General features: G+C 36.8%; 2 protein-coding genes across 2 annotated transcripts; both read right to left on the bottom strand.

Annotated features, from left to right (window-relative positions):
• Positions 1-3895: 3895 nt before the first annotated feature.
• On the bottom strand, positions 3896-4213 carry LOC138907377 (uncharacterized). Its single transcript, XM_070197975.1, has one exon. The coding sequence runs from the start codon at positions 4211-4213 to the stop codon at positions 3896-3898; it is 318 nt and encodes a 105-aa protein (XP_070054076.1).
• Positions 4214-20431: 16218 nt separating this feature from the next.
• LOC104108757 (guanylate kinase 2-like) lies at positions 20432-25228 on the bottom strand. Its single transcript, XM_009617879.4, has 11 exons — positions 24926-25228; positions 24508-24530; positions 24290-24388; positions 24118-24194; positions 23891-24020; positions 23269-23631; positions 21550-21671; positions 21334-21469; positions 21128-21173; positions 20925-21030; positions 20432-20844 (listed from the first exon to the last, which is right to left on the bottom strand). Exons 2-11 carry the CDS (start codon positions 24508-24510, stop codon positions 20727-20729), a joined length of 1200 nt encoding a protein of 399 aa, XP_009616174.1. The 5' UTR covers positions 24511-24530; positions 24926-25228; the 3' UTR covers positions 20432-20726.
• Positions 25229-72089: the final 46861 nt, after the last annotated feature.

Below are 72089 nucleotides of genomic sequence, written 5' to 3'. Positions count from 1 at the left end.
GAGTCTTTTACTTCATGTTTCTCTCATGTCTATTATTTACTTATTTTCATTCCTTTCATACTCGGTACATTATTTGTACTGACATCCCTTTTGCCTGGGGAAGCTGCGTTTCATGCCCGTAGGTCTCGATAGACAGGTCGAGAGTCCTCCAAGTAGGCGATTAGCTCAGCGGAAGAGGTTGGTGCACTCCATTTGTTCCGGAGTTGCTTGTTTGGTTAGTATGATTTAAATGTGTATTGTTTGGTATGGCGGGGCTCTGTCCCGACCTTTATGACAATTATGTATTCTTAGATGCTTGTAGATAGATGTCATGTACGTAAAAGATTGTATGGCCTTGTCGGCCTATGTTCAGTGTACGAGTGGTTATTTTGGTCTTAGAGGCCCGTATGTCTTATGTATAAGTTGGTATTACATGTTGTATTCTACCTATCTCACGGCAGCCTCTCCGGCTTAGTTATCTATGATAGTATGATACGAAAAGATACGTTATGTTGGTACTCGGTTGAGTAAGGTATCGGGTGCCCTTCACGGCCCATCGGTTTGGGTCGTAACAGAGACGCCCTAAGAAACTCATCACATCTTTCTCGTTCTTCGGAGGTGGTAAGTCCTGGATAGCTTTGACCTTTGACGGGTCCAATTCAATCCCTCGTCGGCTGACGATGAATCCTAGCAATTTACCGGCGGGGACTCTGAAGGCACACTTTGCGGGATTCAATTTCAGATTGTATCTTTGAAGTCAATCGAAGAATTTCCTCAAGTATGCTATATGATTTGCGCCTTTTCTGGATTTGATGATGACGTCATTCACGTACACCTCTATTTCCTTGTGTATCATATCATTTAAAATAGTTGTCATAGCTCTCATGTAAGTGGCTCCAGCATTCTTCAGGCTAAACGGCATCATTTTATAGCAGTACATCCCCCATGGTGTGATAAAGGCTGTCTTTTCGGCATCCTATTCATCCATCCAGATCTGATGATACCCCGCAAAGCAATCCACAAAAGACTGGAGTTCATGCTTGGCATAGTTGTTGATCAGTATATGTATATTGGGCAGTGGGAAATCATCTTCGGGACTCGCTCTGTTTAAATTCCGATAATCGACACACACTCTGACCTTCCCGTCTTTCTTCGGGACTGGCATGATGTTGGCCAACCAATTCGGATACTCAACCACTCTGAGAACCTTGGCTTTGATTTGCTTAATGACTTCCTCTTTTATTTTCAAACTCGTATCTTGCTTAAATTTTCTGAGTTTCCGTTTTACAGGTGGACACATGGGATCGGTAGGTAGCTTGTAAGCTACTATGGATATGCTCAAACCAGGCATATCATCATAGGACCATGCAAAAATATCTTCATACCCTTTCAGGAATCAGATGTATTCTTCCTTCTCTCACAGTGATAGATGAATGCTTATACGTGTTTCCTTGACTGTTTCAGAGTCTCTAAGTTAACTGTCTTGGTCTCGTCTAAATTAGACTTAGGCTTGTTTCAAAGTTTTCCACTTCTCTGACAATTTCCTCAGCGATTATATCGTCTTCCAGATCCTCTGAATCATTATCCTTATGTCGCGTTGCCTCATTACATGTCACAGTCGTAGGTTCATTGGGATAGGTAATAATAGTGTTGTAAAGAGAAAAAATCTAAAGAATAACAATAAATACTAAAAATAGCAATGCATTAATAAAATTTGAAAAACGTCAACAAGTACGGCTCGATGACTCGAGCAATTATTTCAAAACAAAACACTGAAAATGTCTTAGATGCTTAAAAGATTGCCTTAAAATAATTGATGCAAATTGCCAGGCTACCCAGGAACTCGACGGGCCCGGGATGGTGCAGCAGTCCAATTCTTGATAGCAGCTCTTTTTTCAACGATCTGAATGGTAAGGTCTTCCTCCTCCTCCTCCTCAACTATCGCACTGCAATCCATGTTTCGTCATCCAGAAACAGCTTCCTTATGCCAGCTAAGGCTTCATCTTCCTCAGACTCCCATATCATGTCAGCTTGATGAAATGTCCGGTGCAAATATGGTACTGGTTGTTCCAGTGGATAATAAGGACCGTGCCATGGTGACGATCAATCCTGGCACTCTTGCCAAGTATATTCATACCCAAGTCCGAAAGTTGTACCATGATGCTTCGGATGTACCGATTTGGTGATCCCTTGGAGGTTCTTGCCGAGACCCTTGCCAAGTTCATACCCTGTCCATAGCAGTATGCTTTCTATCTTGTTGCTCCACCATTTATCCTTTTCAATTGCGTTGACGCGCTCAATGCGATGGTATGTTTATCCACCTAACTTCTTCCTATTCTCGATGATCGGAACAGTCTGATTGGTATAAATTGGATTACTTCCATCTCCGTGGATGATCACCTCCTGGTGGTTCCATTCAAACTTCACGGCCTGATGCAGAGTAGAGGCCACTGCCCCAGCGGCATGTATTCAGGGTCGTCCCAACAATAGATTGTAGGTAGCAGATATATCCAGCACTTGAAACTCAACATCAAACCAGGTTGGGCCTATCTGTAGGCTGAGATTGATTTCTCCGATTGTGGCTCTTTGAGATCTATCAAACGCCTTTACATTCATGTTTCCTGCTCGTATCTCGTGCATGCCTTTACCCAATCTCTTCAGAGTGGTCAGTGGACATATATTGAGACTCGAACCCCCATCTATCAGGACGCTGGCGATGAATTTATCTTCAAATAGCACTGTGATATGTAGTGCCCTGTTGTGACTTAGTCCTTCTGGTAGCAGCTCATCTTCATGAAAGGTGATTTTGGGGTTTTCGAGTACATGCCCGATCATGTTGTCCATTTACACACTAGTGACGTTGGTGGGTACATAAGCTTCACTCAGCACCTTCATCAGGGCATTCCTGTGTGTCTCAGAGTTTTATAGCAGTGACAAGATAGATATCTGAGCGGGAGTTTTGTTTAAATGGTCAACCACAGAGTATTCTCTTGCTTGCACTTTTCTCCAAAGGTCGTCAGGGCTAGTTTCAAGGACAGGCAGCTTAGATGCAACTTCCTTGTTTGTTCCTCCCAAGTGCTCAGGTGTATAAACCCTGCCAGTTTTGGTCATGCCTTGTGTTGTACCTGTTTCTTCCATTTTTGCTTTTTCCTTTCCTTCTCGCTTCCGCAACATAATCCCATGGTATAGCGTCAAACTTGTAAGATGGCATGGGTGCTACCATCACAGTGAAGGGTATGGTTACCTCAACTTCAAATGGTGCTTGGGTTTGTACCACAATGGGTGCGAGGGTGACTGGAGATGTTTTAGGATTATCCCCCTCCCGAATGAGTCCAATTGACCCTTCCGGATCCCATTCCTCATCGGTCTCTATCACATTCACTCCCTCACCTCTGTGATCCGGAAGAGGATTATTATGAACATTGGGTGTTGCTTCTGTATGACCTTGGTGTCGATCAATGTCTGAATCTTGTCCTTCAGAGTGCGACACTCATCAATGGTATGGCCCTCCATGCCTAAGTGATAGGCACACATCTTGTTTGGGTTAATCCACTGAGACAGGGTTTTCCATAAAAACGGCGGGAATGGGAGTGACATAACCAGCAACCTTCAGTCTCTCATATAGTTAGTCTATGGGTTCAGCGATTGGAGGGTATTGTCTGGGTAGTCTGCGGTCGAAGTTTGGTCTTAGTTTTTGGTAATTTTGGCGAGCGGGTGGTGGTGAGTGATAATATGCGGGTTGGGTGTTATAGGCGTGGTAGGTGGTGGCAAGTTGTTGGTATCTGGGGGTTGAGGGCCGGTATGTGGGTGGAGGTGTTTGGTATGTGAGAGGAGACTTAGGACCCTGGGCCACCATTACAGCACCCATTTCTTTCTTCTTAGAGACACCCCCTGACTGCAAAGCTTTATTTGTGGCCTATAGTGCTTCGAAATTTGTCACCATTCCACTCTTAATTCCTTCTTTTATTCTTTCTCCCATCTTGATGATGTCAGAGAATTTATGGTTTTCAATAATCATCAGCCTTTCATAGTACTGCGGGTCTTGAGCTCTGATGAAGAACTTATTCATTTGTTCTTCTTCAAGTGCTGGCCTTACCTTTGCAGCTTTAGATCTCCACCGAGTAGCATACTCGCGGAAAGTTTCTGTTGGTTTCTTCTTGAGATTTTTAATGTAGAAAACATCTAGTGCATTTTCTATGTTGAACCTGAATCTATCCATGAAATCTGACGCCATGCTCACCTAATTAACCCACTTTTTCGGATTTTAACTGATGTACCAAGACAAAGCATCTCCTGTGAGGCTTCTCATGAACAGCTTCAAACAGTTTCGTTCATCTTTGCCCACTCCTACAAGTTTGTCACATTATGTCCTTACTCCTACAAGTTTGTCACATTATGTACCTTCGGATCACCAGTTCCATCGAACATTTCGAACTTGGGAGGTTTGTAACCCTCCGGCAGTTCCATATCTGGTTGAACGCACAAGTCCTCATAATTCAAACCTTCAATGCCCTTACCTCCTTCGACGCTCTGAATTATGTCAGTGAGTTTCTTGAGTTCTTCCACCATGTTCTTGATGAGCAGGTTTCTCGGTTGATTCCGGTATATATAGGGTTTGTTGTGGGGTGTAGGGTAAAGTTTCCACATATATGGGATTTCTTTGGTGAAGTTCGGGACTCTGGGCATAAGGATGGTCATTGGTTGAGTTTTGGGGATCAAGAGTAGGTTGTGGCACATTCTGGGGAGTGTGATAAGTGGTGGTTTGCGGATATTAAGTCGAATGATGGTGTTGTTGTTGAGGAGTAGGTACTGGTGGAGGGTTGTGGTTCTGAGGAGCTGTGGTGTATTGATGTGGTGCGGGAGGATTCGGCGGTGGATTTTGGTTCTGTGTGTTTTGGGATGGTGCCGGGTTTTGAGCATTTGGATTTTGTTGGTTGATATTAGGGATGTTTAGGGTGAGGGAAAGATTTGCCAAGTTTCGGACCTGCTCAAGTTCTCCTTGTAGCTTCAGGATTTTCTGTTCCAGGCGTAAGACCAATTCGTTCTGTGCTGGAATAATTTGGCCATCTGAAGTTTCAACGTTTTCTGATATAGTAGCATTGTCTTTTCTGATACCGCTCAAATCATCCACTTTTCCTTTTCCTTTGCTTCTGCCTTTAAGATCACTTGGTGGAGGAGGAGGTGGAGGACCTCTGGATCTAGTGTGATATGCAGATGATGCCAGTATGCATGAACCGACCTTGGGGAATGGGAATAATCAAAAGAAAGAAAAACAAACAAAGGTAACCAACTCAGTAGGGATATTTGAAAGAATGCTTGCAGTATTTAAACATGTTCTGTAAAATCATGTAATAATTTGCGTCCTAATTGGGGACCTCATTGTGCCCGAGATAGGCCTAAGCGACACATAGACTCGGAGAAAATTGATGCCAATATTGCGTCATTTCATTAATGTGAAAACGAGCCAAAACTTTTACTAAATCAACAATAATAATGAAGCTACTAATGGCGTTTAGCCTTATTACAATCGAAATCTAATATAAGCTAGAAAATAGTAAAGAACATCATTTGCTAAATCTATTTGGTCCCTGAGGGACCTTCTCCATGCTTGGCTCTCTTGACTCTGTAAATCAGGTTCCCCAGGTCGCGCATATCCAACAATAGGTAAGCCTTTGCTAGATTCCCTCCTTCATTGCCATCCGTGTTCTGACAATCAGAAAGCCTCTTCCTCATCTTTCCCTCAAACTCCATCAACCCTTGCTCCAAATATTCCAATCTCTCGGTAGACATAGTGGCGATTTCCTTCCATTTATTAATTGCCTCCATGTCCACTTTATGTTATTCCAGATGTCTAGCTTCAGACTCAAAAACCCTTTTGCGAAGCCTTCTATACTTGACATGTGCCTCGTCAGCATCATCAATGATCCTATTTTCCAAATCGACCCCTGGCTTGACGTCTCCCGCTATATCATCTACCAACTATGATGGATAGAAATACACATGACCGGCATGGTATCTGTCTGGCTCGATAGTCTCACTTTCCACAATGACCTTCTGGTTCCACATATGTTACGCCTCAAACTTGAAAGGAATGATGTCCCTTTGGAAATCTGCCTTGTACTAGACCATGTTGGAAACCCGAGGTATGACATGTTTTCTTCCTGCTTGTCTCATTACCCTTATAGAAGCATAAGGATAAATGCCTCGGAACCCGATCAATACCAAATGAGTAGTATCCCTTGGCTTGATGATGAACTCGCTGCTGGGAAACCACTCAAACATCCAATGCACCTTCTCGTCTGTCAGATTGCTGAAGAAACGTACCCAATTTATAGCACCTCCGGGCTGTGCAAACCTATCTGGGATGAATTTCATTTTCTTTGGGTGATGGTAAGCTATGTAGTCATTCAACGGTTGTCACTGAAACTCTTGGCGGTATTCTCCCCTCTGAAAGTGTTCCAATAACCGAACTTGCAATAATAGATTACAACCTTCAAAATGTCTGAACCCCTGCTTGCACTGATCTAGAGCGCGGTACAATTCAGCTAGGATTATAGGGATGATGGTGTAGGTTTGCCCCTCGATGCCTTCCATTAAAGCTCTTGCAACTATAGCTAAACGAGTGCGAATCATTCCCCCTTTCATTGGAAATATCAACAAACCCAAGAAGCAAATGGTGAATACATAAACTCAGCGGTGCGTCCAACCTAAGGAGGTAATGGCAAGTTCCTCATAATGAATACGATATGACTTACTGTGCCCGTAACACTCATAAAGGAATTCAAATGGGATGTATGACTTCTTCAAACAAAGCAACTCGTCATTTTTCTTGAAACCTAGCATTTTTAGAAAATCGCGAGAGGTGCGATTCTCTGGCACTAATAACCCTGGACTATCCCATGGCAGCTTAGCGAAGCCTCCTATTTCTTCTAGGAGAGGAGTCATTTCTATGTCACCAAAGCGGAAGACAACCCTTTTCTCATCCCAGAACATGGTATCGGCCTCAATCAATGCCCTATTTGGCAGAATATCTAGCAACGACGACAAATTACCAAGGACCCTTCTCACATGATTCTTGTCGCAAGGCGCAAGATTTTTCCACCAATCAAGTAGCAGAGGTGGGATGTTTTGGACCATGCCAAACCTGGGGACTTCGTGCTTCATTTTCTACAAGCAAATAGAGTTAGCCCTCTCCCCCTCCAAATTCGACCATTTATACAATAATGATCAACATATTGGCACATTTTCTCCAAGTAATGCACATAACATGGTAGTGTCCATTGGGATTGTGGAAATCCCGTCGGACTTTGGACAAGGCTTATCTTAGCGGGCAATTACATTACAACGTCATAACCCGTACTAGGTTTAACATGATGCATGTACATTTGATGGTGGAGTAAGGTTTCTAGAATGGTCTAGATTGGTACACTCAAGTGGACAACTTGAGAGGGAAAGACACAGGACCGTCGACTGCACCGTTGATCGACTAGTCTACCACAAATAAGCCTTTCTGATTTAAAAGGGGTAATTCTGGAAGAGCACAGACACTTATCAAGTGTCGCTATGTTGATAATTGGCACGAGTGGAGTATGATGCGGAGCATGCTTTATGCAGAGATAATAACATGTTGCCAAGTATTTGCATGATAAATATGTAAAAGCAGCAAATACGGTAATAAGTTAAAACATGAAAAGCATAAGAAAGAAAGACAAAGGAAGAAGTTAGTTCGTGGAATATATGCGAGAATGTAATAAAGCAAGTAAGGGAGTAGGGATGGGAGAGGCGTGATATAGCAGTCAAATGAAGAGCTGACATAGCAAATAATGGGGAAGGGATGTGCATGTTAAAACAAATTTAAACAAATAAAGGTGGAAAAGGGAAAGGATGTGCATGTTATAACAAAGAAAATAATCCACATAAGCCAAGTTCATTATGGTAAGAGCCTAAGTATTTCCCCAGCAGAGTCGACATGCTGTCGTGCCCCGTTTTCTCGCGAAAGTGGGCTTTCGACGTTGTGACAACCTTTTTAAATGGAGGATAGGTATTAAAAGAGAAGAGTTGCCACCTAACGGTTTTTAAGGTGCGCTAGGGAACCTATTATACAAATGACCCTGTTTGACAAGTTAGCGTCACCAAAGATCAGGTAAGGGCTCAAATTACCTTAAAGAGAAGGTGTTGGGCACTCTTCGAGGTCCACAACTGTAGGTCCCGACCGAACTTAAGATTATGTGGATTACAATTAGGCTAAGTGATCAAATAAACAAAGTGAATATAAAGGTCAAAGAATTTCATTACAACATGATTAGTACAGATCTTAGTACGAATATAGGGATACAACTATTTGGATCTAATAACAACATATAAAAGAGGGGGATGAGGGGTCATAAGTTTTTTAGCCTAAAGGATCACCCCGTGAAACATAAATAATACTTCGCAACTCCCTTGAGATAGGGAGTTACTCATATTATTCAGCGGGCACAGACTATCATCTCCTGCTACCCGATTACTATGTTAAAGCTGTTTACCTGAAGTGCGCTAATTCAATTCTAAGTCTTGCTCTATGCGTGCACTACTCGTCCCATTCCTATGGTTCGGGAGGTATTGGACCTCTACTAGGGTGGTTCTAGACCTTACTTAGGTGGCTCAGAAATGTCAAAACTAGGCGACATACAAAACACATATTGGACTTCAAATATGGGCAGTTAAGGGCTCAAGTTAGCCTCCACACTTAAGCAACAAATGCACGCGAAACAAGTTTTCATGTTAGGTCGTTTCAGAATTAAGAACTTAAGCCCTATAGACATGATTTCTATGTGACTATGCATTAAAACATACAAGTAGTTTCAGAAGCTAGGCGTTGCTTATCTCCAAATAATTATATGATTGTTGCATGGTGATTTGAGATTGCATATTTCCAATTATTTAACTATAGATGTTGTGTCTAGGTGATTTACGCACTAAGTGACAATGAAATCTATTGGAGGAAAGCCCAGAACTATTCATGTTTTTCGAGCAGCAAACAGCGTTTAGAAAATTAACACTTTTTGGCGAGTAGTAATACCCTATAGGTAGGATCTCTAACAATTAGCGATTGGAACCAATTCTATTGTTATACTTTAACCTTATAGGCATGTTTTCTAGGTGAACAGTGCGATACAGTAGCGAATGAAATGATTAAAATCCTATAGGCGTGATTTCTAGTGGATATGCTGCAGCGATGCAAATTGAAGGAAAATTCAATGATATTTATTTCCTATGGGCAGGTTTTCTAATAACATATAGCAGCAGGGATAATTGAAGCATTTGAACTCATGCTTTTCTAGTAGACAAGTAGTGTGAGCGTGTGCTTCTCTTAATGCCATGATTTCTACAGTGCACATAGAGATTGAATGGCATATATAGCAGATGAATTATTGAATCCTATAGGCATGTTTTCTACCCTTGCATGCAAACATCAGAATTTACCTATCTCCCGTTTTTACTAACACCCCAACTGTTTATTACAAAGTTATTACAGGCCCAATAATGAATATGATTACAAATATTTATTTCCTATGGGCAGATTTTCTAATAACATGTAGCAGCAGGGATAATTGAAGCATTTGAACTCATGCTTTACTAGTAGACAAGTAGTGTGAGTGTGTGTTTCTCTTAATGCCATGGTTTCTAAAGTGCACATAGAGATTGGATGTCATATATAGCAGATGAATCATTGAATCCTATAGGCATATTTTCTACCCTTGCATGCAAACATCAGAATTTACCCATCCCCCGTTTCTACTAACATCCCAATTGTTTATTACAAAGTTATTACAGGCCCAATAATGAATATGATTACAAACATTATACAAATAATGATAGTAGGCCCACAGCATGCCCAAAAGAAATACTCAGCACTCCTTGGCCTTCAACAATTCTCCCGTGGTATACCCAGATTTTCAACAAGGAACCATATTCATCAGCACAACTCAGAATCCATAGAAGAGCTCAAAGCCAAATCACACAACCATAGATCAACCATATTACCCAGGCATTAAATCACTTAAACTAACCAGCTAACATGTTCATTAGATAATAGGAAGAAGGAATTGAGTGGGGTAGTTCCGGTCTCAGTAGTAGAGAAAGTGGCTAAAAGACCCCAAACCCTAGTGTATCAGAGTTCACAAGAGTCTCAAATGGACCCTGAGCAATGCTCACACTAGGGAGGTCAGTAGCAAGAGTCTTGGTGGCCTTGGCTTTCAGCCGGCCAAGAATGATAGGTTCAGAATAGCGTAGGTAACAAATGAGAGAGAATGGACAACGGTTAAGGGACAGAAGTTGAGGAAATACACTTATAGCTTAAAGTAGACATAGCAAAGTTGAGCATACAGCGCAGCTAATCAAGCAGGTCACAGGACTTAGAAACAGGTTCAGCAGGACTTCAGCACTTAGCAAAGTAGCACATAAGCAGCCACATATTGAAAGAGTTAGGGGAGAAACAAGTTTGCAGGATTGACAAAAGTTATCATACACAGGTGCATAATACAAAACAAGTTTAAGTAAGGTACTGACTTAGAGATTTGAAGCCTAAAGTTCCTAATTTTGCCAAACATGGTATGAAAACACAAACTAAGATGGCCATTCTAAAGGTTTCAAACAGTCATTAAGGATATAAGACTAAGCAAAACAGAAACATGCTGTGAGGGAGTAGATCATAGTTGATAGAAAGTAAACACATGTCAAATAGCAAATATAGGCATTCAGGTATTGACACGGTAGACTAATTAACTAGAGAAAGTCCAAGTTATGCTAGGAATTCATCCTAATATCATGAAACAAAATAGTTCAAACATGGTAGGGAAAACAAGTTGAGATAACTATTTTAAAACCTCAAGCAATCACTAAAAGAGTATAGGATCAAGTGAGCATGCTGAGTGACACAATAGCAGGGAAACAAGTCATAGTTAACAGTGAAGGTCTTAACATAGGTTATTAAAGATGTGAGGCATTCATTATAGAGATTCATGACAAAGCAGGTAAGCATATTCATGAACATTCAGGCCCCAATACACTAGCTAAATGAGCTTAGGAGGGTTCAGATTATCCAAGTTAGACATAGACAATCTCAGAACTAGCAGCATTAGGAGAAGTTAAATGCTAAAGAGATTTAAAACGAGTGTAAAACTAACAGAGTTGTGCACAAAGTAGCCCAGAAACACATTAAGCCATAGATTTCATAAACGAGAGCACATGCAAATCAGAGACACATAAAAAATAAAATTGCAAAAGGTAAAGAATAAAAATTCCACAAGAACCCAGAATCTCAATATGTCAAAGTTCCCAAGAGCTTCAAAGAACCCTGGACAATGCTCGCACCAAGAGAAAGTTCGAATAATAGAATCTCGGTGGCCTTGGCTTTCAGCCGGCCAAAAATAAAAGTACAGAATAAGAGAATGAGGGAATCACAGAACAAAGCAGGTAAGCATATTCATGAACATTCAGGCCCCAATACACTAGCTAAATGAGCTTAGGAGGGTTCAGATTATCCAAGTTAGACATAGACAATCTCAGAACTAGCAGCATTAGGAGAAGTTAAATGCTAAAGAGATTTAAAACGAGTGTAAAACTAATAGAGTTGTGCACAAAGTAGCCCAGAAACACATTAAGCCATAGATTTCATAAACGAGAGCACATGCAAATCAGAGACACATAAAAAATAAAATTGCAAAAGGTAAAAAATAAAAATTCCACAAGAACCCAGAATCTCAATATGTCAAAGTTCCCAAGAGCTTCAAAGAACCCTGGGCAATGCTCGCACCAAGAGAAAGTTCGAATAATAGAATCTTGGTAGCCTTGGCTTTCAGCCGGCCAAAAATAAAAGTACAGAATAAGAGAATGAGGGAATCACAGAACAAAGCTCTAATTTTTAGTGAAAGTATATCGATTCAGCTCTCTCTCAAAGGGGAATGGGGGGTTTATATAGTGACAGAAATCGAACAAGTAAACAAGAAAATACTGTAAAATCAAACATAAATAAGGAAGTAATAACATGCAGAATCAATAAAAATCAGATTAGGAAAAAAATAGGTAAACCCTAGTTGACAGAAATCGAAAATTGGCCGGAAATCATGGCTAATCGGACCCATATAGCTTGGTCATGATGTATATGGACTAAATACTATCCAGATTCAAGCGATTGAAGTTGAATGGTCAGATTCTGAGAGATAGTACTTGCCATGTTTAGGAAAGTATTAGGTGATACCATATTTTTGTAGAAAATAACGAGATAACACACAAAAGGTAAGGAAATCATGGAGAGAATCCATGGTTGAGACGGATTTGGAGAGATTTGAGAGGGCGGCTAGGGTTTCTGTGGAGAGGAGAAGAGAGAATTTTAGGGCGGATGGTTAAAGAGAATGAGAGGATTAGGGTTGGGGTGGGTAATTAAAATGAGGGGAATAAATGAGGGTCGTTGATCTTAAGATCAACGGCTGCGATTTAAAATGAACGGGGCAGGTTAATTAAAACGGGTATCGACCGGGTCTTGTAAAGGGGTCATTTGACTTTGGGCTGGGGTTACTAGGCTAAGGTGTTGGGCCATTTTTTTAGTCCGAAAATTGGTTTAAAAATTGGGTCAGCCTTTTAAACACACATAATTTATCAAAATAATTAGTAAATGAATAAAAATATTTTTATGTGCTTAAATGATTTAAAATAATGATTTAGCATTATAAAAATATAAAAATTCTATTTTGACGCCAATAATATAAATAAGGAGCATTTGTATATGAATATAGGCTATTATTACAAGATTATGCAAATAGCTTTAAAATGCTAAAGTAATTATATAAACAAATGAAGTAAAAATATTATGAGACATATATGAGGATTCAAAATAATAATTTTGGATGATTAAGTCATCAGAAATAATTCAAAGGGATAATTACTAAATATTTATGTAATTTAAATACAAAAAAATTAATTTTAAAGCTCTAAAAATTATGAAAAATTATAAAAAGTGCTTGTATAGATTTGTAAGCTAAATAATGATGCAAAAATAATATTTTAAAAGTATATATATTATTTAAAAAAATATGAGGGCAAAATTGGGTATCAACAGTGTGCATCGTTAATAGTGTTATCTGCCATTTTCTTTTTTGTGATTTTTTCTAAGACAAAATAATCAAAACATATTAGTAAAAAAGACAAGGATCAATTTAATTGCACGGCTGTCTAGGCCCCACGGTGGGCGCCAAATTATTTACCCGTAAAATAGTACAGTTGAATTTATATATGGTTTCTAGATAAGTGAACTAATTTGATCTTGAAATAATATAATAATCGAAGAAATACACAGTACTTAGCCTTGGAATGTAGATGAAATAGCAAAGATAGTGATTCCGTGAACGCGATTTCCGAACACAGCAATGATGAGATCAAAAAGCAAAAGAGTGAAATTGTATAAAGCTTTATATATAATATAGTATATGTTCTTGCGAGAAATTTTGTATCCTTTAGAATGGTAACTGAGCTCACTATTTATAGTTATGCCTAGGGAAAAAGGTCCTAAGATCATGTCCTCCTTTAATGCCAATTATGAGGGTCATTGATGAAGATGTAACGTTGAATGTAAATGTCAAATTCTTTGTAACGGACCGTCGCCCTTAATGTTGTAGAATATTTTTTAGTAAATACTACCGGGCGTAGAGCATTTAATATACTTTTATTAACGTTATCCTTTCCGGTGACAAGTGCAATGACTGTGTTCGGTTCTCAGCCATTCCATCTTGAATTTCATGTGTCCTCCTTTTAGTCAACCACGTGTCATATCATATTTTACCCTATACAACACTGACTCTAAATTCTAAATTCGTAAATTAAAAAGAAAGAGTTAGACATCCTTGTAGTTGTCCTTAACAAAGAACGAGCACACATGAAATCAGAGCATGAGTTATTGGTTCAGTCGAACCCAGTAACTTTTGTTCAAATTTTATATTTATTTTTAAAAAATTATTGAACATATATAAATTATTAATTTAAAATCCAATAACTTAAAAGGATAACAATCTCGAACCCATAACGTTCAAGCATGTGTTTGGTACGAAGAAAAATATTTTCCTAAAAAATATTTTTCTGGAAAATGAATAGTTTTATCACTTATTTTCTCTTGTTTGGTTGGTGAGTGAAAAAGAATTCCGAAAAATATTTTTTAGTATTTGGTTAGAGAGTAGAAAATATTTTTTTAGAAAAATGTTCATGAGAAAAATATTTTTAAAAATATTTAAACCAAGCACGAGAAAATTGAAAAATATTTTTGGACGTACCAAAGAGTAAATAGATATTCCACCACCTTCTCTTTTATTGCAAAATTTAGAAAAATATAATAAAAGTGCAAAATAAAATAAGGATTTGGCGAGTTCCTAGGTTTATCTTTTGACAAATGGGGACCTCTTGTCCGACTTAAGATAGGTTCTACGTTTACGCTTAATGGGTCCTACTCGGCTAATGATCACTTGGATTGTGGAACTTTTTCTCTTCCTCTCTTTTCTCCCATAAGACCATTTTCTTTGTTTTGGTCAAAAATTGCAGCAGTTGTTATTATCAGATTTATGTAAGTTGATCTTTAGCTGGCCTCCAAGGCTGCTGAAAGAATAAAAAAAAAATGAAAGGTGGTATTAAAAAGAACCCGTACCAAAATCAGAAATCTCGAATAATATTTTGATGAATTGACACATCGAATTTTTTTAAAATCAAATTACGCATCATTTATCTAAATAATTAAAATACATAATAGAACTATAATCTTATAAATCAAAACTAATATAACATAAGATGACGAAACAAATTTTACTAATAAATGTAAGCATAAAACCAAAAGAACGAGAGAGTCGAGAGAGTATGTAGTATGTAAAGACCTTTTGTCGAAGAAATTTTTATCACACACGATGGTCTCCATTTTATTTTGGCAAATAAAATGAGCAGATAAAAATATTTAGACATGGATTCAAAATTGTGAATAACACCTCACTTTTAATACCATGGACCGCTAGATTATCTCACTCAATTATATTAAAGATATTTAAAATATAATACATAGTCATATAAATTAATAGTTGATCTATAAATATATTATAATTATTTGACAAAAGTTATTCGCTTGACCATCCTTAGCATAGTATGACTACGCCACTGGACAAAACTGCTATCTATTAAGCTAGAAAAGGAAGAGAGAAAAAAGACAATAAACGCGTATCCGAGTAAAGTAGCTTACTTGAAAGATTTGTACACGATGATTAATCAATCTATGTCAAAAATTCCGACTTTCTTTTGCGGGGACGCTAATTATTTGAACAATTTGATAAGAAAAGAGAATTTCAATTCTAGGATATATATATATATATATATATATATATATATATATATATATATATATATCTTATATTACTGCTGGAGTAAGACTCATATAATCTATTCTTTAAAAATACTCATATATGTTGACCATTAGAACGACGAACATCACTAGCGTGTACCCTATCAATTACGTACACATATAATTCGGTTAAATTCTCTTAATTTAATGATTGTATGTCTCATATTAGACACAGTGTTTTAAAAGGCGTGGGCGTAAGGCAAGGTCTTAAATATGCCTCAGCCAGGCGTAAACCCCGAGGCATGGGGCGTAAGCTCCATAGGTATTTAATTTTTAATATTTTATAAAATAATATAATGACAGTAAATATTTATAAACATGTAAAATTTCATAAAAATTGAAGAAAACTATAAATATGTGATATATATGTGTGTGTGTGTGTGCGCGCGCGCGCGCGCGCGCGCCCCACAAAAAACTAGTCAAAACAATATATTATACGCTACTTACAAGCACAAGTAACTTGAGTCTAAAAGAATAAAATTTTCTACGTTGAGGAATAAAAAGGATGATTAACCTGCAATTTGAACTTTGAACTTGCTGCTATGAAGGATAATGAAGTTCTCTTTGTATTTGTAAAAAAAAAAATCGTTGCTTTTGGAAGATATTAGCAGACTAGCGGACAAGATAAAGAATTGGGAGAGACCATGAATTAGGGCTTCAATCAATAAAAAAAGGTCTTGACTTTTAAATTTAATACTTTTGAGTTCCTTTTTAAACCTTTTGAGTAATTACCAAAAAGACTTTTGAGAATTTGGGTATTATATGAAGAACTTATTCAACAAATTTTGTTTTAATTTGAAAAAGTCTCTAGCCTTATTCCTCACTAAAATAATGCGCCTCGAACGCTCGGGCGTATGCCCTTGAGACTTTCGCCCCACACTATCGCCCCGGGGCGTTTTTGGTACGGCTCGCCCCGAAAACGCCTTTTAAAACACTAATTAGATATAATTAGGTTAATTTTCATATTTTCACTTAAATCAACTCAATCAATTCGTTGAGTTCCATTGGATTTTTTCCTCGTCGTCTTATTTTTCAAAGGAACGAACTCTATGATTCATTTCTATTACTTTTTTTTTTTTTGTAGTATGCTTTGTTTCTCCTTTTCCAAATTAATATTTTCATCGAATCTTGGTGTCAACTCCACATTTCAAAGTTGTATATCCATATCTTAATTTTTCCCAAGTGTTAAGGTTAGGGGACAAAGAAAGAGTATTTAAAAGGCAAGTTGAGAGTGGTCATTGGGGTAAAGAGAGACAAGCGAGGGTAGAGTGGGGGTCGTTTGATAGGGTGTATGAGAATAGTAGTTAAAGGATGTATTAGTAACGTTGGAAATTAGTTATGCTATAATTATTTTTTTATCGAATGCTTGATTTGATGTATTAAAACCCGTTCTGTCTTTATATATGTTTATCAATGTATTAAAAACTATAGTATTGCTAATGTCATAGTTTACTATGTATAAGAATAGTACTGAATATGGTGTATAACTAATACATAGGTTGAAAAATATCAAGTACCAAATATGAAATTAATAATACCAAAACTAATACATATATTATTTTTCTTTATATATCATACCAAACGTCCCCTTAGATTTTCATTCTCGAACAGAACATATCTTACAATATTTATTTCCTGACAAAGTTAATAGGTATCATATACAAATTACTTTTGATTATTGAACTAGAACTCGTAATACTGATGTTTGCAACGAATTTTCGACACACGAAAAATAACTGCAATCACAAAAGAATAAAGTAATTTTATTAATTAATTGTGAGTACAATTCTGTTTCTCCCTTTATTCTTCTCTTCTGATTATCTCCGTGATTCGAGAGATGGAGCAGCGTGTTTCTCGAACGTAGGATGATGCGGATTTCCTTGGATGTTTCTGATATCCATGAAAGTATATCGTGGATCTTCTTAAAGTATTTGAATATCAAGATCCGGCCATATCGTGATCTCTTTGCAAGTATCCCGTGAATTTATGGGACATTCGAGATGATCTCCATTTTTGAGATCCCCTTTTAAAGGATTATGTAATCCTTTTTATACGGATGACCTAGAGTTAGAGTGGAGTAGCCTCCAAGTTAGGATTTTGGTAGAGCAGCATCCGAGCAACCCTGATAGACTCATATAATTTGAGTCGTCTTGTAGTATTTTGAATTTAGAATTTAGCTTGATCCATTAAAATTTCGATATTTTCAACTGCTATTAAAAATTGTCACAACTTTAAGTCGTGCCCACCGGATCTTTCACTTGGAACTAGAGAAAAAGTGAAGAATCTGAATTTTTTTTATTCGGTATTCGATATTCACTTTAGTATAATCAAATTCAGATTGGCGTCGCAAAATCCCGTTAAAAGGGCGAGGATAAAATGCTCCCTACTAAAGATGACTTTATTCCAACAGCTCAAACCCGAGATCTCTTAGTTTATAATGAAAGAGTACTTACCACAACGATAAAATAAATTTTTATGTACTACTCTGCATCCTAGAAAGGAAACCTTATAACAACGATAAAGTTATCTCTGTGTGACCTATAAATCACAAGTTGAAACTATGAAAACCGCCTTAATACTTGAATTATGCTAGGTTATTTACGTCACATCTTTTTTCGTACGGTTGAGTTACTATTTTTTTACTCTGCATCCTACCTGCAAAACTTAGTTGATTGCATGTGAGGGTAATAGGGAGAGGGGGCCATTTGTAACCGAAAAAAGGACACTGGCAGAAAACATCTCAATTGGCTTACAAGGACTCAAAAAAGAAAATAAGACCCCACCCAGGAATCCCGAAATGAAATTTCTAGGTGGAAAATACAGTAAATGTACAGTTCTCCTATTTAAGTTGAATCCTTCATTTCTCAATGGTTAGTGGAGCCATATTTTTGAGCAAAATATTTGTGGCTCTATGTTTTACATTAAATCAAATAATTTAATTATAGAAGTCATAAATTTAGAGCTAAAATACATATTACTCAATCATAATTAAGTGAAAAGGGGGCGGAGGGAGTGCATTATCTTCCGTTAATCCTAATGTTACATTTTGTCATATCAAATGCAAGTTTTTAGATTCCCTAAGTTGATCTTTTGGCAAAATAAAATGCAGCCAATTTGTCAACTTGACAAGTTTTTCCTGTTAATGTTCATGTTCAAGGGTCCTACTCCCCCCCCCCCCCCCCCAAAACCAAAATGCTTTATACACCCGTCGTGCAAAGTTGGTTTCTTTATTTCTTCCACTTGTGGGCTCACATACAGGCACGGGTTGTAATCAATTCAACAGAATCTTCGTCTATCTTCCCATTTATTCAGAAAATTTTCAACAGCAGTTACTGTCTCAACTATACAAGCAATTTTAATTTTACTTAAGAGAAGATATACTTGTTGTCCTTTACACTGTGGCCTGACACTCTTGTTGGGTATAGAGCCCCACTTCACGTATATTTTCTACTTTTGACCCGCCCCAACCACACCCTGAAAGAAGACCGGGCAAGTGCATAATCATTATAAGGAATTTTATTTAGAAATTAGTCGGTATTTATTTTGATCTGAAATTTTAAACTAAAAATCTTAACTTCAAAACACTTTTGTTCCGAAAAATTGAACTGAAAAAACTGAAATTTAGGATGCACTGATTAATTTCTAAATAACAGCCCTTTAAAGTGACTAACTAATGTCATTTCTATAAAAAAAAACTACTTTTGACCGATCAGGTGTTTACACTGAATCAATAGATACCAGACGTGTTTGAAAATAGAATACTTTTAGTTAACCATGACAATTAATATGCATTTTCACCTTATTAAATAACTTACCATGATATGCAGGTAAGTTTTTAACAACTCCCCTGCCCCACCCTGCTTATGCTTTTTAAGAGTCCAAAAAGGATTTGAAACTACAAATCAAGAAAGATGAGGGGGTTGGGTGATTTGAACCAATCACAATCACAGTTTTAATAGAGCCATAGGCTTTACTCTAAATCTAAGTGGACCATTATCATGTGGCCAATCATAGAGTTGTCAAATGGGCACAAATGTATGGTCAAACAAGTGGCATTAACCACTTCTACTTGTCAATTATTTATTTAGTGACATTTTCCCGCCACACCAACTTTCTTGACCATACCAACCAGATAATAGTCATTACAATTTTTAAAAGCTTAAAGAAGAGAAAAAGAATACACATCCCCTCCCAACAATACAATTAAGCTACAATATCAAATGTAATGATGATTATGCGTCTTAATGTCGGCGTAATATTATAAAGTCAAGACAGAGTCAAGATGACTAATTATGAAATAAGTTGAGGGAATTTGTCAAGCACTGTTTTCTTATGCAATAGCTACATAAGCAAAAGACACTATTATAGATAAAACAAATGTACCAACCAAGATTTCATAATGTATTACAAATTAGCACAACCTATCCTATTTAACCTATTATGTATCATGGTGTTGTCATAGACAATGGAAAGGGAGATTAGCTTCAATGAAATCTTTCACTTAGATAAAATCTAACAGCATGTCGAAATAAACAATTTAGAGCTAGTAAAAATCAGGGTGAAGTGCACCAATAGCCACTTTTAAGTATGTTATTTAAAATAGATCCACAATTTACAATGTATTTTAAAAATTAACCAATTCGTTTAAACTTCAGAACTAAGTATCCTAAATTTTCGTATCCTGAATTTGAGCTGTTAATTTGAAATTCATGACTTAATGTCCTAAATTCTTGAGCTGCTAATTTGAAATTAACGACTAAGTATCCTGAATTTCTGAACTACTAATTTAAAATTCAGTACCTAAGATTCGAATTTCTCGACACAATTTTCGAACTTTAGGAAACGATATTCTGAAATTTGAACCTCAGGACGTCGTGTCCTGAAGTTTGAGTGAATTAACTAATCTTTAAATACATTATAATATAAACAGTGAACAAGATGCTTAAAAGTGGCTATCTAGTGTCATTTCCACCAAAAATCTCTAATTCTATCCCTCGAGATTGGACGGAAAACAATGAAATAATAAACAAGAGAAGCAATGAGTTTAGAAGAAAATATGTGATAAACTAGAGAAAAATTTGAAGCATTCCGTTCAACATTACTAATTTTTACTCTAAATAATCCTTGCGTAGAACAGTTACATATCTTAGGCTCTCATTAGCTCAGGCTACTAACCTACAATTTCCGCATCAATTAGAAATCATTTCTCATTTTTCGTGTATTAGAAACTAAATAGTTCAAGCTATCCAAGAAAGTCAAATTGTGGTTCGTTTCAAGGACTCGACCCCTATAAGGTTGTAACAAGTGAAAACAAATGACTGAAACCAGAGGTGGTATGTTAGCTCAGCTGATTATCGCCATTTACACGATCAGTTGAAGGATTGACAACATAAAGGTTTAGTCCTCTTGTCCGACCTGGGGCCCCTCCTTTGAGCAAAGACAAGTCCAGTGCATACCTGCATCAAAGGCATCATATCAGATGCCAGAATTCCAATATTGACTGTGTACACAAAAAGGGATTAGACAAATCACATACATGTTATTTGATGCCTTATGATATTCTGCAGCACCACAGTTAATTAAAATCTTCTGATCAATCTTTGATACTGAATGTTCCATAGGCAAGTCGACTAATTCTGGATCTGCATTTAAGAAAAGTTCAAGAAATCATATTAGTGTTATAATTGCCTGATCGAATCAAGGTAAGAGCTGGGGCACAAGCTATCTCGTCTAGCTTACATGTTTTACGAGCAGTCTTCACACCTTCAGTAAGACCCAAGATTTTCTACATAAATAGAAAGGGACATCATGATGTGTCACTAAACGCCATTTATTCATCTCATTTAGTCTTTTACTTGACCATTGGACATATAGATAAACGAGAAATCTTATAACTAGAATCATTATAACTCTTAAGAAATATTACAATAAGGAGCAAGAATTACCTTAAGATTCTCATAACAACTTTCAAGGTCATCGTTTACCAAAATATGATCAAAAAGTCCTGCTGATTTTCCTTGTTCGAGTTCCGCCCTAGCATTTCGGAGACGCTTTTGGATTTGCTCTTCAGTCTCAGTTGCCCTGTTCAACAGATTGACAGAAATTATATAACCAAACGAACCATGCAATATGAGAATACTTTACATTCTCTATTAGCCTACCTTGCACGAAGGCGCTTCTCAAGCTCTTCAAATGATGGCGGAGAGATAAAAATGAAAATAGCATCAAGAGAGCTAGCCCTCACAGACCTTGCACCTTGAACATCAATGTCAAGGATGCATCTCTGCACAATCATACAAAAATAAAAGGCTTGAAAAATTTGCAAGAAGGATCTATCGATATGCCATTAACAATCAATGTGAGCCTCAGTAGACAGTTCAAACTTATTATTACATCCAGATCTTCAATTTTGAAGAGGTAGAAGACACACAAAGACAAACCAGCAACTATTTTCTTTATTGAATGTAGATTCTAAACAGTAATGAAACTCACTAGTGTTTCGAACCTTGTAGAAGATAGAATTGCCTGAGGAACTTAACTTGCCCTGAACATGTGATGGGGAATTTACAGTAAAGGTTCGAGTTTTTTGTTCAAGTTTCTTACTCAGTATATACTATGGAAGGCATGGACTAATGTGGTGTATGTAAAAAAGTATCACTCATCATACTTGTGGCTCTCTTTGGATTAGCGATCTTCCTTAAGTGTGACACATAGATTAGAGAAGGGGCTGTAATCTCCTTGCATGGTTTTGAACAATCTTCAGTCTCATGAGCAAACTTTTGGAGTTTAGTTAGACCCACAATACATTCTGTTAGCAAGGTATCAAAGTCCGATCCATCTATGTTGTGCTTCCCAACGTTGGATCCCCACGTTATAGTATCATGCACCAATGTTCAGTCCTGAACGTGTGGTACGATTTTACAGCAGTGTTCAACATTGGTTGAGAAAATGGGTTATAGTCTCCTTTTATGATCGCGTACTATTTTCACCTTATGAACTAGCTTTGGGGACTGGGTTAGGTGCAAAGTTCATTTTCTCAACAATGTCAGGACATTCCATCAGAATATACCAAAGAGATAGGGCATCGGACTCCCCAGAGAATGTACCAAAATTGAAACTGGCATATATTTTCGTAGGGCATGCACCAAAGAAACAGAAAAGCTCTTTCTTTTTCCTTTTTGATGATTAAATAATATTTTTAAATGTCACTACCTTTGATTCTAGAAGGGGAGCTTTGGAGTAACTGGTAAAGTTGTTGTCATGTCGGAGCAACTTAGCCAAACAGAAAAGCTCTTTCTTTTTCCTTTTTGATAATTAAATAATATTTTTAAATGTCACTACCTTTGATTCTAGAAGGGGAGATTTGGAGTAACTGGTAAAGTTGCTGCCATGTGACTAGGAGGTCACGGGTTCAAGCCGTAGAAACAGCGTCTTGCAGAAATGCAGGGTAAGGCTGCGTACTATAGACCCTTGTGGTCCGCCCCTTCCCTGGACCCCACGCATAGCGGGAGCTTAGTGCACCGGGCTGCTTTTTTTTCCCTTTGATTCTAAAGGATCGGATTCAGGTACGACAATTGAAGCTTCTAATTTTTGTTGTGAATTTCTTATGTTTTACATCAAAACGTATTTTAAATCATGTTTTTTATACTTCAAATAATTATGAAAAAGAAAATTGGAAAATTGGAGTCAAAGAAAATGTCAGAACGCTCGAAAAAATAGTGTCATTCTTTTTGGAACAGAAGGAGTATAAAACTTCGTAAAGATCACCAATTCTCGGGTGCGAATTAACAACGATTTCAGTTATGATCAATGGTCCAATATGCTTGAAAATAATTATACGAATATTTTTGAATTAAGAATTGCTAGCACAGAAGCAATACCTTGCCAGCATCAGCAACCACCTCTACTGCTTCGACACTAGTTCCATAAAGATTACCATGAACAGAAGCAAACTCCAGGAACTTCCCATCCTTAATGTCGCTCTCCATTACACTGCGGTCACTGAAATGGTAATGAATCCCATTCTGCTCTTTTTCTCTTGGTGCCCGGGTTGTGTGGCTCACAGAAAACCCAAACATAGATGGAAACTCAATCATTAGTTTAGATATCAAGGTACCCTTCCCCACTCCAGAAGGGCCACTAATGACAATAGGCTTCTCAACATTGCCTAAAACTCCTTTACTCCACGCAACCACTTCATTCCCATATGTCCTTTCCTGTTCTCCAATAAATGGGGTGCCCACCTACAAAAGTATGTAAGAGGTTTTAGCATACCATGAAAAAGTAAGAGGCTGCAATTCAAGTATACTGAATTTTAAATGTCTCAATCATTGCATTTCAACTTCTTTTAATAAGTACAAATGGGCAACTGCACTGGATCCCCAGACCACCAACTTTTCCAATTAAACATTTTGGAGGAATACAAATCTGAGTAATCAAACAGCAAGAGATCTTGACTTCCAAGTTTAACGGACGTAATAAAATAAGTCTAAGTTAACCAACCTCAAGAAACCAAAAGCAGTCATCAGAATTGGAATTGCCCTTAATGACCAATATACGATCACCATTTAAAAGCACAGCCGAGTGGCCGTTTGACAGCTTGGGTTTAGTACCCAGCACAATAGGGTTTATCCTGCAAATTAATTCAGATTTTGTTCATCTTGCCTAAAAGCTACGGAATAACTACAACGGTTCCAAACACACAGTCAGCTATACAAAAGAAAACTCACCATTCCCCACTAGATTTGTCGAAGATTCGAACCCCAACGAGCGATGTCGATTCAATATCAGCCCCACCAATCACATACTGATGAAAATAGGGAGGCAAAACACATGAATAAAGCCATTTGGTTTACATACATAAAATTGGAAATATCAAATCAGCAAGTTGAATCATCATACGATTTTAGAGCCGACACAAATAGCTGTTTCTTGTCCCTTTGATTTCAAATCAACCCCATTTAGAAAATCTCCCAGGAAACTATCAGCTGGAGCTTCTCCCTAAACACCACAAATAAAAGACAAGATCACAACAAAAGAAGCCAAAACTTTTACTTTATAACTGAACTGCATTGTACTAAAGCTTGAATTTTTCTACAGATCAAGACTTATATACTCACCATAGATGTATAAAAGATTCAACCTGACCAAGAAAAAATTACAAATCAGACTAAAAACCCAAAAAAAATCACATCAAATTATCTGACCTAATAAATAAGAACTAGATCATGTAGCAACCAATAGGCATAAAGCAGAAAACCTTATATTAATAAGATCCCAATGGATAACTAAGAAAAACAAAATAAAACTATAGAAAACAGAGCCCATGAAATATCATGAGCTATAAAAAATTAAAAATTACAAAAATAAAAGCCATTGAAAAGATTCCCAAATGAATGCAAACAGAAAGAGAGATATACACGTAAAGGTATAGGTGTCTCACTCTGCTTAGGCTATCAAGCTGTAAAGATTTAAAAAAACAAAACAAAAAGAAGGGACCAGAAAAATCAATATCAATTGGAAAACCCATAAAAATACCTGATAAATTCCGATTTATGTTGACAACAGAAGCAATTTTTTTGTTGCTCTTGTAATGTTTTTTCTTCTTTCGTTTTGGTGTTGTATGTACGTATTGAATGAGAAGGGTCAAGAAAGAGATCTCTTGTCAAAGAAAAAGAATAAAGTTTGAAAAGTCAGCAACTTTGAAGGAGGAGAAGAAAACGAAGACGAAGACGAAGAAGAAGAGGAAGCTGCAAGAAAGCTTAGGAAGGTTTCCCATATTTGTAGGGCGAAACAAGGAATGTGGAAGAGAGGGGGAGGGGACCTAAGAGGTGGTTTTTTGGTCGCATTCAGTTCACGAAACCCACAAGTCCTAAGCTCCAGCTCGCCTTCTCTTTTTTCTCAATTTTCTAGTTTTTTTTTTCCCTTTAAATTTTGGTCCATTTTGGTAGTAGAATTTATTGAAGGGTTTGAAATAAAAAGTAAAAATTGGAAAGCAGACCTTCCATATCTATTCATGAACTACTACTTTATAAAGTGCTCCTTGTCAAGAAGTTCATTGACAAACTACGGTCAACATTATTGGTAAACAACCTCGTATAAGGATTTCGGCAGGTTCGTATAATAATTTTGGACTTGCACGCGTATTTGATTGGGGTCCCGGGTGACCCGAGGCCGTTTTAGCTATGAGTGTTTACCGTACGGACTAGACCGGACTGGATATGGGAAAAAATAACCTGTCCGGTTAGTGGGGCGGGCTGGGATTCTGGGCTGGTAGTGGGCGGGAATATTACATATTTTGGTGGGCCTGTCCGAGTTCGGGCTTATCGGATCCGGACTGGGTCAGGTTAATTCTTTTTTATTTTTTTAGTGTATTATGTTTCCTTGTTCAATGTAATTGTTACTTAAGTGTTTGCAAACTTTTAAATAATAAAATATGTATTTTAAGGCATAAAATTAAACTTTTAAATTTTTAAGTTTAAAGTTTTAAATTTGAAATTTGAATTTTAAAATTGAAATTAAGTGGCTACAAAAAATTATTTAATAAGACCAATATGTAAGGATCAAACTTAAAAGGCTTTCATTTCATATTTTCATTGCATAATAATACTTCGAATTAACTTGTCTTATAAACTAATACATTAAACTTAAATAAGTCTAACAAATTCAAAATAAACTCAAATTGTCTCAAATCAACTTAAATATGAATTCCTGGAGGACGCACAAGATAACCCTTGATATGCCTCCTTAAACCAGCCGTGCCTTCCCACTTTCGATAAACATTAAAGACTCGACCACAGTTCTTGCATTCTACTTTGCGAACTTCTTCATTTTCTTCTACCACCTCAAAGTATTCCCAAATATATGAACGCACTCTAGAAGCACGGGGCATGATTTAACTTGAACCTAACAAAAATGGTAATCACACTTCACTTGATAATTATAATTTTGTAGTGGCTACCATAAATAATTGATAAAACTTGAAATATTAATTAATTGAGAATTTGAGAGCAATAAGCAATTCAATAATCAAAAGGGAATTGAGAGAGAATTAGAGTAGAAAAAGAGACCAAGTTGTGAAAAAAATGAAGAAGAAGGGGGCTATTTATAGTTATTAAAAGGATAAGAATGTAATTTATCAATTATTAGGGGGTGAAGGGGCTATTTTAGTAAGGGGATAGGCCAAAATGGCTAAAAGTGCAAAACATGGCCGTTGCCCAACAATTATTTTTTATTTTGACCGGTCAGAATTTGTAAAAAAAAATTACAACATAAATCGGGCTGGAAGGGTTAGCGGGCTATCCGGGTTCCGGTGTACCGGTAGCCAAAAAAGATCTGACCCCGTCCGGCACAACCCCTCTACCCTAGCCAACTCGTCCCACCCCTTACCGAACCTGGCTGAACCAGTCGAATCGGTTGTTAGTGGGCCGGCTCGGTCCGATTAACACCCTTAGTTTCAGCACTTCTTGTGGAAAGTTAAAAGAAAATTAGATTATGAACCTTGAAATCTTTGAGTTTTGATGATTGATTCTTTATGTTACTTTGATGTTTTGAGCTTATGAGCGAGTTCGTATGAGGTTTATATACTTGTGCGGATATTTGAAGTAGGGTTAGGGGTGCTCGGGTGAGTTTTGGGGTGGTTTCGTGCCATGTTTGCATAAGTTACAGCAGTTGATCAGCTTTTGGTGCATAGTGCATCGCGAATGCTGAGCTTGTTTCTCGTTCGTAAAGGGTTAATTAGGGTTGGGGTGGCTTTACTCTATGCGAACACGAAGAGAAGCTCGCGAACGTGATGGCTTGGGGAGATCTGGCCTTCGCGAACGTGTAGGCTTGGGCGCTTAGGGGCTGGCAGAACCTCTCTTCATCGCGAACGCGATCACAAGATCGTGAACGCGAAGGCTTGGGGTGGGATAATCTTCGCGAACATGTAACCTTCGCGAACATGAGAAGGCTTTCGTGAATGCGATGGTCAGTTGACCATAGACCTTCGCATAGAATACCTGACTCACATGTATATAAAGGGTTGAACATCGGGATTTAGCCATTTTTTATCATTTTTGAGACCTAGATCACGGATTGAGGAGATATTTGAGAGGATTTTTATCCCAACTTCTTAGGTTATTAATTTTTACTTAGTGTTGATTTATTCCAATGATTTTTTCATAGATTTCATCCTTAAATCTAGTGTTTTAAAATGTAGAAATTGGGGTTTTGGGGAAAAACTTATGATGGCTAATTTTAGGGATTTGGACCTTGATTTTGAGGTTCAATCTTGATACAAATCACATATTTGAATTGGGGGAAGAATGGGTAAATAAGAATTGGTTTTAATTTCGAATTTCGACCATGTGGGCATGAGGTTGACTTTTTTTTAACTTTTCAAAATGTGATAAAGATCGAACCTTTTTGATACTAAGATAGTTTCTAAAGCTTATTTTGACTTATTTGAGTATTAATTAACTTGATTCGAGTTGTTTAGAGGCTTGTGCTAAGAGGAAAGCGATTTTGGGGAGTTGCTTTATTTCGGAAAGAGGTAAGTATCTTGGTTAACTTTAATTTAAAGGAATTAGGTATGTTTGGGTCTATTTGCTATGTGCTATGTGAGTTGGGGACGACGTATATGCATAGTGACGAGTGTATATGAGTTTATCATGGGTTGAACATGTGGATAGAATTAGTCTTATTCATGTCTTATTTGCTACAAGTACTAGCTTTCCTATGTTTTGAAATGTTTGTTGAATTTCTTGTTACTTTTATCCATGTAGTAACTATATTTAGGGTTTATTGAGTTATTTGGCATTTAGCTTGTTAAGGTGTTAGTTTATTTATTGTTGCAAGGTTATGATTATCTCTTATATGGTGTATGATGTTTAATCTCTCTCCTCGATATTATTTATACTCTTCACGTTGTTTGGTGCTGATTTATACATGCTTGATGAGGATGAATAATTATGCACGATGGGTGCTTCCGTGTTGTGAGGTTGAGTGATTACACACGAAGGGCGTTTTCGTGTCGTGATGATGAGTGATTATGCACATCAGGTGCTTTCGTACTGTGAGGTTGAGAGATATTGCACGATGAGTGTTTTCGTGCAGTAAAATTGAGTGATATATGCATGACGGGTGCTTCTGTGCTATTGATATGGTATCTTTTACTCTCTCATTATTTACACAGGTTTTTGGACCCGGCTATGTGGTTTCACGGTTGTTATCTTGTCCTTTTGGATTTGAGTTGTGGAGATATGATTGGTTGAGACATTTGAGGACCGTGTTGATTATTTCCTTTAGTTTATTATTTTGCTACTATCTCGCAAATCAATTTTTATCACTTTTAAAAAATATTATTTTGTCCATTATCTTCTTGTTTTCTACCCTGCTTATTTACTGCACAAATTTTTAAGTGGGTGTTTTGTCTTAGCTTCATCACAACTTTATCGAGGTTAGGCTCGATACTTACTGAGTATATTGGGTCGGTTGTACTCATATTACAGGATCGGACTTGTGTTTCGAATATTGATGGTTTGAGAGAGTTGATTCTTGAGGAGGCGCATAGCTCACGGTATTCCATTCATCTAGGTGTCATGAAGATGTATCGTGATTTGAAGTAGCATGAATGGTGGCAGAAGATGAAAAAGGACATTGTTAGGCATGTTTCGCGGTGTTTGAATTGTTAGCAGGTGAATCATGAATATCAGAAATCAGATGGTTTGACTCAGAGGTTGGTGATACCTAAGTAAAAGTGGGGGTGCATTACTATAGACTTTATGGTAGGCTTACCACTGAGTTTGAGGAAGTTTGATGTTTTTGGGTCATTATGGATGGATTGACCAGATATGTGCATTTCATTTCGGTGATGACTTCTTAAACTTTAGAGAGGTTCGCTCAAATCTACATCAGAGAGATTATTCGTTGTCATTTCAGATTATGGCATATAGTTCACTTTGCACTTTAAAGGGCTGTTCAGCGAGAATTGGGCAAGTAGGTGGACCTCAGCACTACATTTCATCCGCAGATGGATGACCTATCTGAGCGGACTATCCAAGTCCTTGAGGATATTTTGATGGCATATGTTATTGATTTTGGAGGCTGTCAGGATCAGCTTCTACTATTTGGCAGAGTTTGCCTATAATAATAGCCACTAGTCTAGCATTTAGATGGCACCGTATGAGGCTTTATACGGTAGTAGTGTCATTTCCCTATTGGTTGGTTTTAACCTAGTGAGTCTAGGATGTTGGGTTCAGATTTATTTCATGATGCTTTAGAAAAGGTGAAGTTGATTCAGGATCACCTTCAGACAACGTAGAGTAGGCAGAAGAGTTATGCAGACAAGAAGGTCCGTGATGTGGATTTTATGGAGGGCGAGAAGGTGCTTTTGAAAGCTTCGCCAATGAAGCGCGTGATGAGATTTGGGAAGAAGGATAAATTAAGGCCGAGGTTTATTGCCTATTTGAGGTGTTAGAAAAAATTAGGGAGGTTGCTTACATGCTTGCTTTGCCTCCAGTCTTTCGGGAGTTCATTCAGTATTTCATGTTTCGATGCTTCGATAATGTCATGAAGATAAGTCACATATTTTAGACTTTAGTACGGTGCAGCTTGATGAGGATTTGACTTATAAGGAAGAACCAATAGTTATTTTAGATCGACGGGTTCGAAAGTTGAGGTCTAAATTTTTTTTTTGTGAAAGTGTTTTGGAAAGGAACAACTAACTGAAAAGACTACTTAAAAGTCTGAGTTTGATATGAGGAGTAGTTATCCACACCTCTTTGTCAGTTCAGGTATGTTTCTATATTCGTTCGAGGACGAATATATTTTTTAAAGGTGGAGAATATAATGACCTAATAGGTCGTGTTTAGTTATAACTTCTCATTTTGTGATTTGAGGCCTTATATAGCTTTATTTAATGATTTATAACTTATGCGCGTGGTTCGTTTTGTTATCCGGGAACTAGATATGTTTTTACAAAAAAAAAATTGATTTTAAACTTTAAAGTTGTCGGAATTGACCACGGTCAACATTGTAGGCAAACAAGCTCGGATAAGTATTTTGACAATTTCGGTAGGTTTGTATAATGATTATGGACTTTTACACATATTTAGTTGGGGTTCTGAGTGATCTGAGGCAGTTTCAGCGCTTATTGTAGAAAGTTAAAAAAATGAGTTTATAAACCTTGAAATCTTTGAGTTTTGATGGTTGATTCCTGATTCTTGATGTTTTTGAGCTTAAGAGCAAGTTCATATGAGGTTTATATACTTATGTGGATGTTTGGAGTGGGGATGGGGAGCCTGGGTAAGTTTTGGGGTGGTTTCTGACTATTCTTGCAGAAGTTGCAGTAGTTGATATGTTGCTGGTATGTAGTGCATCGCGAACGCGGACCTTGTCTCGTGTTCACGATGAGTTAATTGGGACTGGGGTGGTTTTACTTAACGTGAATACGAAAGGATGTTTGCGAACGCGATGGCCTGGAGGGATTTGGCCTCCACGAATGTGGTTGTCCAAATGTGAATGCGTAGGCTTGAGCGCTAGCAAGGCCTCTCTTCATTTGCGAAAGCGAACACAGGATTGTGAACGCGGAGGCTTGGGGGTCGATAGCCTTCGCGAACACAATGATCAGTTGACCATAGACCTTGGTGAACACGACAGGTGCTTCGCGAACGCGAAGAACACCTGACGCCCAGGTATATAAAGGGTTGAAAATTGGGATTTAGCCATTTTTTTAAATCATTTTTAGACTTAGATAATGGATTGAGGAGATTTTTAAGAGGACTTTCATCCCAACTTCTAAGGTTAATAACTTTTACTTAGTTTTGATTTTTTTCCCATGATTTTTTCATAGATTTCATCCCTAAATCTAGTGTTTTAAAATGTAAAAATTAGAATTTTGGGAAAAAATTTATGAGGGCTAATGTTGGAAATTTGGACATCTATTTGAGGTCCAATCTTGATACAAATCATAATTCGGACTGGGGGAAAATGGGTAAATAGAAATTGGTCTTAATTTCGAATTTCATATGGGTCCGAGTTGACTTTTTGTTGACTTTTCCAAATGTGATAAAGATCGAACCTTTTTTATACTAGAATAGATTTTAAAGTTTATTTTGACTTATTTAAGTATTAATTGACTAGATTCGAGTTGTTTGGAGGCTTGTGCTTAGAATTGATTTGTTCCAAAAAAAGATAAGTGTATTAGTTAACTTTAATTTAAAAAATTAGGTTCGTTGGGTCTATTTGCTACCTGATATGTGTGATGGGGATGGTGTATATACATTTTGATAAGTGTATATACGTTTGTCATGGGTTGAGCATATAGGTAGAATTGAGCTTATTCATGTCTTATTTACTTCAAGTGCTATATTTCTTATGCTTTGAAATGTCCCACTACTAAAAATCTGGCAAATACTGTCCAACAAAACCAACAAAAGTTGGCCGGTAATGGCCAATAACCGTCCAAAACGCGACCATTTTTGTGTGGACAGTATTTTGAAGGTCGGAATGGTATACCGACCAAAGTTGGTCTGAAATTACCGACCAACGTTGGTCGGTATGCTCTACACGATCATTTGACAATGTATTTGGCTTACTGACCAAAACTGATCGGAATATTATTTTATTAATTTAATTTTATCGACCAAACTTGGTTGGTGTATTAAGTTTATTAATTTTTCCTACCGACCAACTTTGGTCGGTATTTGAAAATATATTTTTTGTATAAATTATTAAAATTTAAACAAACTGACCAACTTTGGTCGGTATTGTAAAACTTATTTTATTTTAAATAATTAAAATGTAACAATACCGACCAAAATTGATCGGTAAACTGGACTGGGCAGGCAGAAAATCGACCAAAGATGGTCGGTAATGTTAAATTCTGGGAATTCATTGCACATTAATCGACCAACATTGGTTGGTAATGTGCAATTTAATTTTTTTTTATTAGTAACCGACCAAGGTTGGTCAGTTTTCTGGTTTTAATTTTGGCAGAATATGCCTATTTTGGTAGCTACACCACCTGCCAAATAGAAATAACATACCAATATCCCCAATTCAAATGTAATAACCACCAATTCACCACAAATCCAACCAAAAACCCAACAATAACAACTAAACATCCAATTAATACTTTAAAACTAACAAATTAAAGTTCAATTGAACATTACAATCCAAAACCAAGCAAATACTAATTACAACAAGTTCAAAATTGTTCAATCTAATCCAAAACTGATTTTACTAGTCTAGTTCAAAGTATATCAAAGTAATTGTCAAGGGGTGTTTTCTACAACATCATCATCACCGTCTGATGAACTTTCATCTATAAGACGGTATAGAGAACGGTCTTGTGGAGGACGGGAAGAACGATCACGGGGAGGACGGGAGGAACGATCACGAGTAGGACGGGAGGAACGATCACGTGGAGGTCGAGCCTCTGGCGATGACTCACGAGACCGGGGCAACGGAAAAGCTCTAGTAGATAGGAGAGTTCTGATCTGATCTTGCATGCCAAGGAATTGAGCATCTCTAAGCCTTTCTCTTTCCTTGGCCGCTTCTAGCTCGGATGTGAGCTTTGTCACTATCTCCCGCATAGCCGAGAGGCTCTCCCTATTAAGTTCCTCTCCTTGCGAGGAAGTCCCTATTCATTGCATTTCACACCTATAGCGATGGAATTTTTTAGCAGGAAGCACGTATACCTTCCCCCATTTTGGACCGCCAACAGCCTCCAACCACATTCTTTCAGCATCCTCGTCCATAGGTTGGGTTTGCTTGCCCGATTCACCAGCTGACTGACTACTAATGAAGGCCTCCACATTACTTTGGTATCGATCCTACATTATTTTAAATTAAATTAGTCTTTACAAATTCTTATAAAAGTAAATTATAATACTTAAAGAAAATTAAAAACATACATATGCAGTCGAAGCTCGGTCCTCGACCCACCTATCTCTATCTCCCTCTTTCTTCTTCTTTACATTATGCGTCTCCTTGAATAGCTCATCATGGCTCATTGGTCACCCATACTTCTTTTTCTGAAAATAAATTAATTTAGATAATAAATAGAATTGATATACTTAGAAAAGTAAAATAATTTAATTAAGCAATTACCAATCTTCTTTTTATTGTCCCCAGGCTAATAGCACCCCCAGTGTGTAAGGAGCCTCCCTTCTCGGATGAGCGAGCTTTTTTTCCTTTTTCGCTCCTCTCTAAGAAATCTGCGGTAAGCCATTGCCTTGACAAATCATTCCATAAATGCTCAAGTAACCAACCAGGCCTCTTGTTCTTCTTTCTAGCATCCGGAAAATGATCTGCTAATCTCTTGCGAGCTTTATGACGAAAATTTGCAGCCACTTCAGCACTATAGCGATCTTCCCATACACACTTGATCTGCATTTCAAAAGTTAAATATTAGATAGAAACATCATAAATATAAATTATTAAACTGCTTAAAAGAATATTTATACCTTAAACTGATTGAAAATTTGCTCCTTCAACGAGAATGAAAAATCAGTAAAAGTCGCATAAGGGCCATCATAAAGCTTTTTGATAGCATTGGTGATTATCTTTGTAGTCTGCTTACCCGGCCTGAACCTGCAATTTAAAAATAAAAACACATGAATATATTAGTAAAAATATTACAAAACAATAGACGCAAAAATAACAAATAACTCTTACCCGTCACACTCAGGGACTATGATGATCTTGCCATAGCGATCATAATGCACTACCTCTGGATCATCATCCTCAGCATGTGTATCAGAGGCATGTGTAGACGGTGTAGGGAGATCAGAGCTATTGTCTCGCAGGCGAAGGCCTGAAATAGATGGAGTCGATGATGAAGATGGTTGCGATCCCTATGACTGCGACATAGCTGGATGCGACCCATGTGGCTGTGATACTGATGGTTGTGACCCGAGTGGCTGTGACATGGATGGATGCGATCCATGTGGCTATGATATGTAGGGATGCGATCCACGTGGATGTGATGCAGATGGCTGCGATCTACGTGGATGTGATGCAGATAGCTGCGATCCATGTGGATGTGATGCAGATGACTACGATCCACGTGGCTGTGAGACAGCTGGACTGTATGTCGGACGTATAGTCCTATGGCCCTGTGATGGAAGACCTGGTGTCTGGATGAAGGTGTAGGCTTCGTGATGTTGTGGAAACTAAGTATAGTCATGTGGTGGAGGATAAGACATAGGCATCTCTGAAAAGGGTGGAAAAGAGGGAGTATTATTATCTACCCTCCTTTTCCCCTTCCTAGCCTTTTCTCGACCCCGAGTACTATTAGGGTCATTGTTACCTTGACCCTTGCCTGCCATCTGCATAATATAATATATATTTAGATTTAAACTTACAAGAAACTAGTTATAAAATGAGAGTGCTTTAAAAAACCAACTTTTTAATCCTCGTCGACGTATTGTTCCTCGTCCGAAAATTTCTTGTCCTCACTTGTTTGAATTTCATCAGTTGATTCTTCGTCCTCATTTTCTATAATTGTTACTTCATTTATATCAACTTCTTCCAATATGCGTTCAGGATGTTCCAAATCATTTTCTATATGATCGTCCACTATTTGGTGAAAACTTGAGATATCGTTTTGATATGCAACATCCAACACATTCTCGACTTCCACCCTACTTACATGCTTAGTTTTTATAACAACCCATTAATCGGACTTATTTCGCCGCAATGGATAAGGAGCATAATACACTTAACGTTATGTGCAATAATGAAAGGATCATAGCGATCATACTCCCTCGTATGATTAACCTCAATTATGTTGTATTGGTAGTGTACTCTTGTACCTCTTGTTGGATTTGGGTCAAACCACTTGCATCTAAAGAGTATCAATTACCTTTATATTCTAGTTGTAATATTTCTTTGACCACACCATAATAATCTACATCTCCAACTTGGTTGCCATCACCACCTTGAACCCACACCCCACTGTTGTTGCTATTTTTATTTTTAGAGTAATCCTCTGTATGAAACTTATAACCATTCACTACGTACTTAGACATTGTTGTGACCTGAACCCTAGGCCCCCAAGATATATCATTCAAAAAATGATTTACACCATTATTTGGATTATTTACCTACATAGTGTTAAAAAAATTCATAAGTTAGCATATATATATATATATATATATATATATATATATATATATATATATATATATATATATATAGCGGAAACGTAAGAAGAACATTATCAAGATAAACTTACAAACTGTTTGAACCACGTATCAAATCTCGTATATACAACATCATGTCCAAATTGACCCACGAAGTGATTGTGACACATCAAATATTTTTAGTAGTTGCATCAATATGTAATTACATTTTGATAACTAATAAATCAAAACTTACTTGAGAAATGGTACAACTTCGGGACAATTTAGCAACACATGAGTTGTAGCTGACTTGTATTCCATATCACTCAAACTTCTCTTTCTAACATCCTTAGAACATCGACCTGGTTGATTGAATATGGACATTGGTGGATATAATGGATCATTCACACATTCGACAGTGTGCCTATTAGGCATATTCCTAGAACATGGCACGTTACTCTCAAAATAATAAAAACAAAAATGTGCAGTTTCCTTTGCAAGATAGGCTTCACATATAAATCCTTCAATCCTATTCCTCTGCTTAACAAATTGTTTGCATTTGCCAATTGTCCTATATAATGTCATGTTAGCCAAGAACATTCAAATAAAATAGAATATTACATCAAACTTATAATATTACCTCTCAAAGGGATTCATCCATCTGCATTGAACATGCCCTCCAAGTCGTGCCTCGTGTACAAGGTAGATTGGAAGGTGTTCCATCACATCAAAGAAACCACATGGAAATATTTTTTCCATCTTAGTAGAAGTTACACAAATGTTCTGATCCATCCAAAGTAGGTTTTCTTCCCTTAATATGGTAGAACACAAGTCTTTGAAAACCAAACTAATCTCTGTGATGGGTTTCCAAATTCTTTCAGGCAAACCACAAAATGCAATAGGCTCTAAGGTCTCCATGAAAACATGACCGTTATGACTTTTCAAATGGATCAACTTCCCTACCTCTATATCTACTTTTTTTCCTAGATTCGACGTATAACCCTCAGGTATCTTCAATTTCGTAATCCAATCACAAATTTATCGCCTTTCCTCCAAAGTGAATGTGTAACTTGCTTTGGGCTTGAACACCTTACTATTGTTTGATGTCTGCAAGTATAATTCAGGTCACCTACAATATTCTTGTAAGTCCATTCTAGCCTTCGGGTTATCTTTTGTCTTACCTTTAAAATCCATCACTGTGTTAAACAAATTGTCAAAATAATTCTTCTTAATATGCATGACATCAAGGTTGTTTCGGAGGAGATTATCCTTCCAATAAGGAAACTCCCAAAATATACTCTGTTTCGTCCAATTATGAGTAACACCATATCCGGGGAATCTATAAGGTGGAGCCTTAGTAACTTTACTGAAGTTCTGGTCCCTCTCCCAAATTTCCTCACTTGAAAGTATCGGAGGTGGAGAATCATATTCCACTTTATTCTTTTTAAATGCATTTTTCATCCTTCTAAACTCATGATCATCAGGCAAGAGTTGACAGTGACAATCAAACCATGATTGCTTTCGTCCATGTTTCAAAGTGAACGCTTTACCATTTTCCATGCAGTAAGGACAAGCTAGCTTCCCAGCAGTCATTCACCCAGACAACATTCCATACGCAGGAAAATTGTTAATAGTCCATATTAAATTAGCACGCAAATTGAAATTCTGCTTTGTTGATATGTCATATGTTTCAACACCATCATACCACAACTGTTTTAGCTCATCAATCAAAGGTTGCAAATATACATTAATCAAACTTTTCGGATTAAGTGGACCGGGGATAATACAATTTAAAAATATATATGGACTAGTCATACACAACTCAGGTGGTAGATTGTGTAAGAAAGACAGGCCAGCATGAATATGGTGTCGCAGATATAGAAAAAGGCGTGAACCATCCGCACACAAAACACCGAATGTTCCTTGGTTCACTAGCAAAATCTGGATATGTCCTATCAAAGTGCTTCCAAGCTTCTCCATCTGAAAGATGACACATAACACCAGGTGGTCTTCTATTTTCAAAGTGCCTTCTCATATGAAGAGCAGAACTCATCGACGCATATAACCTCTTTAACCTAGGTATAAGAGGTAAATAATGCATCGTCTTAGAAACATGCAACCATCTTCACAACAATCAATTCTCATTGATGAAAGTCCTAACTTAGAAACCAATCTCTTTGCCTTATAGAAATCACTAGGTAAGTTAATATTTGGGTCAACTTGTTCACTCATAAGGTCAATGAAAGAGTCCATGGCTGCTTGAGAAATATTCCAATCAGATTTGTTCAACATTTTCATTGGGCTCACCCCCGAAGTGCATCCCAAAAGCATCTGCAACCATATCCTGAATTCTAGAATCATGATTTGTATTCTCCACTGACCTACTACTTTCACCAACAACCATGTTATGAAATATTCCACGGTTACCATCGATCTCTTTATGATTAGTCCACCCAAAGTAATTCTCTATAAACCCCTTCCTATAAAGATGAAGCTTAACTTCCTCCGATTTTTTAAACTTCACACAATCACACGTGACACAAGGGCACCTAATTACTCCTTCAATTTGGTATGGTGAAAATGACATTGTATGTCTAATAAAGTCATCAACCCCTTATACAAAATCCTCCCGCAATCCTCGCCGATTAGGATAATTCCTATTGTACATCCAAGTACGATGTTCCATCTATACAAATAAAACAAGAAAAAATTAATTTATTCTATAATTATAAATTAATTAAATCTTTTGTAGTTAATTAAGATAATTAATTTTTCCTAATTACACCAAAATTAAATTATAGTAAATATAATTAATTATAAACTATAAGTTCAATTCATATCCTAAGAGTTTAAACATAAACTAAAAGTTCAATTTATATCCTAAAAGTTCAATTCATATCCAAAAAGTTCAATTTATATCCTAAAAGTTCAATTCATATCCAAAAAGTTCAATTCACAAGAACAAATCCTAAAAACTAAATTCAATTCATATCCTAAGAGTTTAAACATAAAATAAAAGTTCAATTTATATCCTAAAAGTTCAATTCATATCCTAAAAGTTCAACCCATACCCTAAAAGTTCGATTCACAAGAACAAATCCAAAAAATTAAATTCAATTCTAAGTTAATAATTCAATTCTAACTAAACTATTCAAAACAATACAAACTTAAACATTCAATTTACATCATATGTAATCAATTCAATTAAAACAAGACCTAAACCCTAGATTTCAATAAAATGCAAAGTTAAACAATCAATTGAAACACTAATTAACTAATTCATAACTAATTAACAAAACATTAAATTTATACACAAAAGAAATAAGTTGTAATTCAAACCTAGAGTTTTTAGGAGGTGGAGAAGGAGGGCGGCAGCTGGGCAGTGGCTAGCAGCGACAACGGCGATGACGGGGGAGTGGCGACGCGGGGTGGGGAATGGGTTTTGTGTGAGGGAAATAGAGAAGGATAGGGGAATGTATTGAGTGAGGAGTATGAAAATTTGGAGAAGAGAGGTAAGAGAAATGAGGGGGAATCCCGTATTTCAGATCTAATATTAGAATTACCGACCAAAGTTGGTCGGTAGTTTTGGTTGGTACAATAAGTGTTGACTGTTTGACTATTAACCGACCAACTTTGGTCGGTTATTTTTTTTTTAAAAATTAAATTGTTTTTGTCACGACCCGAAATTTTCTACCGACGGGACCGCGATGGCGCCTAACATTTCACTTGCTAGGCAAGCCAACATTAGAAAATTGTTAAACCAATTCCTTATTTTTATTCAGTAAATAACAATAATTAACTAAGATGAAATATAAGAGGTGCGGAATTTTATAAAACTGTATTAATTACTATCACCCGGATCTGGAGTCATAATTCACGAGCATTCTAGAATTTACTACAAGTAATAGTCTGAAAGAAATATAACTGTCTGAATGAAAGAAAACAACAGTGACATAAAAAGTAGACGGGGGCTTCAAGGTCTGTGAACGCCGACAAATCTACCTTGAGTCTCCGGACAGCGGACCAATAGCAAAATCTGGATCAACCTGAGCCGGTATCAAAGTCTGCACAGAAAGTGCAGAGTACAGCATCAGTACAACCGACCCCATATACTGGTAAGTGTCAAGCCTAACCTCGGCGAAGTAGTGACGAGGCTAGGACAAGACACTCACATATAACCTGAACAGTATAATCATGCTAGTGAAAACAACAGTAAATAAAGAAATAACACAGAAATAATGGGAAGGGAACATACAATGGGGGGATACAACATAAAGAGTGAGAATAATAAAAAGACGGAATTAAACCAAAAAATCCTTAAATGAATTTAGCAATTAAAACAACAAGAAAAACTGCACGGCATCACCCTTCGTACTTTTACTCTCAACCTCACCAAATAAAGAAATAGAACGGCACGGCATCACCCTTCGTGCATTTACTCCCAACCTTACCAAATAAATAAATAGAACGGCACGGCATCACCCTTCATGCATTAAACCTCTCATAATATACACGGCATCACCCTTCGTGCTTTACACTCTTCCTCACAATTTAAATAATGCATGCACGGCATCACCCTTCGTGTTTTACACTCCTTCTTACCAATCATAGAATTAATAACAACGGATAGATAAGAGTATCACAAAGAAACCAGTGTTGTACTCATAATCAATAGCACAATGTAATCTCAATCTTGAATCAATATTCGAAAGTTACCAAATATTAGTGAAACCAGATGTGAGTCACCCAACATTTCAAATAACACGCTAAGCATGGATAGTAGAATTTAAGGCTACAAATAGACAAGAATAGAATTTCACTCGCATGCTATGACTCGACAACGACACATAGATGCTCGTCACCTTACCTATACATCGTATATAACAACCAAACACATAGAAAATGAACACATAATACCTATTCCCCTAAGCCAAAGTTAGACACGATACTTACCTTGCTCCGAAGACCACTTAATTCTCAATCACAGCTTTTTTTTTGGAATTCACTTCCAAACCACTCGTATCTATTCAAAAATGACTCAATAACATCAAATATTGCTAAAGGAATCAATTATATTTCATAAATTATATTTTCCAAATTTTCCTTCAAAAGGTTGAAAAATTCGACCTCGGGCCCGCTTGGTCAAAACTCGAGGTTCTGACCAAAATTCTTTTACCCATTCACCCCTAAACCCGAATATGTAATTAGTTTTGGAATCCGACCTCAAATTGAGGTCTAAATCCTCAAATTTTGAAATTCCTAAGTTCTACCCAAAAATTCTAATTTCACCATAAAAACTCTAGATTCTAGGTTGAAATCTTGTTATAAGATGTAAAAAATTAAAAGAAAAGAGTTAGGAATCACTTACCTATGATTTGGGGAAGATTTGGTCTTTGGAAAAAATCGCCTCTTAAGGTTTAGGATTTTTAAAATATGAAGAATGAATGAAAAATCCCGTCTATGTCCCTTTTACTCAGCTGCAGGTGTCGCAATTGCGACCTGAGCTTCGTAAATGCGAAGGAACAATCGCAATTGCGATGCCCTTCACAATCCCGCTGCCTTCACAAATGCGAGGAAAGTGTCGCATTTGCGACCACTGAACCTCGCAAATGCGAGTAAATGTTCGCATTTGTGAACCTGCCCTTCCCAGACTCCCATCGCAATTGCGTAGAAAATCTCGTAATTGCGAGAATATGCTAGTCCAGGCCTTCTTCGCAATTGCAATAGATACCTCGCAATTGCCAGGCCTGCTTATTTCGCATTTGTGAAGCCTGATCTCGCAATTGCGAGATCAGAGGCCTGCAACATGTTCAGTTATACCAGCAAAATTTTCTAAATTCAAAACATCCCGTGGCCTATCCGAAACTCACCCGAGCCCTCGGGGCTCCAAACCGAACATGTTCACAAGTCTAAAAACATCATATGGACTTATTCGCGCGATCAAATCACCAAAATAACACCTAAAACTACGAATTTAGCACCAAATCAAATGAAATTCTCAAGAACACTTAAAATTCATATCTTCTCAATTGGACGTCCGAATCACGTCAAATCAACTCCGTTTCTCACCAAATTTCACAGACAAGTCTTAAATATCATAATGAACCTGTACCGGGCTCCGGAACCAGAATACGGACCCGGCACTAACAATGTCAAACATCAATCAATCCTTAAAAATAATTAATTTTTTAGACTTTTAGTTTTCATCAAAAATTCACAACTCAAGTTAGAGACATCCGAATTCAATTCCGGGCATACGCCAAGGTCCCATAATTCTATACGGACATACCGAAATCGTCAAAGCACGGATCCGGGCCCGTTTACCAAAAATATTGACCGAAGTTAACAAAAATTAACTTTTAAGGCAAAAATTCTTATTTTTATTAGTTATCAACATGAAAGCTTTCCGCAAACCTGCCCGGACTGTGCACGTAAATCGAGGAGGGTAAAAATGAGATTTTTAAGGTTTAAGAGCGCAAATTCGAGTTCTAAAACATAAGATGACCTTTTGGGTCATCACAGTTTTTTTTATAGTTTCCAGGAAATAAAATATACCGATCAAAGTTGGTCGATAAATGCTTCCCCTACAATAACCGACCAACTTTGGTCGGTAATCTTAAATATAAATTCTTTTAATTTGATAAAATATTTTAAATAATAATATAATTATTAAAATTTAAAAAATTGGGTCCATGTTGTAGTTTCCGTCCGTGTTGGACGGTTTTTTGGTCGCTTTTTTTGACCGACCAACATTGTTTTTTTGTGTTTTTATTTCTTAAAATATTATAAACTATACAAAAATTATTATAAACTTTAAGCATTTATTTTATTTAACTATTCTATTATTATAAATAATTATAAACTATAAGCATAATCTTTATAAATAATTATATTAACTAATTACTTTTAATAAATTATAATAGCATCTATCTAAGTAAATTTTCTAAGTTATAATTAAGTATATGAGTAATTTCACACACACAAACACACACACACACACAAACACATACACACACACACACACTATATTGTAATTGATGATCAATCACATACATTACTATGTACGAAAAATTTATCAATTGATAAACCAATATTATTCTATTTTAAATATGTTTAGTCATTAATTTGACCTATTAACTCGTTTACTTAATGCTAATAACTTCTTTCGTTTCTTTAATTTGTAATCCATATATATATATACATGTATATATATATATATATATATAGATACACATGTCAAAGATGTTTAGTATTAATTCTTCTATATTTCATTAATTCATAACTAATAATGCATGACATAGATTAATCGAAATAGGTCGAGACGTTTTATTTTTAATATTCATCGATATAGGTGAAAATGTTTTATTTTTAATATTCATCGATGCATCTAAGTAAGTTATAAGTCGATGAATCAATTTACAAATAGATATATTTGATGATGATCAATTATATATACTAATTAGATTATTGCTTCTTCACAAGTCTATCCCCAAAAGAACCCGTGTGGTCCTAGCGCTTCGTGTTCTTATATATATATATATATATATATATATATATATATATATATATATATATATATATATATATATATACACACACACACACACACACACACACACTTCGTTGTACTACTTTAACTATATATATAGCATGTTATAGTATATGTTAGTGTATTTAATATTTGTATTATAAAATAAAGTGTTAACGGATTACATTTATATTATTTAGATAGTAAATATTAATGTGATTAAAATAAAAATTTGACCATGTTTGACCAACTAACTCGTTTACTTAATGCTAATAACTTCTTTCGTTTCTTTAATTTGTGATCTATATATATATACATGTCAAAGATATTTAGTATTAGTTCTTCTATTTTTCATTCATTCATCACTAATAATGCATGACATAGATTAATCGATATAGGTCGAGATGTTTTGTTTTTAATATTAATCGATATAGGTGGAATTATTTTGTTTTTATGTCATGACCCAAAATCTCACATGTCGTGATGGCGCCTATCTCAATACTAGGCAAGCCAAAAATCTCAATAATCCACCATATCTTTTAAATTTGAAAATAAATAATTAAATTCAGCGGAAGAAATCTCACAATTTCAAATATAATACTCCCAAAATCCAGTGTCACTGAGTACATGAGCATCTAAATGAATACAAAGTCTGACTGATAAACATCACTGTCTGAAGTATAGAACAGTACAATAACTAAACAGGAAGGGAATCAAGTCTACGATCGTCAAGCAGCTACCTTGATACTCTCCAACAGAAATAACTCTGAATTATAGCAGTCGTCGTCTCCGGGAGCACCTGAATCTGCACACGAGGTGCAGAGTGTAGTATGAGTACAACTAACTCAATAAGTAATAAGACTAACCTCTGGGCTGAAAGAAATTATGAGCTCCGCAGGTACAGTCCAGTAAAAATAATAGTACAAAAATGTAGGCATGCTTTCAAGTTCAACAGTTAGACTCAATACAAGTGAAATAGATCAATAGTGCATGATATGAGGCATATGACATCTCAGTAGAAAGACCTCATATAAATACTGGTTACAAATTATCCGGTCACTCGGTACCGTTTATGGCCAATCCAGCCCAGGGGTGTTCCAATCCGTATATAAATACACATCGACTGACAGTCAGTCACTCAGTATCGTATAAGGCCAATCCAGCCCTGAGATAATTTATCCCTATATATAAATGATACTGACAAGATCTATGTCCAGATAACTCATTACAATACAAATAAGTAAGGCAAGTCCATGCCTTGGGAAAATTCATCCCAAATATATATATATATAAGTAGTAAGTAAGGCAAGTCCATGCCCTGGGAAGTCCATCCCGAATATCGTTGATCATCTACGCTCACTGGGGGTGTGTACAGACTCCGGAGGGGCTCCTTCAACCCAAGCATAATACAAAGCTAATATGGCCTACTGTAGGCGGGCAGTCCCGATCCGTATAATAACAAAGCCTATAAGGCCTGCTGTAGGCGGGCACCCCCTATCCATAAAATAGTAAAGCCAATAAGGCCCCGATCCAGAACAATAATAATGTATAAAGCCATTCTGCTGTCACGACCCAAACTAACCCCTGTCATGATGACGCCTATTGTGGAACTAGGCAAGCCGACTCATTTCCAAAACAAACCGATATTTTCATTTTCAAAGATAATTTCAATGCTATTTAACATAAAACCTTCGTAAAGAAGTTCCAATCAAAATAAAAGTGCGGAAGGAAAAGCCCGGTATCGGGGTGTCACTAGTCATGAGCATCTACTACAATCTGTCTAACAATATCAAGGCTAACTCAGCCTGGAAAATAGCTAAATACAACTAGAGAAAGATAAGAGGGAGAAGAGCAGGGGCTGCGATCGCCAAACAGCTACCTTGCTATCTCCAAGAAAATCTGCAACCAGAACAATCAATAACCGTTACTGTGTCCAGCTATACTTGGATCTGCACACAAAGTGCAGGGAGTAATATGAGTACGTCAACTCAGTAAGTAACAACAATAAATAAAGACTGAGCAGTAGTGACGAGCAATAAAGCATACAACATTCATATCAGGAAAACTCAGTAAAATACCACATGCTTTTAAAATCAGGATTTGAATCAAAATATCTCGTTTAAATCCAGTTCCTGTAAAAATCATTTAAAGATATTTTTCAACAGTTTTCAAACAAAGGAAAAATGAAAAGGTGAGCAAAAATGGTGAAATCATAAACAGCCCCTCGGGCAAACATCACTCATAAACAGCCCCTCGGGCAAACCTCACAGTCACTCGTGCCACTCGAGCATGCCTCACAATTACTCTTTCCACTCGGGCATACCTCACAATCACTCTTGCCACTCGGGCATACCCCACAATCACTCATGCCTCCCATTCACTCAGCACTCGACACTCGGCACTAGCACTTAGTAGGTACCTGCACTCACTAGGGGTGTGTACAGACTCCGGAGGGGCTCCTTCAGCCCAAGTGCTATAATCTGCACGGACAACTCACGTACTGCACGGACAACTCACGTGCTATAATAACAAAGTATGATGTAGGCGGGCAGCCCCGATCCACACTCATCCGCACAATCAGTCCCTCGGCCTCAATCAGTCATAAAACTCTTAAGCCCCTCGGGCATTTCAATAAAACAGGGCATTCAACCCAAAATATTTATATGCATCAAAATCGAGTCAAAAGACTGAGTTATGTGGTAAACAAGTATAAACATGACTGAGTATAGATTTTTCAATCGAAAATAATGAGAGGATAGTAAGAAAAAAAGCCCTTAAGGGTCCAAACAGCACTGACGCCAGGCCCAAACATGGCATTCAGCCCAATTTATAGAAACTCTTTCTAAAACATATAAGTATCATATAGTTTCAACAAAATATGCAACTTTACAGTTGCTACGGGGTGCGCCAAGTCACAAGTCCCCAACGGTGCACGCCCACACGTCCGTCACCTAGCATGTGCGTCACCTCAAAATAGTAGAATGATACGAAATCCGGGGTTTCATACCCTCAGGACTAGATTTACAATCGTTACTTATCTCGAACCGGTCAAATCTCAACCCCGCAATGCTCTTGCCTCTGGACTCGGCCTCCAAATGCTCCGAATTTATTCACAATCAGTACAATACCATCAATACGCGCTAATGGAATGAATTCCACAAGAAAATCTACAAAATTAGACCAAAACCCGGCCCCCGGCCCACGTCTCGAAATCTGACAAACTTTACACTAGAAAGTTCATTCACTCACGAGCCTAACCATACCAAATTCATCAAAATCCGACATTGTTTGGTCCTTCAAATCCTTAAATTACTCTCCAAAAATTCCAAGCCCTAACCCCTCATTTTCACTAATTACAATGATTAAACAACGAAAAATCACCATATATACAAGTATTAGGGCTCAAGTAACTTACCTCAATGAAACCCCCTTGCAATATGTACCCTCTGCCCAGGCTTCTCGCACCTGCGGCCATTTACTCGCACCTGCGGTCCAAGGAGCCACACCTGCGCAACTCACTTATCCGCACAGTCTCCGCATCTGCGGCAAACTTGTCGCACTTGTGCTTGCGCACCTGCGCATGGCGCGCCGCATCTGCGAAGCCTGTCCAGCATTCCCCTTTCCGCCTCTGCGCCCCAGGTTTCGCACCTGCGGGCTCGCAGATGCGACCTCCAACTCGCACCTGCGCATCCTGCCTAGCCTAGCATTGCCCGTACCTGTGAACTCCCCACGCACACCAGCGGCCTTGCACCTGCGACTCTTTCTTCCCCAGGTGCGAAAATAGCAGTAGCAGCAGCTCCAACTGTATTTTTCCAACTTCGACAAATCCGTTAACCACTCGGAATCACCCCGAGGCCCTTGGAACCTCAACCAAAAATACCAACAAGTCATATATCAACATACCAACTTAGTCGAACCTTCGAATCACTCAAAACAACATCAAATCATCAAATTACCCTCGGATTCAAGCCTAAGAACTTTTAAATTTCTAAATTCGGCAACCGATGCCGAAACTAACGAAACCACGTCCGAATGACCTCAAATTTTTCATACACATCACAAATGACACTACGAACCTACTCCAATTTCCGGAATTCCATTCCGACCCCGATATCAAAATTTTCACTGCCGACCGAAATCGCCAAATTTCCAATTTCGCCAATTCAAGCCTAATTCTACCACAGACCTCCAAATCATATTCCGGACGTACTCCTAAGTCCAAAATCACCTAACGGGGCTAACGGAACCATCAGAATTCAAATTCGAGATCGTTTACACATAGGTCAATATCCGGCTGACCTTTCTAACTTAAGTTTTACTTAAGAGACTAAGTGTCTCAATTCACTCAGAAACCACTCCGGTCCCGAACCAACTAATCCGATAAAATATAATATAGCTAAATAACACAAAAAAAAGTAGAAATGGGGACAACGGGGCGCTATAACTCTCGAAACGACCGGCCGTGTCGTTACATCTGGCCTGTTGCAGGCGGGCAGCCCCAATCCATTTAATAATAACATATATAAAGCCAAATGGCCTGCTGCGTTACGCAGCTCAATCCCATAAATATCCTCATAATGGACAATTATTACTGAGTATGAAATGTATATTTTTGGACGTTAGTTCAACAGCATCACGACCCCATGGGTCATAAAATATCGGCACATAGCCTAAACATGATCTTTATTACTAGCCTCAGCTTAATTCCTCTAACACGTGCCGCATGTTCAGATAATAACATGATTCTTTAATTTTACTACTTCACAGAATTTATTCAAGATACACTTTCTGTGGTGCACGTCTACATGTTCATCACATATCGTGTGTGTCACCTCCAAACAATTTATATCATACCAAATTCGGGGATTCATACCCTCAGAACCAAGTTTAGAAGTGTTACTTACCTCAAACTATGTAATTCTTTACTCCGCTATACTGTTGCCTCGTGAATTGGCCTCCAAACGCCTCGAATCTATCCACAATTAATCGATTCAGTCAATAAAAGTTATTGGAATTAATTCCAAAAAATCCGAAATTTAGCTCAATAATTGCTCGTGGAGCCCATGTCTCGGAACCCGACAAATATTACAAAATCTAGAAGCCCATTCAACCACGAGTCTAACCATATAAATTTTACCAAATTCCGACATCAACTCGACCCTCAAATCTTCAATTAAAGTCACTGAAGATTTTTACCATTTTCAACCCAATCTTTACCCATTTGAACTCAACACTCTTTCTATAAACCTTATTGATACATATAAATAATACTCTTACACCCATGAATTATATTCTTAATCACCCATCATTACCCAAACACGAAATTGAAGATTATGGGTTAGAACCTTACCTCTTTGATGAAGAACTTGAGGGATTTCTTGTTGGATTTCAAGGCTTGGATAAGAATTTGATGAACAAAATACTTTATCTACTTCCTCTCTCTAGAACACTCTCACTTCTCTCTAAAATCATCAGATAATTGCCCCAAAATATGCCCCAAAACCTATTTATCAAAATGGGGTCGGGTTATAAAAATAGAAAAATTACCCCTCCGAAAATAGGTATGCGGTCGCACAATGGACTGCACAATAGGTATGCGGGTCGCACAATGGACCGCAAAATCACTACCGAAAATTGGGCTATGCTGGGCATATTGGCGACCATTTTGCGGTCGCACAATGTGTCATTATGCGATCGCATAATGATTCTGTGGTCGCACATCTGACCGCAAAATCGTATTTTTCCAGCCTTTAGTAATTTGGTCATAACTTCTTGTAAGAATGTCCAAATGACGAACGGTTTGAAGCGTTAGAAACTAGACTCAAAGAGATTTCATTTGATAGGTAATACACTATATATAACTTCGTATCATGAGAGTTATGATTATTTGAAATTAGGTCTTGTGCAAACTCACTTGAAACTTTAGTCTTATGAAATTTCCAACTTCTACATTCGATGCCGAAACCTACCGAATCAAGTCCGATTGACCTCAAATTTTGCACACAAGTCATAAATGACATAATGAAGCTATTCCAATTTTCAGAATCGGATTTCGACCTCGATATCAAAAGGTTAACCCTCCGGTCAAACTTTCTAAAAATTTAACTTTCGGCATTTCAAGCCTAATTCCACTACGGACGTCTAAAAATAATTTTTCGGATACGCTCCTGAGTCCAAAATTATCATACGGAGCTATTGGAATCATCAGAATTAAATTCCGAGGTCGTTTACACATAAGTCAATATCCAGTCAACTATTTCAATTTAAGCTTCCAATATGAAATTTATTCTTCCAAGCTAACTCCGAAATACCTTAAAACCAAAATCGACAATTCACACAAGTCATAATACCTCGTAAGAAGTTATTCAAGACTTCAAATAGTTAAAAGGAGCGTAAATGCTCAAAATGACCGGTCGGGTCGTTACATTTTAATATTCATCGATATATTTAAGTAAGTTATAAGTCGATGAATCAATTTACAAATAGATATATTTGATGATGATCAATTATATATACTAATTAGATTATTTCTTCTTCACAAGTCTATCCCCAAAAGAACCTGACCCTGTGATCCTAGTGCTTCGTGTTCTTATATATATATATATGGCTATACCTATATATATATATACACACACACACTTCGTTGTACTACTTTAACTATATATAGCTTGTTATAGTATATGTTAGTGTATTCATTAAAGCGTTAACAGATTACATATATATTATTTAGATAGTAAATATTAAAGTGATTCAAAAGTTTGACCATGTTTGACCTAATAACCGACCAACTTTGGTCGGTTATTTTTCAGAAAATAAAATATACCGACCAAAGTTGGTCGGTAAATGCTTCCCCTGCAATAACCGACCAACTTTGGTCGATAATCTTAAATATAAATTCTTTTAATTTTATAAAATATTTTAAATAATAATATAATTATTAAAAAAATTGGGTCCACATTACCGACTAAAGTTGGCCGGTAATCAAAAAGTTGCTTTGACTAAGCAAGTCTGACTATTTCGGTCAACTTTTTGACCATTATACCGACCAACTTTGGTCGGTATTTAATTTTAAAAAAATATAAAATATTTTTTTTGTAGTTTCCGTCCGTGTTGGATGGTTTTTGGTCGTCTTTTTTTTACTGACCAACGTTGGTCGGTATGGCTTGGTCGGTCTTTCCCTGATTCCTAGTAGTGAATTCGTTAAATTTCTTGTTACTCTTATCCATGTTACTAACTACATTTAGGTTTTATTGAGTTATTTGGACATTTAGGTTTTTGAGGTGTTGGTTTATTTGTTGTTGCAAGGTTGTGATTATCTCTTATGTAGTGTATCATGCTTAATCCCTCTCCTCGATATTATTTATACTTTTTATCTTGTTTGGTACTGATTTATATATGCTTGGTGAGGATGAGTGATTATGTATGACGGGTGCTTTTGTGCTGTGAGGATGAGTGATTATGCACGACGGATTCTTCCTTGTTGTGAGGTTGAGAGATATTGCATGACGGGTATTTTCGTGCGGCAAGGTTGAGTGATATATGCACGACAGATAGCTTCCCTGCTATTGGTATAATATCTTTTACTCTTTCATTATTTACGCTGGTTTGTGGACTCAGCTATATGGTTTCACGGTTGTTACCTTGTCCTTTTGGATTTGAGTTGTGGGATCAGATTGGTTGTGACGTTTGAGGACCATGTTGATTATTTTCTTTAGATGATTATTTTACTGTTTTATCGCAATTTCTATTATTATCTCTCTTAAAAAAATTTATTTTATTCATTAACTTCTTGTTTGCTCTCGTGCTTATTTACTGCACATGTATTTAAGTGGGTATCTTGTCTTAGTCTCGCCACTATTTTATCGAGGTTATACTCGACACTTACTAAGTACATTAGGTCGGTCGTACTCATACTACATTTTTATATTTCTTGTGCAGATTTTTATACCGGTCCTAGCGGAGTCCGAAGGAGTGGCTAGCTTGCACGTTCAGGGAGACTCGAGGTAGTGCTGCACCTCTGCTCGCAAACTCTGGAGTCTCCTTCTTCCTTTTTATTGCTGTTTATTATATCAGACAATAGTGTATTTCTATTTCAAACCTTATATTTAGTGCTTCTTAGGAGCTCATGTACTCTATGACACCAAATCTTGGGGAGTTGTTTAGGCAGTATTTGGTTTAGAGTTGCTATATATTTCCAAGCTTCTTCTCTTTATCTCGTTTTTATGTTGTTATCTCTTAGTTCTACTTTATTTATTGTCGTTAAGTGTTGGTCTGCCTAACAAGTAGTGTTAGACGTCATCACCACCCTTTAGTTGGGATATTTGGATCGTGACAATAGTTGAAAGTTGTAGCCAATTTAAATTACATTTAATCTTTGCGTATTTTGTCATAATTATTCCAATTTAAATCAAGCTTCTTTACAACAAAGCTTTGTATAATTTTTATCTTCAATTCTTTTAGTATCTTTGTATAATTTTAAGCTAATTAGATTCATTGTCTTAATCTTGAACTTTTTTTGAAACATAATAATCAGCATAATGATATTATTGGTTTCTAACTTATTTTTAGAATTAATAGTACTAAAAGAAATGTAGAGTAGAAATGCTCTTATTGGCGTACTCAACCAAGTAAGAAGTGTTTTAAATAATTAAATTGCTTATAAAATAATTTTTGTATTAATTGCCTTAGTTGTAAAATATTTTTCAAAACTTATAGTCAATAAAATCTTATTAATATCAATAATGTCTCCAAAGATTAAATGAATTGGTTCTATATTTTCAATTAAAAAGGAAATTTTAAAAAACTAATTAACTACCTCACATTTTAAGAAGTTGTACGAGTAAACATCAAATAGAATATATTTAAATTTAATTAAAAAAAATTAAAGTCTCTTTTTAAATTTTGACTTTAGGTTTGTTATATATTGTCACGATCCAAAATCCCACTCCTAAGACTAGGTAAGCCGATTTCAATTATATTTTTGAAGCCATTTAAAAATAATAGCGGAACAATTAAAAATATACAACCTCCTAAGATCGGTAGTACTGAGTCATGAACTCTAACTTAATACATGGGATGATCACGAGGACCGAATATACAATACTGTTTGATTAAAAATTAACAGTACAATGAAATGAAAAGACTCCAAGGGATTGCGACGACCAAGCAGCTCTACCTTGAATCCTTACGGTCCCGCTTTAACTCTGCTCAAGTCCGATATCTTCAATACCTGGCTCTGGACAAAAATGTACAGAAGTGTAGTATGAGTACACCACGGTCGGTACCCAGTAAGTATCAAGACTAACTTCAATGGAATAGAGACGAGGTACAGTCAAGACACTCACTAGTCTAATAGCCTGTGCAATATAATATACAAAATAATAGGAAACAAACAACAATAAGGGATCCATAAAACAACTAGTGATATGCACAGCAAGACAACAAGAACACCATTAATAAATACAATTACACCCAATTAAATCAAGTTCTTCAAATAAATATCTTTCACATATACTTCTTTCAAATAACTCTCTTTCAATTATAATTTTCTCAAATAATTATCTATCAAATATAATTCTTTCATATAATACTTTCTAAATAAGAATCCTTCCAAATAAATATTTTAAATATAATTCTTTCAATTAAAAAGTCACCATGTGATACCTCATTGCATAATCATAAAAATACGGGTCTCAACCAATTTTCATATTTTTCGTAAACACGGGTCTCAGCCCATTTTCATATTTTCACGGCACCTCGTGCCCATAATTAAATCATCATATTTTCTCGGTACTTCGTGCCCTCATTTTATATCATAACTGCATGGACACTTCACGTGCCAAATATCATTATCAATGCATATAAGATCCACACGATCAATTTATTTTCGATAAAGTAAGTTTAAATTTTTTTAAATCAAGTAAGAAAATCAACAAAGAAATGAATTTATTTTAGAAATTATTTGGGTGAAGAAAATAACATTTCAATTAAAATGAAGCACCTGATAGTTGCTGATTTGGATGTAAAACTTATAAGAACTAAAGCACATAACAATTTCTTTTATTCAAAACAACTTAACCTTGAAAACTAATAAAGACTAGAACCACAAATCCTCAGAGTCTCGTACACGAGTCAAAGCCAACACATTACAAGGGATACAAACACATAATAAAATCAAATATTACATCACAGAAGAACACAACAATTTACCTATCACAGAAATACAAAAATAACCGAAGACAAGTGCAATCACAGAGAATGTCAACAAAGGCACTCCCGAGATACCGTCTCGTAGTCCCAAAAGTAAATATGCAACAACAACAATGCCCCTAGGCCATCACAATTCAATCCCCGACATAGCCCATCTTGTCTCGCTACCTGTGCAATAGTAAAGTGAATGCCCGCCTTGTCTCGCCACACGCACACAATAATATTCCCACTTTGTCTCGCCACATGCGCATATATATATATATATATATATATATATATATATATATATATATATATATATATATATATATATATATATATATATAGCCCGCCTTGTCACACCGCATGTGCATAAATCAATAGTAATAACAGCACGGCAGAAACCTCGTACAAACACCCGAACAAAACTTCCCAACAAAATAACGTGCCAATATCACATCTCATAAACTGCACCTCAAGTACTCAAATATTACAACATATCACTGATTAGCACATCAAGTGCTCAATTATTACAATTTATCATAAATTATACATCAAGTCCTCAATATTATAATTTATTACAGATTGCACATCAAGTGCTCAAATATTATAATTTTTCACAAAATTCAATAATACATAAATTTCCATAATAAGGAGCCAATGGCTCGACCATAGTGTGTACAAAATTTTAACAATTATATCCGGGAGTGAACAACTCAACAAATAATATTTTACATAATAATCAAAGTGGCAATTCCACCAAATCATCATATAGAAACAAAACCAACAAAACAAGAATTTAGGCAAGACAATTTAAGGATTTAATAAGTACCAATAATTTTTTATTTAATACATAAGGCATCTAAGGATTTTAACCAATATAATTTGCACATATAACCCAAGTACGTACTCGTCACCTCGCGTACTTGGTTTTCAATTACACAAATTGCACATACGACTCAATGCCTACGGGGTAATTCTCCCACTCGAGGTTAAGCAAGACACTTACCTTTTTGAAGTTAGGTCGATATTCCAAAATAGCATTCTTGCTTGAATTGACCTCCGGATAGCTCAAACCTATCCAAATTAATTGCATAACTTCATTAAAATTCATCGAAAATAATTCCGGATAATAATACGTCGACTTAAAATTTTATTCCAAAAAGTCAACAAAAGTCCTCTTGGAACCCGACATAATTTTTATAAAATCCAAATATCCATTCCGATATGAGTTCAACTATACCAATTTTATCGAATTCTCATAACAACTCAACCTCCAAATCTTAAATTTTCGTTTTTGGAAGATTTTACAAAATTCTTGATTTCTTCCATTAAAATTCGAATTAAATGATGAATATAATCATAGATTCATGAAATATAAACACTTTAGGACATAGAACACTTAACCAAATCAAAGTCGTGAAAAACTCCTCCAAAATCGCCCAAAAACCGAGCTCCAAAATCCCAATCGAAAATGGCAAAATGACCATTTTTGGTCCTTAACATTCTGCCCAGTTTCGCACCTGCGGACCATTTTATCGTACCTGCGAGCTCGCTTTTGCGAGCGAAGACTCGCTTCTGTGAAGACCATTGCCAACAAAAGCATCGCACCTGCGGACTCCTTTCCGCTTCTGCGCATTCGCAAGTGCGATGCAACATGCGCATCTGCGCAAATAGCCACTTCTGCGCCTTCCTTTCCCGCTTCTGCGGTTCCGTAGTTGCGGGAATTTCTTCGCACTTGCGACCACTGCCATGCCCTTTCATCTTCGCTTCTGCGATGGATCCCTCACTTCTGCGTAGTCGCACCAGCGCCCAAAATTCCGCAGGTGCGATGCCAACAACTTCTGCCCAGAACAGCAGAAAATTCCAGCATTTTCAACAAGTCCAAATTCGATCCGAACCTCGCCCGAGACCCCCGCGACCTCAACCAACTATACCAACATGTCCCAAAATACAATACGAACTTAGTCGAGACTTCAAACCACGTCACACAATGCCGAAATTACGAATCGCGCATCGAATCGAATTATAAGTTTTTCAAATCTTCCAACTTTTATATTTTGCGCCGAGACGTATCAAATCAATCCAGAATGATTTCAAATTTTGCACACAAGTCATAATTGACGTAATGGAGCTATTCCTATTTCTGGAATCGAAATTCGACCTCGTTATCAAAAATTCATCCTTCAGTTGGATTTTCCAAAATCTTCTATTTTTCAACTTTCGCTAAAATGCGTCGAATTATCCTACGGACTTTCAAATCCGAATCCGGACATACGTCGAAATCCGAAATAACCATACGAAATTATTGACATCATCAAAATTCTATTCCGAGGTCGTTTGCTCAAAAGTCAACTCTCCGGTCAACTCTTTATATTTTAAGCTTCGAAATAAGAATTGTTCTTTTAATTAAATTCTGAATCTTCCGAAAATCAAACTCGACCACACCCGCGGGTCATAATACATATTGCGAAACTGTTCGAGACCTTAAGTCACTGAACGGGGCGTTAATTCTTAAAACGACAAGTCGGGTCGTTACATTCTCCACCTCTTAAACAAACGTTCGTCCTCGAACGTGCTAAGAATTATTCTAAGGTTACCAAATTGATGATTTTTACTTTTATACATATACTTACGGTTGATCCCACGTTACCATATTTGAGATAAGCCCGACAACACCATCTCATTTGAGATTATTTCTTTTATCCATAATTATAAACTTTAAGACCAATTTCTTACATTTCAATATTTTCAAAAGGCCTGATTTTGTTTTTTGCAACAACGTACGGTATTAGTCTCAACTGGCTATAGCAACTCGTGCTTACACACACATCAACTTTCTTGATAGTGTTGAAGTATTTCAAAATTTTTCTGGGGTATTACATTCTTTCCCGCTTAGGATCATTCGTCCTTAAACACATAACATAATTTATCTCTTCTTTCGCACATATCAATCTCCCAAATTTTTCTAACTCCCAAATTTTTCAGAAATTTTGGCAGAGTCTTCCCTATAATTGGGCCTATTCACATGCCAGAGTAATACCAAAATAACTCCTAACAACACATCCACAGCCTAACAAAATATCACAAGGTATATATCAATAATACCAATCTCAGCATTACAAGCACTGCATTATCATAATGATATAATGATATCATGACATGAAGCACATCATCATATGTATGCTCATCACCACATCTCTGGTCTTAAAAGCTGTTCATAATTAATTCCAGCATCATCAATTAATTTCATATTAACCACCACCTCATTTTGAATTTTCACAATACAACAGAATGTGAGGCATGAAGATCTCATGATCAAAATTTCTGATCAATTGTCATAATTGGGCACAAATTCTTACCATCGTTTATAACTGATTTGCTAAAATTCAAGTAATCGTCATAGTTAGCTATAAATTCTAGCCATAGTCATAACTAATTGCAAAAATCCTGGCAAGTCGTTATAATTGGCCAAAAATTCTAAACATCGCCATAATTACTGTGTAAAAAATTTACCATCAAATTTTTCTTCAAAATCGATCCAAATCAACGTCAAATGACTCCAAATTTTATATACAAACTTATGATACCAATCTCAATAATTTTCATTAGTTAGATTTAACTTGAATCTTCAAAAAATAAGGTCTTTTTCAACAAACTTTTTCATAGCTCAAACAATAACCAATAGTGATATTTTTGATTTTTTCCAACCAAATTAATCCAAATTAAAAATAAACAATATTAGCTCAATGGATTATTACCCACTCAATTCTAACCATAAATAAGTAATGAATCTTTAATTTTCTATACCATATGTTCTATTATTTTTTAATTTTACTTAAGTGCTCATAATTTATTAAAAGAAAAAAAAGAGAGAAAAGAGAAAAAAAAGATGCAGAAGGAGGAGAAGAAGAAGATGCAGAAGAAAGAGGAAGAAGAATAGTCTGTTTGGCCAAGCTTTTTCAACCCTAGAAGCACTTTTGTTTTTAAAGTATTTTTTTCCGAAGTTGAAGTGTTTGGCCAAGCTTTTGAAAGAAAGAAAAAAGTGTTTTGAGGAGAAACAGAAGCAGTTTTGGATAAACATAAAAAAGTAACTTTTCTCCAAAAGTACTTTTTTGAAAAATACACTTAGATGCAATTTTTATAAGTTTGGTCAAATACTAATTGCTGCTCAGAAGTGCTTTTTAATTTAATTAGTCAAACACAAACCATTTCTCACCAAAAGTATTTTTAAGAAAAATATTTTATGAAAAAATACTTTTCAAAATAAATTAATTTTTACAGCTTAACCAAACAAGCTAGAAGAAAGAGAAGAAGAAGATGATGATAATGATGATGTGACCGAAGGCTAAGAAAGTTGAATTGGTCTTAAGGATATTCACCGACCTTAATTTGTTGTTCCATTAACGGCTTGCTATTTAACTTGATCGTAATATCATGCATTCCATGATCGATAAATAATTTACTAATTGAAAATATAAAAAATTATGGAATTATAAATAGTATAAGGAGAAGTACAATAGTGAATGTAGTGTTAATGTTGTGGGTTCACTCGAAATTAATATATATAATTTTTGCTTAGATCATATACATGTGCTGTAAATTATATTAAATTAATACAAGTAATAGATTTCAGATCGAGTAAATTAATTAGGTTGTGATAGAATTGTGCACTCGAACGTATAAAGTTTAAAAATCGAATTTAACTCTAACGGATACTAGAAGTCATGGTACTAGACGGAGAATAGAATGGAAAATAAAAACAAAAAGGTGAAAAAGCAAAGGCTTAATGGCTAAGTTTTTTTTTTCCTTACAAAGAAAAATAAAGCAACAAAAACTAGCTACAAATCAAGTGAGGAAATACTAAAAGGTACATGTGCATGCGATTCAAAATGTTAAGAAATACTAAAAAGACACAAATGCATGATATTTATGTGTGAATAAAATGCTAAAAGGCATAAGTTTGTGCCATTCAAAATGACTTTTGACTAAAGGCCAAATTGGCTAAACTATGAATTAGTCCCCTTTTATATATGATGAATAAAAATCACTCATGGTTGGATCTAATATTTGGTTAGGAAAAGTTCTGATGTAATTTTATGGAACTCATGGTTTGAGAAAAAATAGCCTCCCAATCTGTGAAGGTCCATTTTTGTTTACTCGCTATGCTTTAAATCTGGTAAGTAACTCATAAGTTTTATGTTAGAGTCGTTTTAGCTAAACGTTGTTGCTAATATACTTCATAAGATTTTGGTAAATGTGCCATGAGGGTTTGTTTTGGTTAGATTAGTAAGAATCACAATTGGGCTCAAATAATTTCAAATTGTCAAGCCCAACACAATACACCGGTAAAAAGCTAGTCCACCTTTCCGTAACTAATTACTACACTTTTCAATAAGTAATTCATAACCAATGGCCTTGCACAATGAATCTCATACTAGTTTAGAAAATAATTAACTTATGAATAATATCCTTGGCCAGGATGAAGCTTGGGTGAAACTAAGTGAAGGTCTGAACCGACTGATATTGATGAATTACCACTCGACCATGTCGCCAAAACGCTACAAATACAAAATAGATGAAAACTTTTCCGGATTACAGAATTTACTCATTTTTTTGATCGACGAGTAATTGATGGGATGACTAACAGCGTAGAGTGCATTAGGCACGTTCTAATCTATTATCATGATTGTGTACACGCCCACGTGACATAATTGTGATTTTCACAAATAAATCAAAGTATACGTTCGCGCGACTTTGGTCGAACAATCTTAATAATAATAAAGTGTTATTAATTATGTACACATACGCGTGACAAAATTTTTAGCCCACCAAATAAAGCGGACTTACACACATGTGATTCGTTTCAAAGAATAAATCCATAACGCCATAATTAAAAGCGAAAAAAGGTAAAATACATATAGGTTCTAAAATGAGTAATTAAGCAAATTAATTAAGTCAGGTTTGATTAAAGCGATCGTGCTAAAATCACGAAACCCGGGAATACCTAATACTTTCTCTCCGGTTAACAGAATTCCTTATTCGGTTTTCTGGTTTCGCGGACTTTAAAACAGAGTCAATTTTCTCGATTTAGGATTTTAAAATAAACCGATGACTTGGGACACCATAAATATTCCAAGTGGCGACTCTAATAAATAAATAATCCCATTTCGAATAATCTCACTTTAATTAAAAAAACTCCCCAATCCCTTCGGGGAAAAGGAGGTGTGACAGTTACTATTATTTTACCTAATCGAGTGTGAATTTTTGACATATTTTTGGTGCGTAATTGTATTTTCATGCTTTTATTTGATGTGTTGAAGAACTGAAGGGTCGTCCTCATTGATACACCCATTAAGTGCAATTATATTATTGATACAACCTTTATACCCGAACGAATGCAGATGATATAGCATTTTCATCAAAATTGTATTCATTGATACAACCATTATGTGCGAACGAATACAGTTGATATAATTTTTCCATCAAAATTGTATTCAATGATACAGCCATATGCGTGAACGGATATAGTTGATACAAGCTGCGGGACTGTATGCATTGATACAATAAAATTGATACATTAGCTACAAACGACAATTAGACAAACTATGATTACATATGATAATTAAACTTTAAAATATAGTGCTTTATGAAAATTATTTAATAAAAAGGATTTGTACCCGGAAAGCAATACAAGAACACTCATTGCAAATTGTAAAAAGAATATACTAAAATAACATTTTTTTTTTTCCTTCAACTTTAGTTGCTTGCTAGTACAGTGTTGTCCTCAAGTTTTAATTAACCAAGATTGAGTTGTAAACTCAAATCAAGAAAATAATATGTGTTAAGTATATATTTAATTTTTTATTCGTTTTGTGCATTTTTTCCCATGATCTCTTTTTCCCCATTTAAGAATTAATGACAATATAGATCTCACACTTATCACCAGGATTTTCTGGATTAATTCTTAATCAATTATTAATTCTATAACTATCCAATCTTAGACAATTTGCCTAGGTATTTACCTTATATCTCGGTGATATATCAAAATATTTCGAAGGGCCCAGCTAGAAAATCAAACAAGGGTCGAAAAGTTTTACTTTAGCCGACAAAAGCACATGATTTAGACGTTCTTTTCTTTCCTTAAGTTGGTGACATTGACAAATGAAACAACAAATCTATTTCCTTGCCATCTTTAACTCGGTCAAATTTTAATTTTAAACAAATATGGAAAGTTTGGCTGGACTATAACCAAACCACCCCTTGCACTTCAAACGAAAAAGATTATTTGTAATCGCCTATTGTGTTTGTATCAATCAAATGAATACAAGCATAAAGCGGATGGATGATCACAAAAGTGGTTGCGCAGAAGCGATTAAGTGTCCGCAGGTGCGAAACCTCTCGACAAATTACAAAACAGAGGGGTTTCGATATTTTTGTTATTTTGGACATTTCCAAAAGGGGTTGAGGCGATTTTTGAGCGAGAATTTACAGGAAAATTTGAGGTAAGTCACTTGTGATCAATGTTAGTCAATAATATTAAATTATCATCTATTATTCCGACTAGATTACGTGTTTTTAAGTGAAATTCGAGAATTTGGGCATAGAAATTTGAAAATAAGATTTGGAGATTTGAGGGTCGAGTTGATAACGGAATTTGATAAAATTTATATGGTTGGACTCGTGATTGAATGGGCATTCACATTTTGTAACTTTTTTTGGGTTTTGAGGTGTGGGCCCCTCTGCTGATTTTTGAATTGAATTTCGAATTTTAATTGGAAAATTTAGTATTTTCATATAGCATTGGTTCTATGATTCGTGTTGAGTATATTGAATTGTTTGTGACTAGATTCGAGTTATTCGAACACTAATTCGTGAGGCAAAGGTTTATTGGAATCTTGAGTTGGTTGCAAAGCGAGGTAAGTGTCATGGTTAACCTTGACTTGAGGGAGTAGGACTTGTTTGTCTATTTGCTACGTGATTTAATATGCGGGTACAACGTATATGTGAGGTGACGAGTACTTATGTGTTGTGGTTGAGTCAAAGCATGCAGGTGAAATTTATTCATTGTGAATAATTTCCTATTTAATTAAGATATTTTTGCTTAAGTTTATTATTGTTTATTTGATCATTTCTCATGAAATTATTGTCAATTTAATTATTGTTGAATATTTTGGAAGGTGAGGTCGGTATTCTGGTATTGAATTGATTGATAAGTATGGATCCCCGCATTTAAATACTCTTCCGAATTTATATTATCATTTTCATGGTAAGGAAGAGTGTAAAAACACGAAGGGTGATGTCGTGTCATTTATACTATTTATATTATTATTGTCATGGTGAAGAAGAGTGTAAAAGCACGAAGGGTGATGCCGTGCCATTTTCACATTATTATTTATTGATTTATAAAGTGAGAAAGAGAGTCAAAGCATGAAGGGTGATGTCGTGCCATTTAAATTATTTATTCATCATACCGTGGCAAGGAAGAGAGTTAAATCATGAAGGATGATGTCGTATCGTTCATATTATTTATTTATCATTTCATGGGGAGAATGAGAGTAAAAGCACGTAGGGTGGTGTCGTGCCATTTTTACATTTCAGCTACCTATTTTGTTGTTGGTGCATTATTTGGCTGCTACGTTACTGTGTCCAATATTACTTTGTATATGTATATACTTGCACATGTTGATTACGTATGTGTCTTGTCATAGCCTCGTCATTACTTCGTCGAGGTTAGGCTCGACACTTACGGAGTATATGGGGTCAGTTGTACTCATACTACACTCTGAACTTCTTGTGCAGATTTTGGAGTTGGTCCCAGCGGCGTACCACAGACTTGCTCGGATTCAGCTACCTAAAGGAGACTTGAGGTATAACTACACAGCGTCCGCAGTTCTGAAGTCCCTTTCTATTTTATCTTAGCTGTGTATTATCTTTCAAACACCTTGAATTTTATTCAGATCTTTATTTGTATTATTCTAGTAGCTCGTGCACTTATGATACCAGATTCGGGGATGTATTTGGATGATTTGGTTGTTATGGTCTTCCGAACTTTATTTCATTAATTGACTTCCGTTTAATTTGATTTGTTTTAAAAAAAATGGTTAAGATTATTCTAACGTTGGCTTGCCTAGCAAGTGAAATGTTAGGCACCATCTCGGTCCCGAAGGTGGGAATTTCGGGTCGTGATAAGTTGGTATCAGAGCACTAGGTTACTTAGGTCTCACGAGTCACGAGCAAGCTTAGTAGAGTCTAAACGATCGGTACGGAGACGTCTGTACTTATCTTTCAGAGGCTATGAAGTTTAGGAACAATATCACTTCTTTCTTATTCTGTCATGCAATTTTATTCTATCATCGATTATTAAACCATTATATTCCTGTTCTCTTGCAGATGGCGAGAACATGTACAACATCTACCGCCGGACAGGAGCCAGAACCCCCGGTGGCAACTATGACCAGGGGTAGAGGCTGAGGCCAAGGTCTCGCTAGAGGCCGAGGTAGAGGAAGAGGTAGAGCTTAGTCTAGAGCTCGAGCAGAAGCACCTGTTGTAGAACCTCAAGTGGATTTGGAAGCGGAGGTTCCAGCTCAGACTGTACCTATTGGACCAGTTCATATCCCGTAAGGATTCATAGCTACTTTAGTACTTCAGGACGCTTTAGTTCGTTTGGTGAGCCTAATGGAGGGTGTGACCTAGAATGGTATATTTCCAGTAGCACCAACCGTCTCACAGGCTGGGGGAGGAGCATAAACTCCCACTACTCCCGCTCCGGAGCAGATGGCTCCCCAGTATCAGGCTCCAGCAGCCCCACCAGTTGGGGTAATTCAACCAGTGGTTGCGGCACAGGCCGGTGATAGGCCCGCCATATTTTCTGAGGCTTTATTGAGGCTGGACAAGTTTACTAAGCTCTTTTCAGTTCACTTCAGTGGTGCACCTTCTGAGGACACACATGATTATCCTGACCGCTTTCATGAGGTGTTGCAGAACGTGGGTATAGTTGAGAACAATGGGGTCGATTTTGCTGTATTTCAGATGACGGTTTCTGCCAAGAGGTGGTGGAGATATTATGTATTGACCAGACCAGCTGGGTCGCCTGCACTTACTTAGGAGTAGTTCTCACAGCTATTTCTAGAGACGTTTCTCCCTATTACACTAAGACAAGATTACCGCAGGCATTTGAGCGCCTCCAGCATGGCAGTATGACTGTTACTCAGTACGAGACCCGTTTTGTGGATCTAGCCCGTCATGCTCTCCTTTTACTTCCTACTGAGGGAGAGATGGTGAGGAGGTTTATTGATGGACTCACTCACCCTATCGGGCTTCAAATGGCCAAGGAGACCGGAAGTGAGATTTCCTTTCAAGCGGACGCTAATATTGCTAGGAGGATCGAGGTGGTTCTTACACAGGAGAAAGGGCAGGGGTCTGATAAGAGGCCTCATCAGTTCGGTGGGTTCAGTGGTGCCGTGTCTGGAGGAAGGGGTAATTTTGGTAGAGGCCATCCTCCCAGGCCGTTTCATTCAGCGCTCCAGGCATCCCACAATGCTTCAGGTGGTCGCGACCCTCATATATCTCATTCCGACCAGCTAGCCTATAGTGTACCACCAACTCCTATTAGTGCACCTACGCTCCAGAGTTTCCAGGGTGGTTACTCATATCGACAGGGCCAGCCGTCACAGTAGACGAAGTCCTGTTATACTTGTAGTAATCCGAGGTACATTGCTAGATTTTTCCCTTGGGCACCGGGCAGCTAGAGATGGAGGTCAGGTCATTAGATGTAGAGGTCAGGCCATTAGAGGTGGAGGCCAACCAGTTAGAGGTCGTCCTAGAGATGTAGCTCTGAGTGGTGGGGCCCAGCCCCGATTTTATGCTTTTCCAGCTAGGCCTGAGGCCGAGTCGTCTGATGCAGTGATCACAGGTATTGTTCTAGTTTTCCATAGAGATGCTTTAGTTCTATTTGATCCGGAATCTACTTATTCCTATGTGTCTTCCTATTTTGCTTCATATCTGGTTGTGCCTCGTGATTCTCTGAGTGCTTTTGTGTGTGTATACACCGGTGGGAGATTCTATTGTGGTAAATCATGTCTATCGTTCGTGTGTGATTATTATTGGGAGTCTTGAGACTAGCGTGGATCTTCTACTCCTTGATATGGTAAATTTTGATGTCATCTTGGGTATGGATTGACTGTCACCTTATCATGCTATATTGGATTGTCACGCCAAAATGATGACCTTAGCCATGCCGGAGTTGCCTCAATTAGAGTGGAAAGGAATTCCTCGTCATTCTACCAACAGGGTTATCTCTTATGTGAAGGCTCGATGTATGGTCGAGAAGGGCTGTATAGTTTATTTTGTGCATATTCGCGATTCTAGTACGGATGTTCCTTCTATAGGTTCAGTCTCAGCCGTCCATGCGTTTCCAGATGTATTTCCTGCAGATTTGCGGAGATGCCACCCGACAGAGATATTGACTTCTGTATTGATTTGGCTCCGGGCACCCAGCCCATTTTTATTCCACTATACCGTATGTCCCCGCCAGAGCTAACGAAATTGAAGGAGCAATTACAAGACTTACTTGATCAGGGATTCATTAGACCTAGCGTCTCGCCCTGGGGTGCACCGGTGTTATTTGTAAAAAAGAAAGATGATTCAATGCGGATGTGTATAGATTATTGGCAGTTGAATAAGGCTACTATCAAGAACAAGTATCCGTTGTCAAGAATTGATGACTTATTCAATCAGCTTCAGGGTGCCAAGGTGTTTTCAAAGATCAATTTGAGGTCTCGTTACCATCAGTTGAAGATTAGGGCATCCGATGTCCCTAAGATAGCTTTCCGGACTCAGTGTGGGCATTATCAATTCCTAGTTTATGTCATTTGGGCTCACAAATGCCCCAACAATATTTATGAATTTGATGAATCGGGTGTTCAAGCCCTATTTGGATTCTTTTGTGGTTTTATTCATTGATGATATCTTGATTTTACTCCAGCAGTCGAGAGGAGAATGAGCAGTATCTTCGGATTGTGCTTCAGACTTTGAAAAATAATTAGTTATATGCCAAATTTTTAAAATGTGAATTTTGGTTAGACTTAGTTACTTTTTTGGGGCATGTTGTATCGGTAGAAAGCATATAAGTGGATCCTAAGAAGATTGAGGAAGTTCAGAATTGGCCTAGACCTACTTCAGCTACAGAGATCCGGAGTTTCCTAGGTTTGGCAGGTTATTATTGCCGGTTTGTGGAGGGGTTTTCATCCATAGCAGCCACACTGACCAAATTAACCCAGAAGGGTGCCCCATTCAGATGGTCAGACGAGTGTGAGTTGAGCTTTCAGAAGCTCAAGACCGCTTTGACTACGGCTCCAGTGTTGGTATTGCCCACAAGTTTAGGATCTTATACGGTATATTGTGATACATCTCGTATTGGGCTTGGTGCAGTATTAATGCAAGATGGCAGGGTGATTGCATATACATCGCGGCAGTTGAAGGTTCATGAAAAGAATTACCTTGTTTATGACTTAGAATTGGCAGCCATTGTTCATACACTGAAGATTTGGAGGCACTACCTTTACGGTGTCTCGTGTGAGGTATTCACTGATCATCGTAGTCTACAGTATCAGTTCAAACAAAAAGATCTCAATTTGAGGCAGAAAAGATGGTTGGAGCTGTTGAAAGACTATGATATCACAATTTTGTATCATCCCGAAAAGGCCAATGTGGTACCCGATACTTTGATTAAAAAGGCTGTGAGTATGGGCAGCCTTGCGTATATTTCGGTTGGTGAGAGACCGTTACCTGCAGATGTTCAAACTTTGGCAAATCAGTTCGTGAGGTTAGATATTTCAGAGTCCAGTCGGGTTCTAGCTTGCACGGTCGCTCGGTCTTCCTTGTATGAGCATATCAGAGAGCGACAGTATGATGATCCTCATTTGCTTGTCCTCAAGGGCACGGTACGGCACGGTGTTACCAAGCAGGTTGTTGTGGGAGATGATGGAGTTTTGCGGATGCAGGGTCGTATTTATGTGTCTAATGTGGATAGGCTTCGTGAATTAATTCTTGAGGAGGCCCACAATTCCCAGTATTTTATTCATCCGGGTGCCACCAAAAATGTATCAAGATTTGTGGCAACATTATTGGTGGAGGAGAAAGTTCGATGCAGTATAGGTCATTGTGGACAGGTTGACCAAGTCAGCATATTTCATTCCAGTAGCAGTTACCTATTCTTCAGAGCGGTTAGCAGATATTTACATATGCGAGATTATCCGCCTTCACGGTGTGCTCGTGTCTATCCTTTCTGATCGAGGTACACAGTTCACCTAGCACTTCTGGAGGGCTGCACAATGTGAGTTAGGCAGGCGGGTTGAGTTGAGTACAACATTTCATCCTCAAATGGACGGACAATCCGAGTGCACTATTCAAATACTGGAAGATATGCTTCGCGCTTGTGTTATGGATTTCAGAGGTTCTTGGGATCGATTGTTGCTTCTTGCAGAGTTTTCCTATAATAACAGCTACCAGTCGAGCATTCATATGGCTCCATATAAAGCATTATACGGGAGGCGATGTCGTTCTCCAGTTGGCTGGTTTGAACCGGGAGAGGCTCGGTTGTTGGGTACCGATTTGGTACAAGATGCCTTGGATAAGGTCAAGATTATTCAGGATTGACTTCGTACAGCCCAGTCTAGGAAAAGAGTTATGCCGACCGTAAAGTTCGTGATGTTGCATTCATTGTTGGAGAAAGAGTATTGCTCCAGGTTTCACCTAAGAAGGGTGTAATGAGGTACGGAAAGAAGGGCAAGTTGAGCCCTAGGTATATTGGACCCTTTGAAATTCTTGAAAGGGTGGGTGAAGTAGCCTATAGGCTTGCACTGCCACCTAGTTTATCAACAGTTCATCAGGTGTTCCATGTATCTATGTAACGGAAATATCATGGTGATCCGTCCCATGTGTTAGATTTCAGCTCAGTCCAATTGGATAAGGATTTGACTTATGATGAGGAGTTGGTAGCTATTCTAGCCCGGCAGGTCCGACAGCTAAGATCTAAGAGTTATCCATCGGTTCGAGTACAATGGAGATGTCAGCCAGTAGAAACATCTACCTGGGAGTCCGAGTCGGACATGCGGAGTAGATATCCACACCTTTTCACCAGCCCATGTACTTTTTCTAATTCCGTTCGAGGACGAACGTTTCTTTTAGATGTGGAGAATGTGATGATCTGAAAGGTCATCTTTAAGGTTAATATTCATTTCTATATTCTGAGACCTCGAATAGCACCATTTAGCATTCCTCGACTTGCATGCGTTGTCTGTATATTTTACCGGAAGGCTTCTATGTGAAAAATTGATTAAAAATAAGAAATAATGCTTTAAAACTCAACTGAGTTGACTTCGATCAATATTTTTAGTAAATTGACCCGGATCAGTATTTTGATAGTCCTGGTGGGTCCGTATCGTGATTTGGGACTTGGGCGTATGCGTGGTATTAAATTCGGAAGTCCCTATCTTGAATTATCGCCATTTGACAAAAACTAGAAGTTTAAAGGCTTAAAGATTTTAAAGTTTGACCACAAATTGAATTTTATTGATATCGGGCTCGGATGTCAGTTTCGAAAGTTGGAATAGCTATGTTATGTCATTTGGGACTTACATACAAAAATTTAGGTCATTCCGGACTGTTTTGACGTGTTCCGGTGCGGGTTTTAGAATTTAAATTTCATTAATTCATTAAGTTCGAATCGAGGTGCAAATTGTATTTTTGATGTTGTTCGACGTGATTTGATACCCCGAGTAGGTCCGTATGATATTTTAGGACTTATTGGTATATTTAGTAGAGGCCCCGAGGGCCTCGGGTGGATTTCGGATGGTTAACGGATCAAAATTTGGACTTAAGAAAAATCTGAAATTTTGGCCTTCTGGTGCAATCGCACATGCAGATTTTTAATCGCAGGTGCAAGTTCGCAGAATCGGGTGGTCCGCAGAAGTGGACGAAACATCACAGAAGCGCGAACGTAGAAGCAACAAAAATGGTCGCAGATGTGGCCTGGGCTAAGGGGGCACTGGACCGCATATGCGGACGCTTCTTCGCAGAAGCGGGTCCGCAGATGCAGACTCTTATCCGCAGAAGCGAAATAGCCCAGAAGCGGATGGATGACCGCAGAAGCGGTTGCACAGAAGGGATTAAGTGTCCGCAGGTGCAAAACCTTTGATAGATTACCATAGAGGGGTTCCGGCATTTTATTCGTTTTGGACATTTCCAACACTGGTTGAGGCGATCTTTGAGCGAGAATTCACGGGGAAACTTGAGGTAAGTCACTTGTGATCATTGTTAGTCAATAATATTGAATTATCATCGATTATTCCGACTAGATTATGTATTTTTGAGGTAAAATTCGAGGATTTGGGCCTAGGGATTTGAAAATAAGATTTGGAGATTTGAGGGTCAAGTTGATGACGGAATTTGGTAAAATTTATATGGTTGGACTCGTGGTTGAATGAGTATTCACATTTGTAACTTTTATCGGGTTTTGAGGCATGTGCCCCACTGTTGATTTTTTAATTGAATTTCAAATTTTAATTGGAAAATCTAGTATTTGCATATAGAATTAGTTTCTATGATTCGTGTTGAGTATATTAAATTATTTGTGACTAGATTCGAGGCATTCAGATACCAATTCGCGAGGCAAGGTTTATTGGAATCTTGAGTTGGTTGCAAAGTTAGGTGAGTGTCGTGGTTAACCTTGACTTTAAGGAGTATGACTTGTTTGTCTATTTGCTATATGATTTAATGTGCGGGTACAATGTATATGTGAGGTGACGAGTACTTATGCGTTGTGGTTGAGTCAAAGCATGCGAGTGGAATTTGTTCATTGTGAATAATTGCCTATTTAATTAAGATATTCATGCTTAAGTTTATTATTGTTTATTTGATCATTTCTAATGAAATTATTGCCAATTTAATTATTGTTGAATATTATGGAAGGTGAGGTCGGTATTCTGGTATTGAATTGATTGATAAATATGGATCCCCGCATTTGAATACTCTTCCGAATTTATATTATCATTTTCATAGTAAGGAAGAGTGTAAAAACACGAAGGGTGATGTCGTGCCATTTATACTATTTATATTATTATTATTATTGTCATGGTGAGGAAGAGTATAAAAACACGAAGGGTGATGTCGTACCATTTTTACATTATTATTTATTGATTCATAAAGTGAGGAAGAGAGTCAAAGCACGAAGGGTGATACCGTGCCATTTAAATTATTTATTCATCATACTGTGGCAAGGAAGAGAGTTAAAGCACGAATGGTGATGTCGTGTCGTTCATATTATTTTTATCATTTCATGGGGAGAATGAGAATAAAAGCACGAAGGGTGGTGTCATACCATTTTTACATTTCAGCTACCTATTTTGTTATTGGTGCATTATTTGGCTGCTACGTGACACTTCCCTGGCTGGAATTTGTATACCATTTCCCTTCACACGTTCCCTCCCAAATTTATAATTTTTTTTAATTATCGTGTTCAATATTGCTTTGTATATGTATATACTTGCACAGGTTGATTATGCATGTGTCTTGTCGTAGCCTCGTCACTACTTCGTCGAGGTTAGGCTTGACACTTACGGAGTACATGGGGTCGATTGTACTCATACTACACTCTGCATTTCTTGTGCAGATTTTGGAGTTGGTCCCAGCGGCGTACCATAGACTTGCCCGGATTCAGCTACCCATAGGAGACTTGAGGTATAACTGCACAGCGTCAGCAGTTCTGAAGTCCCCTTCTACTTTATCTTAGTTGTGTATTATCTTTCAAACAACTTGAATTTTAATCAAACCTTTATTTGTATTATTCTAGTAGCTCGTGCACTTGTGACATCAGATTCGGGGGTATATTTGGATGATTCGGTTATTCTGGTCTTCCACACTTTATTACAGTAATTGACTTCCGTTTAATTTGATTTTTTATTTTTAAAAAGGTTAAGATTATTCTAGAGTTGGCTTGCCTAGCAAGTGAAATGTTAGGCGTCATCACGGTCCCGAATACGAGAATTTCGGGTCATGATACAAAATGATCATCTAGACATCTCCAAAATTTATGTGTCACGTTAGCATTTGACTTTACGTGTTCAACTTTATACAAGCCTACTGTGCCCACCCAAAGCTGAATGGCATACTCCGTCAAATTTGAGGGCATATTTATGTATTATGCCGACAATATAATATGATAATCAACTTGTTAAGCAATCGCTATTAAATAATTATAATTGGATATTACAAAAGATTCTCCTTGGATTAGGGCAACGGTAACTGACATGGTCCCTACCCGCTGTGACTTTTGGTAATATCAATGATAAATTTAATATTATTATTAATAAGGTTGATCTAATTATGTTGGGTTAAAGTTTTGTCTTTAAGTGAACAGAAGTAAAGGTAACCATTGTTGAAAAGAGAAGGCAACGGTTAACAAAGTACCAACTTGTTGCAAATTAAATGGGCCAGCTGAGCTCCAGAAAACCCCATTGATATAAGAGAAATATCACCAACTAGTCAGTTTTCGGACTGATAATTAAAAAATAGTTAACGTTTGCAAAGTAATTGAAAAATAATCACTATTTTGCTACAACACGGACCGGTCCAGCATAATATAATGAAGATTGTTGCACCTGTGAATGAACTTCCACCATATTATGATGAACTCCAACACGCGGAAAGTTCCAGCATAATATATTGAAAATTGAAACACCTGTGTATGAACTTCCACCATATTATGCTGGACCGATATATTATACTGGAACTCGAGTATATTATGTTAAAATATTTTTCGGATTTTGAACAGTGTTTTGGTTCAGATTTATCTTTACATGAAAAGTAGCTAAATTTCAATTACTTTTGAAACTTTGGCTATTTTTCAATTACCACTTGTAAATCTAGCTATTTTTGAATTTCTCCCATTGGTATAAGAAGAAATTAGGAAAATGACACTTGTATAGCGATTCTCAAAATAATAGTTAAAAAATAAATGTGTGTATGTTATATACAAAAAATATATAAATTTTATATACTTTTGTAGCTACCGGATGTAATAGTTTCACCCGCGGGCTAAATGTGATCTTTGCCCAAGAAATTACCCCTAAAATTAAAAATAATCGGCGATATATAATATAAAAAGCCCCAATCATGTGTGTGTGTATATATATATATATATACTAGTACTAATATTCTTTCTGTATAAATTTATACGACGATATTTGATAGTGCAGTTTAAAATATTCACTTTAAATATTAATTATGTTAAATATTTAACGGTCATTTTTATATGTCATTTAGAATTCTTGACGCATTTATTAATCACTAGTCTCATGATACATGCGTTTCGTGTGTACCTTATATGGATAAGTGTAATTTTTTTTAAAATTATACAAATATTATTAATCAATGTGTTTGAGTTATTAAATATAAACTAAAAATAGTAAAAGTTTTTGAAAATGATATATATCGATTTAATTTAGGTGTCTAGCCATTTGAGCCGGTATAACTATTAGTAATTATAGTTATAAAACATAGGCAAAAAAAATGAACTAATAAGATCCTTAATTGATATGAGTTAGAACACCTTGCAATTTTTTTTTTTTATATAGTACATATTTACAAAGCAAAAGACTTAGAGTCTAAGAACCTAAATATCCTTAAATATTGATGGAGTGTCGCCTAATATTACCGATTTTAATAACAGTTAGTCATCGCTTATTCTTTATCGACTTTGCCGTTTAATTTTAGATTATTTTTATTTTTTGCAAAAAAAAAGTTACATTACATAATTCAAATAAGAAAAAATTGTATACAAGGTATTTAATATGAGAATCTTTTATATATTCAGATA

The sequence above is a fragment of the Nicotiana tomentosiformis genome, chromosome 3 (assembly GCF_000390325.3).
Source record: "Nicotiana tomentosiformis chromosome 3, ASM39032v3, whole genome shotgun sequence".
Taxonomy (NCBI): Eukaryota; Viridiplantae; Streptophyta; class Magnoliopsida; order Solanales; family Solanaceae; genus Nicotiana; species Nicotiana tomentosiformis.
Note: the sequence above shows the minus strand (reverse complement) of the source record. Positions and strands in the feature narration are given on the sequence as shown.

Bases quoted from the DNA above. Each gene is read 5' to 3' on its own strand.
- LOC138907377 (XM_070197975.1), bottom strand. From the start codon at position 4,213: ATGGCGTCAGATTTCATGGATAGATTCAGGTTCAACATAGAAAATGCA.
- LOC104108757 (XM_009617879.4), bottom strand. The intron at 21,672-23,268 runs GTATTGCTTCTG...ATGATTGTGCAG, and splicing joins TGGTTGCTGATGCTGGCAAG to AGATGCATCCTTGACATTGA. The intron at 21,031-21,127 runs GTAAGCTAGACG...TCTTAAATGCAG, and splicing joins GAAGACTGCTCGTAAAACAT to ATCCAGAATTAGTCGACTTG.